General features: G+C 34.2%; 8 protein-coding genes across 10 annotated transcripts in view; 2 read left to right on the top strand and 6 right to left on the bottom strand.

Annotated features, from left to right (window-relative positions):
- Positions 1-4,967, bottom strand: part of LOC132053282 (polyadenylate-binding protein-interacting protein 9-like) — an 8,340-nt gene extending 3,373 nt beyond the window's left edge. Inside the window, exons 1-8 of one of the 2 annotated variants that reach the window (XM_059445242.1) lie at positions 3,934-4,551; positions 2,864-3,848; positions 2,534-2,644; positions 2,401-2,445; positions 956-1,028; positions 758-870; positions 552-611; positions 1-12 (exon numbers count right to left, since the gene is read on the bottom strand). The exon at positions 1-12 is cut by the window's left edge and continues 36 nt beyond it. In XM_059445242.1, coding sequence (XP_059301225.1) covers positions 1-12; positions 552-611; positions 758-870; positions 956-1,028; positions 2,401-2,445; positions 2,534-2,611 — 381 coding nt within the window. In that variant the 5' untranslated portion in view covers positions 2,612-2,644; positions 2,864-3,848; positions 3,934-4,551. Of the gene's footprint in view, positions 13-551; positions 612-757; positions 871-955; positions 1,029-2,400; positions 2,446-2,533; positions 2,645-2,863; positions 3,849-3,933; positions 4,552-4,623 lie in introns of those variants that run through there. The other variant, XM_059445241.1, reaches the window with a different exon arrangement.
- Positions 4,968-12,546: 7,579 nt separating this feature from the next.
- Positions 12,547-18,625, bottom strand: LOC132053283 (glycolate oxidase-like). 2 transcript variants are annotated; one of them, XM_059445243.1, is made up of 12 exons: positions 18,468-18,625; positions 17,260-17,421; positions 16,389-16,513; positions 15,955-16,001; positions 15,604-15,681; positions 15,389-15,513; positions 15,047-15,113; positions 14,893-14,955; positions 14,443-14,512; positions 14,245-14,345; positions 13,830-13,934; positions 12,547-13,073 (listed from the first exon to the last, which is right to left on the bottom strand). In XM_059445243.1, exons 2-12 carry the CDS (start codon positions 17,397-17,399, stop codon positions 12,879-12,881), a joined length of 1,116 nt encoding a protein of 371 aa, XP_059301226.1. In that variant the 5' UTR covers positions 17,400-17,421; positions 18,468-18,625; the 3' UTR covers positions 12,547-12,878. The 2 variants fall into 2 exon arrangements, with proteins under 2 accessions (XP_059301226.1, XP_059301227.1); XM_059445244.1 differs by having other exon boundaries at positions 18,365-18,507.
- A 15,291-nt stretch (positions 18,626-33,916) lies between these two features.
- On the top strand, positions 33,917-39,552 carry LOC132053284 (probable sugar phosphate/phosphate translocator At3g14410). The gene is made up of 8 exons (XM_059445245.1): positions 33,917-33,966; positions 34,076-34,231; positions 36,441-36,548; positions 36,619-36,653; positions 37,721-37,833; positions 38,036-38,297; positions 38,410-38,678; positions 39,271-39,552. Exons 2-8 carry the CDS (start codon positions 34,130-34,132, stop codon positions 39,393-39,395), a joined length of 1,014 nt encoding a protein of 337 aa, XP_059301228.1. The 5' UTR covers positions 33,917-33,966; positions 34,076-34,129; the 3' UTR covers positions 39,396-39,552.
- Positions 39,553-40,839: 1,287 nt separating this feature from the next.
- Positions 40,840-42,692, bottom strand: LOC132053289 (probable glutathione S-transferase). Its single transcript, XM_059445249.1, has 2 exons — positions 42,338-42,692; positions 40,840-41,495 (listed from the first exon to the last, which is right to left on the bottom strand). Exons 1-2 carry the CDS (start codon positions 42,650-42,652, stop codon positions 41,151-41,153), a joined length of 660 nt encoding a protein of 219 aa, XP_059301232.1. The 5' UTR covers positions 42,653-42,692; the 3' UTR covers positions 40,840-41,150.
- A 2,491-nt stretch (positions 42,693-45,183) lies between these two features.
- Positions 45,184-46,140, top strand: LOC132054774 (uncharacterized). Its single transcript, XM_059446744.1, has one exon. It carries the CDS (start codon positions 45,207-45,209, stop codon positions 45,918-45,920), a length of 714 nt encoding a protein of 237 aa, XP_059302727.1. The 5' UTR covers positions 45,184-45,206; the 3' UTR covers positions 45,921-46,140.
- Positions 46,141-47,232: 1,092 nt separating this feature from the next.
- LOC132053286 (probable glutathione S-transferase) lies at positions 47,233-48,836 on the bottom strand. Its single transcript, XM_059445247.1, has 2 exons — positions 48,347-48,836; positions 47,233-47,823 (listed from the first exon to the last, which is right to left on the bottom strand). The coding sequence occupies exons 1-2, from the start codon at positions 48,662-48,664 to the stop codon at positions 47,476-47,478; spliced, it is 666 nt and encodes a 221-aa protein (XP_059301230.1). The 5' UTR covers positions 48,665-48,836; the 3' UTR covers positions 47,233-47,475.
- An 886-nt stretch (positions 48,837-49,722) lies between these two features.
- Positions 49,723-51,606, bottom strand: LOC132053288 (probable glutathione S-transferase). Its single transcript, XM_059445248.1, has 3 exons — positions 51,468-51,606; positions 51,024-51,348; positions 49,723-50,301 (listed from the first exon to the last, which is right to left on the bottom strand). Exons 2-3 carry the CDS (start codon positions 51,339-51,341, stop codon positions 49,954-49,956), a joined length of 666 nt encoding a protein of 221 aa, XP_059301231.1. The 5' UTR covers positions 51,342-51,348; positions 51,468-51,606; the 3' UTR covers positions 49,723-49,953.
- On the bottom strand, positions 51,468-53,630 carry LOC132053285 (probable glutathione S-transferase). Its single transcript, XM_059445246.1, has 3 exons — positions 53,232-53,630; positions 52,072-52,543; positions 51,468-51,566 (listed from the first exon to the last, which is right to left on the bottom strand). Exons 1-2 carry the CDS (start codon positions 53,550-53,552, stop codon positions 52,193-52,195), a joined length of 672 nt encoding a protein of 223 aa, XP_059301229.1. The 5' UTR covers positions 53,553-53,630; the 3' UTR covers positions 51,468-51,566; positions 52,072-52,192.
- Positions 53,631-63,063: the final 9,433 nt, after the last annotated feature.

Genomic DNA, 63,063 nt, shown 5'->3' on the forward strand with positions numbered 1-63,063 from the left:
AGCTTGAGAAACCTGTTGAGCATAGAATACATTAATTTCTCAAATATGAAATAAAGCAGCAAATCCTACAATAAGCAAAATACAATCCAACCACCAACTAAGATATGAGGCCATGAGCCAGATAACACAGTAACACTAGGGTCTGTTTGGTATGAAGGAAAATGCTTTCAGCGGAATATTTTCTTAGAAAATGTTTCCTGGAAAATAAGTGGGTTTCTTGCTTATTTTTTGGTGTTTGGTAAGTAAAAAAATATTGTTCCAAAAGCATTTGTATATAATTTAGACAAACGCTATAGGGTGGGGGTAGTGTTGTGGGGGTGGGATGTCTTGGAGGGTGGGGGGAGACAATCAAAGTGAAATGCCACTATGGAACTTGTTTTGCCTGATTCAGCTAGGGAAGTCGTTTTCCTTATTGTTAAGGAACTTATTTTCCAAAAATTTAGACCAACCAAACATGAGAAAATTGGAACTGTACCAAACACACCCCTAGTGTGAGCTCCAAAAATACCCCATAGAGAGATGCAGTCGAGAAAAAATATGAAACACTATACCATCTTATCGATATTTGTACAATAAACTGTCCTCGCGCACATCTCACGCTCATCCTCTGACTGCATATAAAACAAAACAACACATCAATTGACAAGAAATCAATTAGTTGACCACGACTCCACAAGGAAGAGATAGAACCATAAACAAATTCTTTTGGTAATATTCTCCACAGACAAGCACAATGAAATGCCAAAGATTTGCATACCCTTGGAAGGAATGTAGGATTCACAGGTAGTATAGCAGTTTTTGAAGGTAGAACCTTGAGTTGAGAGAAACCTAATATTGTCCCACAAAGACTAAGTGCAGCTTTTGCAGAATCTGTTCAGAATGAATCGAAATGACATTAGTAGCGTTTCAAATGTCCAGCAATCTTAAGAACTTCAAGCCAAAATATACTACTTACATTCATCAGCAAACTCCACAAAAGCAAAGCGAAGGCGGGAGTGTGCATCACCACAAACTCGGCAGTCAACGACCTGCAAATAAGCACCACCAAAATGAAATCAACCACTCTACACTCTTTAAAAGAGAAGTTTTATGAAGACAGTATACTTATGGAAAAATTCTAAGTCATTACAAAAGGCAAATTAAGATGACAAACAGGAACAGAAACATCATGACTTCATTCAACGTTTACCCACACATTGCACCCAAAGGCAGAGCCAGAATTTAGAGTTTATGGGTTCTGAATTTGCCACCGAACCAATTGAACGTCATCGTTACTGGATTCAAAATTAAATATCTATACGTACTTAATGAATTTCCTAATACAAATACAGAGTCTAAACAAAAGTTACTGGATTTTTCCGAACCCGTAACTAATACTTTCCCTCCTTTCCTGGTTGCAGCTCCAACACAAACATATTAAATCTATGCCTTTCTGCACCTAACAAACTTCTTCCACAGATTTTCAGTCCCAATAGTAAATAGTCGAAATGAGTGTGTGGAAATGTCAATTCTCATTATAGGCACCCTGAAAAGACAAAGCATGAGTTCTAGAGCCCAACTATTAATGTAAAAATGCTACGCCCAGAGAAAACAAGCATATGCAGGTCCAACCATAGACCAAACTGCCCGCTCTTGAGTGTGATGAAGGAAGTTAGGAGACAACAAGAACCAGGATCTGAATTCCTCTGTAGGGAACCATAGGGGGCTTATTTGAAAAATGTAAGTCTTTGCATACGAAAATTCGTATATTCCTCAACAATGATAAGCATAACAACTCCCTTTTGTCAAAGGCATCTTCAGAAAAGTGAAGTGGAACATACTTCTTATTTATGTGCAAATTGCTAAAAGGAGATGATTTTCCCACCAAATGGGGATTGGAGATTTGCTGGAGATTGAAAACATATATTTTTTGGTGAAACACAAAAATATGTGAAATCAATGAGGGGGTGGCATTAGTGGTTCAAGTCAATAAGCGAAGAGGTCCTTCTCATTAAAGCTCAAGCATTTACTTTTCTAGTTCGAGACCAACGTCTTGGGGCTGACATGGGATCTACTCAAGCACCTACTGGTTTAGGTAAATATCTTATGCGTTCCCCGACTGGGGAGGTCTTTTTCGAGGAGAAACTATGCGCTTTTTGAAAAAGGTCGGAAGAAATGCACTGGGTTTAAAATGGAAAAAATATATAGAAGTAAATTAACCGGCTGTCTGTTTTTTCTTTATGTTATGCTGAGAGGAGTAATCTACAATAGTAATTTTACAGGTAGTCCAAGTTAGCACGGATAGTGCATCTTTATACAAATTAACAGAGAGGGAAGGGAATTACTTGTTTCTTGCTTTCTCATGTTATTATATCTAATATGATGATTTCAATCAATGTTCAGAAGGGCATAGTGACTTACTTGTCCATAGGCACTAAATAGCGCAGCAAGGTGCTCTTCTGTGATCTATATTTTAAGGTAAAAATAAGAAAAACTACGTAAGTACTAATATAAAACATCAAAGAAAATTCAACAGTCGTCCATCCTTACATACATTGATATCAAGGTCCGAGACATAGACTGTTCGCCTAATGCTATCTTCTCTTTGAGCTCTAAAAGATCTACTGTTCATCCTCCTTCTGCCCTGGTTAAAGTTGTTTCCTCTCTGCGAAAAAAGAAAGTGAGACAAAAACAAAAGTAACTTCGGCACACAAGAAAACATGACAAACGTAATCGCTTGAGATAGTTGTTCATGATTCAGATTGGTGATTAAGGCATTAAACAAGATACCAAACTGAGTTATGCGACGCCATAGTAAATTAGAAAATGTCAAGTAGGTAAAAAATATAAGTGGTTTTCAACTAGTAGCATAGCTGATACTGGCCTATTATGCACTCTCTCATTTGAAGGTAAGCAAATTTGATGATCTGACCAAAACTTTGATTTTATATGAAAGAGTAACAAATTAACCCTTAATATCTCATCCACATATAACAAAAGTTCTGTTTTAATATCACAAAACAGACCAATGTAATGAAATGGCACAACTAGCACGTGCACATCAGATTGAAACGACAAATTCCATGTCATCCACTATAATGATCCAACGGTACTCATCCATTCAAATCAGCTAAGCATCAAAATTGAACATACAAATTGAAGTAATTGATCCCATTTAACTAACAAGTGTCAATTTCTGTTTTTAACAATGGAGAGCCAGAAATGGCCTACTAATAGACCAATAGTCATCAACCTTTTTTGCAATTTTAAATCTTTATACATTCCACGTTTTCCTGATAGTTGCGAAACCCGTGTTTCTAAATTCTGTTCAATCAGCAGCCGTGAAATCATTTGGACCGTTGCAACAACTTAAAGCGGAAACTGATTATTTAAAGTCCTCACAGGATCAATAGTTCCCCAAAATACATGGAATATCCAAAAACAAGCATTCCTTACCTAACAAATATTGACATTTCTCAAACTAGTATGAAAATAACAGTTAGATTTCCCTCAATTCCATCCATTACACTCACAAATTAATGCGTGCACACGCACACACACACACAGAGAGATATACCTTAAAGATAAAATCTTTTAGAGGAATCCTTGTATACTAAAAATAACAAGTTCACTGATATTGACAAAATTCAGCATGGGATCCATTAAACCATGTTCAGTCATGAAAAGAGACCTTAGAACAGACTATAGCAGCATCAAAATTGCAATTTTTCCAAGTAATCCTCCAACTAACAATTGTTCAGTCATCAAAAACACCTTTAAACAGACTAAGACAATATGGAAATTCCAATTTTGGTTAGTAAAATACTCCAACTAAAAAATTTTCAGTCACCAAAAAGACCTAAAACAGACTAAAACAATATGGAACTTCCAATTTTGGTTAGTAAAATCCTCCAACTAATATTATCCAGTCATCAAAAAGACCTTAAAACAGACTAAAACAAGAAAAATTCAAATTTCAACAACCCTTCAGAAGAAAAAAATTGAACCATGAATAATATAACAATAATCAAAATTGAAGCTATACCCTTAAAACAAACAAACAATATAGAAATTCCAATTTTTCAAGTAAAATCCTCCAACTAACAATTATTCAGTCATCAAAAAGACCTTAAAACAGACTAAAACAATATGGAAATTCTACTAATAATTGTTCAGTCATAAAAAAAAGACCTTAAAACAGACTCAAACAATATGGAAATTCCAACTAATAATATTCAGTCATCAAAAGGACCTAAAACAGACTAAAATAATATTAAAATTCCAATTTTTCCAAGTAAAATCCTCCAACTAACAATTTTTCAGTCATCAAAAAGACCTTAAAACAGACTAAAACAACAAAATCAAACTCAACAACCCTTCAAAAATTAAATTATGAACAATATAATAATAATTTAAAAAAAAAAAAAAACACTAAGTCATGAAAAAAGACCTTAGAACATACTATAGCAACATCAAAATTGCATTTTTTTTTCCTAGTAATCCTCCAACTAACAATTGTTTAGTCATCAAAAAGACCTTAAAACAGACTAAAACAACAAAACAAAATCTCAACAACCCTTCAAAAAAAAAATTAAATTATAAATAATATAACAATAATTAAAAAAATAAAAATTAAAGCTATACCCTTCTATTATTTCTGATACCATCACCTCCTCCCATAGTCTTATCAACTGTCACAAAATTGTTGAAAATTATGTGATCACGATTATATGAAGAAGGAATAAATTCCTTAGCCATTGGATTCAACTTGAGATTATTCAACATATGATCAACAATATCATAATCTTTTTTAACACCATTATTATTAACATTAACTACAGATTCACATTTCACATTTGGCTCAGAAACCTCAATTATAGCTATTTCATTAGACCCTTTTGCACCACCAGCCATTGAAATAAACTCAACAAAAGTTCAAATTTTAACAAGAAAAAAACAAAGAATTTTTTATTCCAATAAATTAAAGATCAGATTTTTTTTGTGAAAATCTAATTTTTTTTTAACCCCAATATAGAAAAAAATACCAGAAACACAGAAAAAAACTCAAATTTTAACAAGAAAACAGAAAAATAAGAGGAATTCTTGATTCTAATAAATTAAAGATCAGATTTTTTTGTGTAAAAATCTAATCTTTATATGACCCAATATAGGAATATATATAATAAATTATGGGTGTAGATCAAAAACTCAAAATTTAACAAGAAAACAGAAAAATAGACCAATTCTTGATTCTAATAAATTAAAGATCAGTTTTTTTTGTGTAAAAATCTAATCTTTATATGACCCAATATAGGGAAATGTAGAATAAAGTGTGGGTATAGATCAAAAACTCAATCTTTAATGTGAATTTGATTATTTTGGACCAAATGTGTTCAAGAAAAGACTATTAATAGAGACCCATTTTTGGAGAAAAAAGATGGAAATGGAATCAAAGTGATGAGTGAGAAAGAAGAGAGAGAGAAGGGGTTTTTGTTTTGTGACAAAATTTGATCATATGTTGAGTAGTGGATTTTCGGTATGTGTGGTTTATCAAGAAAACAACAAGTGGCTTTGGGCTTTGGCCTTTTGCAAATTGCAATTCTTCTTATTCTTTTTTTTTTTTCTTTTTTTCTTTTTCATTTTGTATCTAGTATTCGCATTAGAGCTCAATTATTATTTGAATTAGTCTTTGCGTAGGATTCATTTACGGGAAAATGCTCCCTAACAACGATTTTTCCATAACCAGGGCTCAAACTAAAAATTTTTGGTCAAGAAAAGAGCAACCTCATCTGCTGCACCATATCCGATTGCTTTTGTTGTTGTTGTTGTTTGTATAAGTCATTGCATATTGTGTATTGTGTTACACATACCGAGGAGTTGTAGGGAAAATAGATTTATCTTTATAGGTGTATGAATAAGAAATATTAGGAGATGACATGTGTCCTTTGCATGAATTATATCATGGGCTGAATATGTGTATGATCCCTCAATTATATTTGTTTGTTTTCCCCTTTTAAACATGTAAACAAAAAATTGCACTTATTAAACACTTGAATTCGAGTCAAATTATATTTATTTAACGTACATTGCTAATATGGCTCTGTATATATAGAGATTTTTTTTTACAAATAGCTAGCGAATTTATGAAACGTTAGCTACAGTTTATGTATTTGCAAAACTTAGCTATAGTTGTTGTATCAGGCGAGTATCAGCGAAAGAACTGTATCAGGAGGACGGTTTCAGCTGTATAAGCCCGATATCAATTGTATCAGCACATCGATATCAACACATATAGTTACGTGTGTGCGTTGTGTATTTGCTACAAAACTCAAAATGTAGCTACAATTTGCAATTTTTTGAAATTATAGTTATATATGTAAATACAGTCTAAATGATTGTCACGTCGCGTAACACACTCTTCTTTTCGAGCGTGACAAGCCTTTTCAAATACACCCTCCGTCCCATAATAAGCGTGACCTAAACACGCATACTAAGAAACCAATAATATAATGTGAAGTATACTAAATTACCACTACATTGTAAAAATAAATTAGTTTTTCCTTTTGATTAGAGCATGCACAAATAGTAATCATTTTGACTTTGGGAATCCAATAATACTAAGTTACTATGTGCTTTTTTCAATTATCATTTAGATGTTACTTTAATTTGTTAATTTTTTTTTCTAAGGATAGAGTTAGAAAAAACTAGCTAATTTATGTCTTGATTTTTTAAGGTGACACTTATTATGGAACAACTTTTTTACCTAAGGTGACACTTATTATGGGACGGATGAAGTAACAAATTAGGAGAGTGTAATTACAAATAGTCATCAAATAGGCAAAATGAACCCGGGTCTCTAGAATTAGTTCCTAGTCCTCTATGTATCTACAGTACATAGATAGGCAGTTTTATAATCAAATAGTCAAAAGTATGGTAAATATGAATAATATTTGAAAATATAAAAGAATAAATATGATCATTTTCCATTTAAAATGGTTAATTATCTTTTAAGAAAAGTAAAGGATCATACAAACAATATCAATTAGTTAGAATAAAGTTTTCGCTGCTATTTTACATGTACTTGCATTAGATATTACTAGTATATTAGATTAATATTAGCTTTAAACAATAAGTATTTTCTAAAGTTTTTGTTGCTATTTTACATTTACTTGCATTAGTTATGAGTATATATTAGATTAATCTTAGCTTTAAACAATAAAGTATTTTTGTCTTTGCCTCTTCTGCTGTTTTCTTGGTGCCACACTGCCACTACTACATAATGGAGTACATGATGATTGGTAAACTTTTCATAGAGATTGGAGAGAAAAGACTGCAAAAGGGCTTTCTTTTCTAGGTGAAAATACAGAAATTGAGCAATCCTAATTATTTTTTCTTGCTAGTAAGCTGCAATAGAAATTAAAGTTATGGAGGTGAGAGGAGATTTAAGGCAATTTAAAAAGGATTTGACAGTAAATTAATTGGTGCATTGAGTATTCCCTGGGTTTTCACAATACTTTTACTACTCCCTCCGTCCCATAATAAGTGTCACCTTAGCCAAATTTTCTTATTCCATAATAAGTGTCATCTTAGGATACCAGGGCATGTATTGACTAGTTTTTTCCATCTTTGCCCTTGAACAAAAAATGACAAGTTTCTTTATTCAAGGCCAAAAGTTAAATTCACAATGTCAAATTTTGGGTTTCACGTGAAAATGAAAGTTTTGGCCTATGGAAGATAGGATTAGTTAGAGGCAAAAGAAGTAGTAGTACTGTAAATAATGATGGTTAGATTCCCAATGTCAAAGATGGACTGCTTGTGCATGTTTTAATCATCAAGAAGATTTTTTTTTTTTTGTTTACATAAGGGTAATTTGGTAAACTTTACACTTCATCATTGGTTTCTTAATATGCGTGTTTTTGGCTAAGATGACACTTATTATAGGATGGAAGAAATATTTCTTAATTAATTTGATAGTACCTATAAGAAATTATTTATTAAAGTCAATTTTATTAATTATTCATATTAACTACGCTTTAAAAATTAAAATTTACTATTTAGTACTCTATTAGTTATTTCATAATAAGGATAATATTAGAAGAAACTAATAAATCTTTCTTAATATTCTTAAATAACCAAGTAAAAGAAAAATATATTTTTAAGATAACAGACCAGTAAAAGAGGATGGAGAGAGTAATTCATTTGCACATCTTCTAAAAATATCTTGCAAACTAAGAAATTCTATACTAGATATGCACGTAAACAAATTCTTGTGCTCATGTTAAACCACTTGTTTACTCTACTAAGCTATGAGGAGCACATGATTAACGTGCACTTTTGTTTTGTAGTTTTTATTTTTTTTTATTTTTTATGTTTCCAATTTCTAATTAATGACACTACAAAATTTGGCTAATCTAAACAAAAGATCTTGAAAGTCAACAGGTATGAATCCATCCAATTCCATTGTTGCTTAGATAACACAATAATGTTTTACTCACATGTATAATGTTATAAAATGAGAGCAAATAAGAAATATATATAGTAGACAAAACAAATAAAGAAATACAAAAGATGAGAGTATAAAGATTTTCTTATATTTTTCTAAGGTTGTCGCACATTACATTTTATGCCTTATTTATACTATTACGTACATAAAGGTGGTTACAAAACATCAGCAGAGTCAGAATATTCATTAAGGGGGTCCAAAATATGATGAAGTAAACACACGAAAAAGTCAAGGGGATTCAACATTTCTTTATATATATAAATAAAGACAAAACTTATATATATAGTGTAATTTTTAGCCAGGGGCTTCAGATTAACCCCCTCGTTGCTACTTGGCTCCGCCCGTGGTTACAAAGAGTTATAAACATGACATTAACCATTAAGATTATGGGGAAGATCGTGGGAAGATCACGGAAAAGGTTACGAAGGTGTGAGAGTTACAACTATAATCGGTTGGACTAGTTGGTTGTTATCTACTTAATCGAGAAAAGTAGTAGGTGTTATTTCTTTGAGAATTATAGACATCCACCGCAATCTAATACGATTTGATAATATATAACATAGTATTTAGTTATCCAAACTTAGGCAAATTTATACAAGCACTCTATATTTGTTTTTCTTAGTTACTATGTTTTTTTTTCTTCTTTTCTATCAACCGCAACCTCATTTTATAAAATTGAGGGATTCCTTGGAAGGATAAACTTATCCAGAGGAATTGTTGATCTCCACATACAAAAGATTAAAAAAGAAGAAGAAAAGAACACAAAAGGTGTGTCATACATATCTAATGTCCCTTTCACATGATATGTGAGTGAATATTTAATCGCCTTTGGTATTTATAGTAACTCAATCAATACAAGATACACATTTTTACATACTCCATATTTTATCATGAAATTATAATTTTATCTTAGTTTATGATGTAACTATGATAAATTAGTATGGTACAAATATGTTGAATTTTCATTTAAGAAAAATGTTAGAATAATAATTACATAAATAGAAACTTTCGCCGATTTTGTCTCTGTTTGGACAGCTGTTTAGTAAATGATAATTTTTTATTTATATTTCGTGCTACTTTTGAACCTTCTAGACCACAAACCAAAGATCCCTTTTGAGAAAACTGAAAATTTTATGAGAAAACATTAAACTACAATCTAAGTTTTTGCGGTCCAATATTTTGTCTGTTCCTAGAGTCATAGTCATATAATTTTAAAAATAATGCAAAATCTAAATGACGGCATAGGTTGCGTAAATCAGACTCGCATAAATGAACATATTCTACCCCCTATATTAACCACTTCACGCTCATTTGAAAAATAGATACTTCATGTCAAGGGGAGAAATTCTCATATATTACAAATCTTTTATAAGAAAAAATAAATAAATTGGTGAATATAGCCTTTTAAATTTTGAATAGAAGAAAATTATGTTACAAAGATTTCTTGAATGTTATTTTCGGATCTTTTACGTTTAAAATTAATAATCTCTCACTAAAAAAATATATAAAACTAAAAGCAAATTTGTAAAGATCTACCAAACCAAGTAACCTGGGCATGAAGATTTAAGGACGTAAAATTTTATCTCCAAAGAACTCCTAAAAATTGGTGTAATGATTGTTAAATGTATATCTAATTCTATTTATGTTTGCTTTTCCTACTTGTGATACATCAATTTCATAGCCTAACCAAACATAAATAGAGTTTTCCCTACCCTCCCTAAATTAAAAGGCCGCTTAATTTGTTCTTTAAAAGCCATTTAACTTGCTTTTTAAAAACCCTTTGGGCTCCAGAGTTGGTCAAGATGACAGCCAATAATAGACCATTGAACACAAATATAGAAGGGTCTTTGACATATATATACATCTTAAGGAGAAATATTTACGAAATGTGACGATAGTTTTATATTTACAAAACATAACATTACAAATCCTATACAAAACATGCTTTATATTTAAAAAAAAAAAATTAAATTAAATTATTTTTTATTTTTTATTTTTTAAAAATCATTTTTTTTAAAAATATTTTTTTATTTTTTTAAAAAAAATATTTTTTTTTAATTTTTTTTTAATTTTTTAAAAAATTAATATTTTTTTTTGCTCAAAAACTTATGTATGAAAGTTGTATGAAATGTGTATATCTCGCTCAAGACTTAAAAAGTTTGCTCAAAATTCGGTGTATGAAAAATGTATGAAATGTGTATATCTCGTTCAAGGCTTAAAAATCCGCTCAAAATTGTGTGTATGAAAACAATATGAAATTTGTATCTTGCTCATGTCTTAAAATTTTGCTCACATTTTCATGTATAAAGTTCATGTTAGATTTACCGTAAAATTAATACAACTACAACAACATTGTATATAACTTTGATACAACATTCAAGACTTAAAATAATCGCTCAAATTTTTGTGTATGAAATGTGTATATCTTGCTCAAGGCTTAAAAAGTTCGCTCGAATTTTATGTATGAAGAACGTATGAAATGTGTATATCTTGATCAAGGCTTAAACATTATGCTTAAAATTTTATGCATGAGAATGGTATGAAATGTGTATATCTTCCTCAAGACTTAGAATTTCATTCACATTGTTTGTATATAAATTTCATATTAGGTTTCTGGAAAATTAATACAACTACAACAACATTGTAACAATTTTCATACAATATTCAAGGCTTAAAGTTTTCGCTCAAAATTTTGTATATGAAAATTATATTAAAAATTTTGCTCACACATACACATTTCATACATAGAAATATGAGGTAATTTTTTAAGCCATTGAGCAAAAAAAAAAAAAAAATTAATATTTAAAAAATATATATAAAAATTATTTTTTTTAAAAATAAAAATATTTTTTTTAAAAAAAATATTTTTTTATAAAAAATATATATATTTTCTGGAAAAAAAAAATAAAAAAACGAAAAATATATGAAAATCCGTCATGTTTTGTAATATATCGTTATGTTTTGTAAATAAGGAAAACTATCGTTACGTTTCGTAAATATTTCTCCTTAACATGTATATATACGTAGTTTTCCCAATATTATAGAAACGTGTCAATTTTCAAATCTTATACATGTTGGAAAATTTGGTTCTTTCTTTACAAATCTATTTACTTAAGTCCTCAATATAGTCATTATTTTTAACGGGTTACAATCATATAAACCTGCAAATGGCTTAATCGTCGTTTTGACCCAAACATAGGTATATATACAACCACTAAACCATAAGCTACTACTTAAATCTTAAAAAATGATCACTATTCTCTTATTATGTGAACATTTTTAGTATACTGTCTGGAGGGGTAAAATTCACAAACAACCACTTTTCGGTCACTTTTGAAATTTGAAATTTTATGGCAGCTGCTATTTTTCAAAGATTGGGCTGAAAAAAATGGCCAGTTAATGCTATTTCTACTGTCAGACAGTGAGAATGTGAAAATAAAATTTTCTATTTGGCAAATAAGTCCATATAACACTGCAGAACTCAAAATAGTAGATGGAGAGAATGTCTCTTTAAATTCAGAAGTACATAGCTAGACATTTAGATAGAATTTATGTTGCAAAGAATTATTAGTTAATTAAATATTTGTTCCAATTTATGTGACACTTTTCGCTTTAAAAAATTTAAATTATTTAGATTTTGACCAATATTTTAAAATATATTTTTTCATTATATTGACATGAGAAGAATTGCAACTTATAGTACTTTTCGTATAGTCTTTTAACATCTAAATTTTAATTTTAATAATTGAGTTTGTCTAATCCAATATAGCTTCAGAGATTAGTCAAATAGACTCTCGATAAGAAAAAATGTCATATAATAAGGGAGTACATTGCAACTTATTATGGACTTTTATCAGTAGAGTTTAAGTTTTATACATCATTAGTGTAAATTATTTTTTACACCATTCTTCAAATGATATGTACAGGTAAATTTCCTTAAAATGTGAGATTTAAAATCTTGAAATTAAGATATGTTACCTGCTATAACATGTGTAAAATATATATACACTGACTGTGTATATTACTTAAATTCTTATTAGCATACCACAAAAAGGGAGAATATATAATGGAGGAATCTCTGGCCATTGATAAAAAAAAAAATCAGCTAACATTACTGGGAATAAATATCTTAACATCATCAAAACATATGCAAACTCATCACACAGAAATGAGTGTTGCAATGAAAGATGAGTAAGTTATTCAGAACATGTGGAACTAATACAAAATTACAAATACCTTAACACCATCAAAACAAATGCATCACCATCAAAACAAATGCATAACTCATCACACAGAAATGAGTGTTCCAACGAAAGATAAATAAGTTATTCAAAACTTATATGGAACTAATAATACTTAGCCTTGATGAAATAATTTGACACCAAAGGTTTTATGCTTATAACCTTGGCGCTGGAAGAGAAGCCCGTGGAGCCTCCCAATCAGCCACGACGTGGTTACGGGTGATCTCCTTCAGTGAACGGCAGCCACTTAATGCCATGGTTAGCTCAAACTCCTCACGCATCATCTTCAATACATTTCTGATACCGGCTTCTCCATCAGCAGCCAATGAGAAAACAACTGGTCGCCCAATCTGCAGACGCCACCACAAATGTCATGTTTTCTCTAAAACATGTGAGTTGTAAGAAGAAACAAGAATAGCATGTCATAAACCAAAGTGCCAAAAAGCTGGCCTTCTGTACAAGGGCGGACTAGCTTAGGAGTTATGGATTCATGTGAATCTAGTAACTTTTGCCCAAACCCTGTATTTGTATTAAGAAATCCACTAATATCTATAATTATATGACCGTGAGCCCAGTTATTATTGTATATTAACTTGAGGTCGCTGTAGAAATCACTAAACTTCAAATTTTGAATCCAGCTCTGCTAGTATATACGACCCCCTTGAAAATTTGTTACAAGTGGAAGTGACTTCTACTGAAAATGCTAAAATTAGACTTCAAATGAACAAGTTATTGTTGATGGTATGTCACATTCTTGCATCACAAAGGTATGGTTAATTATCACCCCAAAAGATATACGAGCTTCACAATTACTTCCAGAATAGTCCTAAGGCAAATCTAGGATTTAAACTCGATGAGTTCAACCTTAAAGTTGCACTGACTCATTGTACTGTTGAAACCATGGGTTCAGAATTTAATATTTTGTTGAAAATTTAGTGATTTTCACGTACTATATTCCGTGTTGGAAATACTAGGTTCAGTTGAGCCCATAGAACGATAGGCTCTAGTCCTAAATATGGAAATTTTAAAGTTTAAAATGACACTTTTTTGCTTGGCAATGACTAATGAACAATAAAAGATTGAGGTTTGTGCTATGTTGTACTTACAAACACGCCTGAGGCACCAAGTGCCAGAGCTTTAAAGACATCAGTTCCACGACGGACACCTCCATCCAGGAACACGGGGACACGGCCTTGTGCAGCTTTCACAACCTATATATTCACATGAAAACCGATGCGAGTAAAGAAGAGTATACAAGCTTTCAAACAAACGCAAATTCCAGAGGACAAACGACTGACAGGGAGAGAGGAACCAAAACAATACACTACTTAAAAAACAGGTACTAGAAACAAACAAATTCCGTAGCTAAACAGCAAAATCCGTCGCTAATCCTATTTAGAGATGGATTATCATAAAATTTTGTTAGCTACGAGCAATATAGCAATGGATTAGCACTGAAGTTCATAGCTAATTCCTGTTTTTTGATAGTGATAATCAGTAAACTAGAAACAAGTGAGATACCTCTTCAAGAGCCATAATTGTGGAAGGGACATAGTCAAGTTGGCGAGCACCGTGGTTCGACACAATGATACCAGCTGCTCCAGACTGAACTGCAATTCTAGCTGCAGGTCCAAAGTAAAAAGTGTTTCACCACTAATATATGAACAAGTATTGAACTGAATAATAGATGAGAAATTATTAAGAGTGTTATAATATTACCATCCTCAGCTGTAAGTACACCCTTTACCAGGATTGGTAGTGAAGTAATTGTCTGAAGCCACTGAACATCCTGTGCATATTCAGAAATAAATTTTTGATATCTGATACTTTGAGATTCATTTTAAAGCACATGATAGTGACATCATCCGATGAGCAAGTTTCACAATAACTTCCTCTTTCCCATTCTTTTTGAATAGACTAAAAAAGAAAGTGCATTACATTTACTAGGTCAGAGTTACATTTTATATGCCAAATAGTTTTGAATACCATTTCCTATGAATTCAAGCGGCTAAAAGATGGAGCACTACAACATTTGGTAGCTCCTGCAGAATTCACATTTCATTTTGTGGTCAAAATATCTGTATTGTACACTTTTATCCGTTTCTACCTAATTTAAGATTTTAAAAGTTGTAGTTCTTGAGCTACATAAGCATAAGGATGTTAAAGTACCTTCCAACTCAAAGAGCGATCAACTTGGCCAGCGACATATGAAGCCAATCCAGAGTCATCAGCCTGCAAATAGAATTTTGTTAAGAAGACACGAAAAATCTTAGAAATTATTTAGTACAATGGGGCCAGGAAAAACTCCGGTTTTTCCACTCACTTTGTCCATCTTGCCAATGTCCAGTCCTTCAAAGTTCTTCAGTGTCAAATATGGTGGCAAAGTAAATCTGCACAGGGCGAGAAAACATTAACTTGTGGAACTTTATCTTATGCACCTTAGCTGACAAGACAAGTAATACAATTCACTATTAAAAGCAAGAATTAGCGATGGACAAATTATGTAGCTAAACAGAAAAATCTGTCGACTGTTGCTAATCCAATTTAGCGATGGATTATTAGCAATGAATTATTAGAAAAATTTGTTTGCTAAGAGCAATTTAGTGATGGAGTTCGTAGCTAAATCCAATTCTTTTTGTAGTAATTACACTATTGGAATATGCACCTGTTCTTAATGTCAGCTTCTCTACGTCCCAATCTCGGCGTATCAACGGTAAGGGCTATAGCCTTGAAACCTGCCCTTTCGGCTCTTCTCACTAGCTGCTCAACAACTTTTCTGTCCTTATAGACCTGGATAATCGCCACATCATATATGTTTAGACTCTAGAGTAGTATATATAATGTGTGTATACTTCTGATATACTTTAATTTCATGCTTACATATAGCTGGAAAAAACGGACCCCGGGTCCAGTTGAAGCAACCTCCTCTACACTTGAAGTTGCCCAAGATGACAATGTCTGCAACACCAATTTGTCAGACCATCAACAAAGTGAAAGAAAAAACATTACAACTCACTGTAACTTTCCATTCTTCAAGTTAAGGCTAAATCTTAGACTGAGCTGCTTGGATGGTTTAGTCAGATATCATGCATATAATCTAAGGTGTTCTAGGATTTTAGTGATATGTCCTTTCAAATTCATCAATAACTTGACGCGCTTAAAAGCCTATTTGTGTTGAAAATGTGGACAGCATAGTTCAAAGTCATACTTGACAGGCCACAACAGACTCACCATAATTGTTCCTGCTGCTGATGCTGCTCTTGCAGTAGCATACTCACCTACAAATAATCAACCAAAGTCATCAGATATAAAAATTCTAGTTGTTTTACTAGATTTACAAATACATAGGAATTAAAGTCCTCGAAAAGAACTTTTGACATTATACATAAAAACCCGTTCATCCAGGCGCGCAAACATAGACAAAATGATTAAACCAACATGATCCACAATTTATCCATTACAATATCATACATATCAAATGTCTGGTTCATATTTGCAGTAAGTCTTACATGAAATAGTCTAATAGTTTAGGCATTAAACATTCCAAATTCATTGAGCGCTTATGATGTTACGACGAAACACTTCTAAGTTTTTGCTAAAAGGACTTATATGGCAGCATTACTTGAGGATAAACTATGAAGATACTTGTAAGAATCAAGGTATACCTTCAGGATGAGCCATTTTCTGCATAGCTGTTGGTGCAACCATGATAGGCATTGAGATCTTGAAGCCGAGCACGGTTGTGCTTAAGTCAATCTTGCTTACATCAATAAGAATGCGGGGCCTAAACCTGCATAAACGGAGAAAGAACAGCTCATGAGTACAACAACTATGTAGATATTGGATAGTAGCCAAAAGTCATCCTGAATGATCTCTTGGAATTAACTTCACATATCGTTGCGAAACTTCATCCACTATAACAACAAAGTCACAAAACTATTTTACCAGCTATAACAGTGAGGTAACAAAACTATCTTTATTATGAACTTTATCCACTATAACAATAAAGTCAGAAAACTTTACCCATTATGACAGTGAAGTCACTAAACATTATCCACTTTAACTATATTGGGTAAAGTTAAGTTACTTTATGTAAGAATATATAGTTTTGTGATTTCACTGTCATAATAGGTAAACTTTTACTCCCGCTGTCCCAAGTTATGTGATGCAGTTTGAATTTCGAGAGTCAAATTTCTTGAATCGCACATAGAATCTTTAAGTTTTTAAAAATAAAATTTACATATTTAGAAAACTACGTAAGAAGTATTATACGTCACAATAATTAACAATTCAAACTATTTAAAAGGCATATTGGAAAAATCCCGGACAAAGAAAAACTTGTTTGACTCTTCAAATCCGAAAGGTGCCCATAAATTGGGATGGAGGGAGTATGACTTTATTTCTTATCCGGTAAAGTTCAATTACTTTAATGTGACAAAAGTTTGTGACTTTACAGATATAGTGGAGAAGTTCAGTGACCGATATTAAGTCTGAAGCAATTTAGGAGTTAGGTCTATGATGGCTAGAGCAACTTACAGAATTCTTGAAAAGGCATTTCTGTTCTCAGCCAGAGTCCATTGGTCCTCTGCTCCAGATGCATAGTAGTCATACACCATCTTTGGCAACTTTTCCTTGGCAATAGCCTCATACTCCATGACATTGGTAATCTCCCCCATTTTGTAGTTGTTTTATTCTCCCCTTAATTATGTAAAAACAATAGAAGTTCAGTCTGTCAAGTGATAAATCAAGTAACATTTCAACAGGCTTTAGTACTGTTCCATGAATCTGTATAATCTTATGATGTAAAACAAAGAAGATCATCTAGCCAACGGGTGCAAAAAAAATGTAAAGTCTACTTAGACCATAATTTTTTTAGTTTCCAATCCGGTGTCCGGTACCCATATTGAGGCCCCGACTAATCTAGATTTGCGCCGCATAAGGCCCATTTAAGGGGAAAGCGTTTCCTAACAAGATTTTCTCCATACCTAGAGCTAGAACATGAGACCTCTGGGTAAGGGTGGAGGGGCCTTATCCATCCATCACCACGTTTATTGGTACTTAGGCCATAATTGATTATCCAACTAGGATATAACGGGGTTACCATACTTATATAATACTCCATCCGTCCCATTTTCTATGAGAGGATTCGGAGTAACGAGCGTCAAACTAACTAATTTTCAGTGTGAATTAAGATATAGAATCTATAAACTTTTCGAAATAAAATTTACATATTCAGAAACTATATAAACATATAGTTAAGTCAAAATTCAAAATATTAAAATACGAGAAAATATATTCCTTTGACTCTCCAAATAGTAACTGCATCACATAAAGTGAAACAGAGAGAGTAATAGATAAGACAATATTGGATTATATATCTATCTATACACAAGATGCAACATTGACATGCTTGGAAGAAAACACATCACTTGAATAAGAGAAAACAAGAATAAAGATTAACGATATCGAGTAGGACATTGTGAGTTACTTCCTATCCATGTTGAACAAAAAGAGGTAGTATAAACATGCATGCAACAAATATAGCTCAGAGGGTGTTCAAGATTTATTATATATCTATATATGCAATATTATTTCGATATACAAAGTATAATTTTCCGACCAGATGTGTACTTCAACTGACCACTCTTCAGTCTATGTAGCTATGCCAGCAACAAATAATAAAGAGTTCAAGATTCTTGAGAAGGAAAAAGAAAGAAAGTGTTTGAAAGGAAGTTAGAGCAAACCTTGGAGTACTCCCAAGCAATGGAGAAGAGTGAAACTATAGTTGATAAAAAGATAGAGAAAAAAACATAAGAAATAGTACGGACAAAGATATCAGGAAGAAACCAATTATATAAAAAAATTAAGGAAGAAGACAAAGAAGTTGAGCCTAAAAGAAGAGAGAGACACATATTGAGGATGAGTATTTGGAGGTGAGTATTCAAAACCACATCCGATTAGGAGAAACAGATGAGTGGCTCTCTACCGCTTATCTCTTTTATGCTTATCACATTTTTATCATGTCACCTCAATAATTTCCAAAACTGTGTTCATCTATAAGACATTTTGAACTTTCATGTTCGTAGTTTGTTTTTAGTAATAATTCTGTGGCATTTTGTCATACTACGTTTTATCACTATATGCCCACTCTCTTTGCCATTGCCATTATCTTGTTAAAATAGGAGGCTTAAAATGATGATAATTAGTTACTTTGAAAAATTGAGAGTCGCTGTACCTAGTGAAAGAACGCGAAAAGAGCACTCAACGATCATCAGAGACGGTGAATCCAAATTTTGAAGTTAATAAGCTCTAAAGTTTATTATACGTCTTGTCTCTATTTGCTTATCCCAGTTTTATCATATCACCTCAATAATTTTCAAAAATGTGTTCATCTATAAGACATATTTGAACGTACGTGCATGTTTTGTAGTTTGTTTTTAGTAATAATTCTATGTGGTATTTTGCGTGGTATTTTGTCATACATTTTATCATTTCACGCCCACTCTCTTTGCCATTGCCATTTGTAGTTAAATGCTTAAACTTAGGCGGATAATATGTTAAGAAAAAATGGTGTGAAAAATTGAGAGTCGTTGTACCTAGTGAAACAATGTGTAAAGAGTACTCAACGATCACCAGAGATGGTGGATCCATAATTTAAAGTTTTTAAGTTCTAAAGTTTATTATACGTCTTGCCTTTATTATGATTATCACATTTTTATCATATCACGTCAATAATTTTCCAAAATGCGTTCATCTATAAGACATATTTGAACTTTACATGTTTGTAGTTTGTTTTTTAGTAATAATTCTATGTGGTATTTGTCATACATCTTATCATTTTATGCCCACTCTCTTTGCCTTTTTCCATTATCTTGTAAAAATATATTGGAGACTTAAAATGCAAATAATTAGTTACGAAAAAATGGTGTGAAAAATTGAGAGTCGTTGTACCTAGCGAAAGAATGCGAAAAGTGCACTCAATGATCACCAGAGATGGCGAATTTAGATTATGAAGTTTATAAGTTTTAAAGTTTATTATACGTCTTTCTCAATAAATATACAAGATTCAAACAAAAATTATTGAATTTTGCCGAATCACTTCCTATGCTAGCTATGCCCTTCAAATATCTTAGGGTTAACTAGCAATATGAATCCTCACTGATTACATTTCTCCATTTAAATTAATCTCAGGTTATATTATGAGAATTCATTATGAATTGTCAAACCCGTATTGCCGACAGTGCTACTTGCCTCTATTATCATCCCATCAATAATTTTCCAAAATGTTCATCTATTAAGACATCTTTGAACTTACATGTTTGTATTTTGTAGTTGATAATTCTCTGTGGCGTGTAGTCATACGTCTTATCCCACTTTCGTTGCCACTGTCATTATCTTTTCTTATCTGATAAAAATAAAATAAAAAAATAGGAGGCTAAAAAGGCGGATGATAAGTAAATGAAAAAGCGGTTTGTCATCATATATTCCCTCAATCATAAAATGAGGGGCAAAACACTTGAGAAATATGATAAGACATATGCAATTTCATCTCAATGAAAATAAAGATCAATTTACGATTGAAATCACCTCTCATATATGAGAATTCGAAGTTTATGAGTTATGAATTCGAAGTTTATGGGTTCTAAAGTTTATTAAAGTACATATTGAGTGAATTTGTCAATGAAGTATATAGGATTCTGACCAAACCTACTGAGTTCTATCGATCTTGTACTTCCTATGCTAGTTCCGCCCTCACAATAATAACTATGCCTCAATCTCAAGTATTTTGGGATCGGCTAGCTATATGAATCCTCATTGATTATGCTTCTCCATTTTGTATTCATTATGCAGGAAAATGTTTTTTGAAAAATAATTGAATTTCTTACTTATTTTCTCATGTTCAATTTGCTAGCGGAAAATATTTTTCGAAAGATACCCATCTACTCCCACTCCACTACCACACCACTCCACCGGATCACCCACCACCCACCACCCCAAAAAGCCCACCACCCTACACCCCTACCCCCACCAAGAGTAGGTAAGAAAAAATTTCCCTTTTTTTATAAAGTAAAATAAAATATATGAAATAGAAAATTCGGGGAGGGGGCGGGGGTAAGAAAAAAAATTCATTTTTTATAATTTTTATAAAAGTAAAATAAAAAAAATAATATAGAAAATTGGGAGGGGGGGGGGGGGGGGGGGGTGGAGGGCGGGATGGTGGGTAAAAAAAATTTCCATTTTTTATAAAAGTAAAATGAAATATATGACATAGAAACTTCGGAGTAGGGTGGTGTGGGGGTGGGTGGTGGAAAGTGGGTGGTGTGGTGGGGAGTGTGGTGGGTGGTGGGTGGAGTGGGGGTTTGGTTGGGGGTAGGTGAGTTTAAACAGTGGGGTGGTTTGGTGGGGGTGAGGGTGAGTTCGAGGGCGGGGAGAAAATAATTAATATGGAATGTCACATGTGGCCTTGTTTTCCTTACTTCCATCAGGAAAGACATTTTCCTCAATTGTAAGGAACTTGTTTTCCTGAAAAAAAAAAAAAAAAAAAAAAAAAAAGAGTCCAAATATTTTGATCAACCGAACATGAAAAATATTTTTTGAAAAATTATTTCCTCCATACCGAACACGCCCTTAAATTCATTTTATGTTGTATTATGAGAATTTATCATAAATTGATACATTTTATGCTAGCGGTCAATATACCTTAACACTCTTCCTTTCTCCAGCTTTGAAATGATTAATATTAGGGATTGGGCTCCTCTCCATTTCCCTTCTCTCCATTTTCCCCAAGTTCTATCATGGATTAGAGACACATGGCATGGATTAGAATTAATGGCTAAGATTTAATTGACTAAAACAAGGCCCTAACCATGATTACATAATTAATAACTTATCCATAATTATATTAGAATAATTTTCTCTCTCTTCCTATTTACTTTTCCTACCCAGTAAAATATCTTTTCTGATTTATCCGATTATTTTTTGCTACTTAATTTTTTTCCCCTAATAGACCCAATATTCAATTGGTGATATTTTCCATTTTTTCAATTATGATGCTTACTAATTTACATAATATAGACCCCATTATTCAATTGGTAATTGTATATTTTCGAAAGAGTTGTCTATATTCTGAAAAATATCACCATTAAAGATTTGTCATGATTGTAAAAAAAGATGGAATATTACAATAGGAAGAGAGAGAAAATTATTCTAATATAATTATGGAAAAGTTATTAATTATGTAATCATGGTTAGGGCCTTGTTTTAGTCAATTAAATCTTAGCCATTAATTCTAACCCATGCCATGTGTCTCTAATCCAAGATAGAACTTGGGGAAAATGGAGAGAAGGGAAATGGAGAGGAGCCCAATCCTAATATTAGCAAGCTCACATAAACAAATTCTAAAGAGCACTCCAAATGGATGAAAATCAAGAAAAGTCAAAAGTTTAAATTTATTAGAAATAAATCAAGCTAGATAATTTCTTTACATCCGTCTCTTTTTTGTGGTGAGCAGAGTTCTCAATATATGTACTGATAAAAATAGTAGGTACCGATAAAATAGACTGAACTATGCACAAATTGACCCAAATAGCTAAAAACCTCTACTCCCTGCATCTCAAAATACATGTCACATTTTGCTTCTCGAAAGTCAATTTAACTAATCTTCGAAATTAAATTGGATTAGGTTAATTTAATATTTTATAATTAAAATTTAGATATCCGATAACTATTCGAAAAGTACTATAGTATAAGTTACAATTCTTTTCGTACCATTATCGTGAAAATCTATATATTAAAATATTGATCAAACTTCATAAAATATATCGAGAAGCGAAAAGTGACCATGTATTTTAAAATTTTGGGACTATAGCCCTTTGGGATTGTTTAAGTCCGGTGCCCTAAGTTCATAGGAATATGGTAAGTCAATTGATGATTTGTGAAATTCCTTGGCATGAGTGCCGCTTCACTCCAATTGGCCATATCCATCTTTTCATATGTTAAAAATTGCCCTCACGGTATACCGGTAGGTTAGGCAGTTGAGTAGAAATATGCCTTGCCTCTTGTTCAATGGAAAAGACATTAAACATGTGTTAATTTAACACTAATGGGTCAATCGGTGGCTAGTTAGAGTCCTGCAGATATTAGTAATATATGAATTAATTATTAGGGAATTTATATATTATTTTATGTAGGAATTAATATGCAGGGTTTAGTTATTCATGTATTAGTTATTTCATTTTTTATTCTGCATAAAATAATATATAGATTCCCTAATAACTTATATATGTATTAATCATGCGGGTTTCTAAATTACAAACAAAACACTGTATGAATTTTATACATGAATAATTTACCTCCTACCAGCTACCAAACTTGATATTACTAATGAAGAATTTCAATACATGAATAACTTACTCCTAACCAACTACCAAACGACCTCTAAAATCATGTGAAAGAATATGCGCAGTCTTTCATGAGCCAAACACACTCCCCTATAAATATACTAGTATAATATAATATAGTTTCGAACAATATATAGATAGAATTGTTTGCTCAATAAAGAGAGATTATTAATTTTTTCGAAAAGAAACAAAGAGATTATTAATTTTTTCGGAAAGAAACAAGAACAACAACATACCAAGTGTGATTCTACAAATGAGGTCTGGGAAATGTGGGGTGTCTGTGAGACCTTCTCCTTACCTTTGTGGAGTAGAGAGGTTGTTTCTAATAGACCCTCAACTAAATTTGTTCGAAAACTAAATTGATTAATGTGTATAATAATTATCATAGAATTTTGGTAATTAAAATTAGCAGTTTCTTGTTCATTTACAATCAAATTTTATTATTTTGTGGGACTTTATTTTAGTTTTCAATACTGGGCGGCTAATTTACTATTCTTATGGTGTACAGTGACAAAAAGTGAATGTAGTACCTACAAGACTCGACCATGTTTTATTAATAATAATAAAATATTTAATAATAATAAAAGAATTTGGAAGTAATGATGAAACTTTTTGGTATTTATATCAAGTGATGATCAATTTCAAATTGAAATGCCTTATCATATATGTATAGCTTTTGAACCAACCACTGCAATATATCCATCAATTACGACAATACTTTAGGGCAATTATTGGAACAATGATGTTAACCAATTTTAAAGTATTAAGTTACTTATCGGGAGAAAAAATAAATATAGCCCATAATATATGGGGTTTTGAACTATTTTGGCCCTTCATGTATATCCTAATTCACATAAATTGTTCTTAAGATATGCAAACACTGAACATTTCTAGTCCTAAATCTTAAAACTAAACATTCATAAAAACTATTTCTATTGAACTTAAACAGTTTTTGAGAAGGTTACCTTAAGAAAAGTCTTTTTATTTTTAATATTTATGTTAAGGGGTATATATTAAGGACCAAAGTAACCCAACCCCTGTACATTAAGGACTCGTTTGATCATTTTCTCAATTTATTGGAGTAGTGAATTGAAGTTTGTTTCACCTTTCATCTATAGCTTTTCTGGAAAAAAATTATCAGCATACATCAAATCCATAGGTTCCAAACATGTATTTTTCAATACGTACATGATTAACTGATTATATTCTCACTTTAATTTACAAATACGATAATATTAAATAACTAATTTAATGTAAATATTGATAGAAATAAATATTTTCCATGCTCTTTAAATTATTTGTTACTCGCAGATCTTCCATTTCTACAACGGATATAGGCTTCTTTTAAACGATCAACAGTTCTCATCGTTCCAAGGTCCATAAAACATATTTGGCTGCATACAAATATTATGAGCTTTAGCAAAGAAAAATTACGAGATTCTTTTTTAATCTTTTCCATAATGAATGACCAAATTAATTTGCTGAAAGATCGATCGTTTTAATTCATTTTCTTGATTATTCTGATATATCTTTACCCAAAAATGAAAAGGTTGAAAGCTATAACCACCACCTATCTGCCCTCATTTTTTCTAATTTTAATGGCCAAACACTTATTTTCGAATAAAAATAAAAAAGTATTCCTGAAAAAGTGAATAATTTGCAAAACGTATAAAAACATAGAATAAAGTACAAATTTAAAATGATTATACTTGCTCTGTTTCAATCTATGTGATATAGTTTGATTAGGCACAGAGTTTAAGAAGACAAGACTATTGAAACTTGTGATATGAAACAAGCTATGAGGTAATTTCAACAAATTTGGTGGCGCAAAGCGGCAATATGAGGACTTAATTTATTTTGTGTCATTTATTCCAATGACAAATGTAGATGTCCCAAAAAGATTTATATTCAGAGATAATGTGAAGATCTAAATGAGTTTTTTTTTTTTTTCAACACTATCAATTATAATTTCAAAAAACAATTCTTTTTATACTCGTTCCATCCAAACATACTTGTGGTATTTCGTTTCTAAAGAGTCAAATCGTATACATATTGATCAACATTTGAAAAATATTTTTTCATTATATTGATATGAGAAAAATTGCAACTTATGTACTTTTTGTATAGTTTTTGAATATTTAACTTTAAACATATTGAATTAATCAAATCTAATTTAGCTTTGAATATTAATCAAATTGACTCTTGAGAAGAGAAAGATACCAATTATTTTGGAATAGAGGGAGTAAATATTTCATAATTTCTACACTATACCTTTTAATAATTTTTTTTAAAGAAAATATAACATATACTCCCTCTGTTCACTTTTACTTGTCCACTTTTAACTATGCATACCCCTTAAAAATAATAAATAAAGTGCATAATTTACCAATATATCCATATTAATTGGTGAATATTTTTATTAGATTTGAAAAATTATTTGAAGTGAGTATTTAATACTATGGGTAAAATAAGAAAAAATAAATTATCTTGTCTTGATATGCTAGAAATGACAAGTAAAAGTGAAAATCTATTTTTCAAAAACTGAACAAGTAAAAGTGAACGGAGTGAGTATTTAATTAAGGGTAAAATGAGAAGTTTCAAGTTAAATTATTTCTAAATAGAAAAATTTACTTATTGACAGACTAAGAGCCCGTTTGGATGGACTTATTTTAAGTGGCTTTTAAGCATAAGCCATAAGTTAGAAATTGTAGCTATTGGCTTATTTTGACTTAAAAATAAATGCTTAAAAACACTTTTTTACTTTATCCAAACATTATAAAATGGCTTAAAGGTTATTTTGGCTCAAAAGCACTTAAAATAAGTCAATTCAAACGGGCTCTAAAATGAAAAGTATACTACATAAATTGAAATGTAGGTTTGGAAAAAACGAGTCCGGAACCAAAATGCCCCCAAAAAAAACATTTTGAACCAAAATACCCCAACAAAAAAAATGTTACGAAAATACCTTTAGCGCAGTAAATAGCAGTTAACGGGAACGGTTCCGTTAAGTGCTATAGCGCAGTAAATTACTGCGCTATAGTGTTCCTCTTTTTTTTTTTTTTTTTCGGCTCTTTTGGTTAACCCTTCTTTCATTACACTTTTTAACGTACTTTGACCATAGATTAATCATGCTTCGGGACCTCGAAACTTCAATATTTTATATAGAACCCTACTTATTTTTGTGCGATTAATAAGGTAGGATCAATACATCAAGGATACACAAAAGTTCGGATGGCGTTTTAGTGGTTGAAAAGTGCTCGAACGCCATTTTTGTTTCAAGGCTCGGTGACATTAGCTTGAAGTTCTTTACGAATACTTAAACTTGTTCATTAATAATTAATCAAAAGTTAGTCAAAATGGCAGCATTCATACAAAAAAAAAAAAAAAAAAAAAAAAACTTAATTAAATTGCATCATTCATAACCTTGAGTAGATGAAAATACTTAACATACTAATTCATTAATAAGAAACCCAAACTTTTAAAAATAAAATCATCAAAGTAAGAAGAAAACTTAAAAAACATTCATCAATTAATGCCCTTGAGTTGATCTTCCGCCACCACCGCGAGATGTGCCACCACCACTAGGTACTTCCACGGCCACGAAAGTTTCCTCCACTTACGAGAGGTACTTCCGCGCGAGATGTAGTTTGACCGCGTACGTAAGGGACACTTGCGCTTATCATGACTGACATAATTGCAAAATGAACATTTTCGAGTGTATCTCCCGGTGGAACATCCATTTCATTATGAATACGCGAGTATGCATTCTTTACGAATTTAGGATAAATGCTTTATTTGCAACCATTGAAAATGGATCGTGGACAATAACTCTCACTACCAGTGGGTAGAACCTTCCGACATACGTTCTTGCATAATTTTCAATCGTATATTCCTCGGTATGTACGGGGAGGCGTTCTTTTCCCATTGTGATAAAACACTTGAAGGAATGAGAACATGGCATGTGATATGATTGCCTTTGCCGCATGTGCATGTTCTTGGAATCTCACAAATTGTGTGGACGTTACCTCCTTTACCTTGGTGCACACTTGTTGTGAGTTCAAATATGCGCTCTCTGGGGTTGTACTCCGTCCGGTCATGTTTCGAGCCTTATATTTGTGGTACTCGAAGCGATTTTAACGGTTTTGGCATCCATCTTAGACGCCTGTTGCATGTGCTTTGGCCTCTTTTGATCTCTTGACGAACCGCTCCACTGAGCACCTTAAATGTCATTCTCACCATTGCGGTGACGGGTAGTCCGTGCTGATTTCAACAAGCCATTGAATGACTCGCTGTTTGTTGTCGCATACCCATCGCCTACCTTCGTCCTGGTGTAATGTCCATTTGTCTTTATCGATTGCATTTAACCAATTGGAAGGCTTCCTCATTCGCACGCCTAATAATGTCCATCTTGTGTTAAACTTCTTCTCTGATGCTCATTGCGGTCCACATCCGATTGCAAAGTCTTTGGGATTCGATATGTCTTTTGGAAGTTTGCCTTCAAATGCCTTAAACAATAACGATGGTAGGCAAAGGGTGGGCGCCACCCAAATTGAACATATTGTGCAATATGCCGGCGTATACATACGATATCACACATATTCGCATGCGATCCTTAATAACGTGTTGCCTTAAGTAGTAAAAACATACCCCGCGTACTAATGCTCTCATTAAACGCAATTGCAAAAGCTAGAGGGAATATAGCTCCGTTGCATCCATTCAGCTATTAGCGACTTTATGTCATACTTCTCGTACACGTGTGTTCCATTATTGATATTATAGGCCGACAATGAGCAAACCCATCAATGCATGGTTTGAAGGCCCAAACACAAAATCAAAAATATTCTTAGGCACACCCGGAGGCTTCGATTTGAGCTTCCATTCAACAACGGTACCATGATTGAAGTGTTTAGTGAGCGCCATGTATCTCTCAACGTCTTGAAAGAGCCACTCCCCATTGCGAAGACTATTCATGTGCACGCCTACGCCCCAAGATACACCTTCCTCCTAGTAACAGTTTTGTATATATACTTTCGGGCGACTCAATACAATCTTTAATAGGGTACACGAAAAAGTTGAAATATCGGCATATAACAACAAGGAACATTATATTAACACCAAAAATAAAATAAACTTAGGCGAAGGGGATACCTTGGGTTTTCTCTAATGTCGCCCCGACTAATACACGCGCAATCAAATTAGTATCTAGTTTGCAATGATCATGCGGGAGGTCACTCATATCACAAGTGTGCTTTGTGTAGAACTTTGAAATAGTCCACGTCTTTTCGGCGGTTTCCTTACCACGGAGCATCCATTCTTGACCTTGATATTTTCGCTTTGCGGACGATCGCCAAAGTTTTCGTGTGGAATCGTCAACTTTAAACTCCCTCATCCCCCGGATGCAATAAATCTTAACGACCCTTTGCAATGATTTTTTGAGCTGAAAATCATCCCTTTTTCAATATGAGCCTTTTGTTTTACCGATCCATGGCTCTTTCCACAAACTTCACCGAATACGATCATCGTCCTAGTAAAGACAAAGGCGTACGGGCGATCTTGAAGATCATCAAGATAGGAGATCTCATCGGAATGCCCGCGAATCGGGATCGACTCTTTGCTGTTGAAATTGGCTTTGCGGGCCGAACCGGAGTCGACTCTTTCTTGTTCAAATGGTTCTTGTGAATTTAGTTCCTCACTCGTGTCTTGGTTCATCATGTCTTCTGTGATTCTACTTGATGTTGAGGATTAGTTCGACCTCGATCTCGTCGTCACTTTGCTCATCGTCACTTTCCTCCACATTAGGTATTTCCTCACTATCGCTGGATGATGTCACTATATAATTCGGATAATCCGGACCATCCATAGCAGGCCTTTGCCTATAATTTGGTGCAACCACCATATTCTCCCTACACATCAAGTAACACTATTGAAATTAAGGTGTTTTAACTACACATCAAATAACACTATTGATGTTAAAAAAAAGACGTACCGATAGTAATCAAGCGCACCGAAACTTGAGGAAGGACCATCGCTTTGAGTTATTGGATGGTGAGGATGTCCAACTCGATTCATCCATCCGATTGAGGAGACCAGTCGAGATGATCCATATCGGTGTATAACCCCTAAATAATATAATCGACATCATTAGTAGCATTCAAGTGCCACTACACCTAATAATAATAATAATAATAATAATAATAATAATAATAATAATAATAATAATAATAATAATAATAATAATAATAATGTAAAAAATGAATATTTACATTGTCCGTCAAATTGTGACTTAAACTATCAGGCGTTTGGCTAGTCAAAATGCTTTCATGGTACTCGTATCGGGGGTAATTGTGTTGATAAGTAGGTTCCGCTTGAGTGACTTCGGCACGACCATAGACGGGCTTCCCGACGAGGTCTATTTCGGGCTTTGAGGAGCCACTAGCCGTGAATTCAAGTCGATTAATGGGGACCTTCTCTATATACATTTCAAGGACGTTTAAAGTTATGCATTTCCTATAATCATAAGGCGCCTTCAAAAAATCAGTCAAAGAATCATCGTCTTGAATGTACTACTGTCCATAACTAGTTACACCTTGCGGCGTAAATGACGTTGGATATTTTTCAATTATTATTAGATCAAAATCACTTCTACTAACTTGTAGTCTATTATACAAGGCTTGGAGTAGTTTTGAGAATTTTAAGTCAAGTGGAAACTTAACATGGTATTTTGGGGAAGAATCATAGCGCAAATTATTTTCCTCGAATATAATTTGTCCGTCCCAGAATAAAGAAACTCTAATTCTTGGAACATCTGCCATATTTTGAATAATTTAGGAGGAATACAAAATGCAAAAACTAGATGAAACTTTGAATTTTTTGCTTTTTTTGCGTTATACGAACTCGGTATTTATAAGATTTGAAGTTTGAATATAGAACCAATGCATGCATGCAATTACAGTGTCTTGCAGTGTTACGTCAAATCAAATTAAGTGTGGAGAGTTGCATAACGCATGAAATAAATGCGTTATGGCAGATTCCAGCAGAGAATAGCGCAGTAAATAACTGCGTTAATGCACTAAGATACAGTATAACGCAGTAATTTAATGCGTTATACTGGCATAACGCATTATTTTACTGCGCTATACCACTGCACCATATTGTCACCTCAACTGTAAAACAGAAAAACGTCATGATTCGAATCAAACTTTATATAACGTAATTTGACGAATAGTTGTTACCAACCACACAACATTCCACACAAAATTGAGTTAATATGTCATTTTTTGACCAATTTAGAGATATTAGTGTTGACACCCAATTTTGACCCTCCTTTCTTCCAACTCATTTTCTCAAACTTCTAAATTAATAAAGTATCAAATACCTTATTTTACCGCTATTTTATTACTTTTACTAATTCAACTATTTTTTACTAGTATTGCATTATTATTATTATTATTATTATTATCGTTATTATTTATTATCACTATTGTTATTGTTATCAGTATATGTTTACAATTACTACATAATATTGATATAAAGGCTTGGTAAATTTAAATAGAAAAGAAAGGAGTAGTAGGAATTTGACCCAAATCGGCTAATTCAAGCCCAAAATTGAAACCCGGCGGACCCATTCCATTCCTATCGAAAATTACCCTCCTATCCCTAAGCCCTAATCTCTCTCGGCGTCTCTTTTTCTTTTCTTTTCTACGTGGCGAACCTCCTTTGTCTTTATAGTCATTTTTGGTTAAAATTTCTCTTTCTCTCGCCTATGAACGGAAATTTGTTCACCCAATTCCACGCCAGCTTTGACTTATTTCAATACTTATCAGAACCATTTCTGTCCTTTTGATGATATAGCATCCATATTTCAAACTTGAAATCTTGTGGCAGAGATTTTCTTCAACTTTTTTCTGTCATGATCTTGACTGATCTTCAAATGGCTATTGAAATCCCGCCCAAATGTTAGCCTAAAAACCCTAGCTCGTCACTATAAATACTAGCATTTTCTATTCATTAAAAAAAAACGTTTTTTAAGCAGCGACTTCTTTCTTTGAAATCATTATCTTCTTCTTACTATTTTTTTTCTCAAGGCACTTAGTATTCATTCTCTGGTTATCTCGGATCTGAGCGTCATTCGTGTTTGAGCGTAGTATATCCGCTCCTTATTATCTCTGTTTTGTCTATGTGATAAGATGTTGTCCTCATATTAAGAAATTATGTCCTAAGAGCATTTCCATTTAGCTGAGATGATGATAGAAACTGATGTTAAAAGGTGTATTTGGGATTTTTTTTTTCTTCTTTCATTATCATTTAGGAATATATGTCTTTATGAGCAGTTGAAATAGAAATGGGAAATGATTAAGTTTCGAACTTTAAGAATTTGCCATGAAATCTAATATAGTGTGTTAAATCTAAAACATATCACGTATTAGCTATCTGAATACTCATGTGTTTGGCTTACTTCATTCCAATGAGAACCTTCTGGTTGTGAAAATGATTTTAAGATAATTCGAAATTATGACAATGTAGAGGCATGAAGCATATTGCGTTGTTATGTCCCTTTTCTGTAAGTCGAGGAAATCATTTAAGGTTGTTAACATTTTTAGACTAGAATTACTTGTTAATTTTGACTACTGATTAAATATTGAGATTTCTAAGAAGACATACTTAATGTCTTGGCTATGTGAAATATTTAGTGTTTCTTGTTTCCTTTGCAAAACCAGAAGATAACATTATCATGGTTCCACCTATTTCATCTTCATATGCTTTGAATTTTGATTATCTCTCTAATCCTATCTTTTTTATTTTTGTTACATGATCACCGGAGCCGAAGAGTTTCATTTGAGACTCAACGACGCCGACGCTGCACGGAGCCAACACAACCTCATTTTCTCATTGTTTTCTGTTGAATAACGAAGCCTGCGGGCAGTTTACTATCTCCGGGGAACTGAATGGAAAACATGCTCATCATCTTGTGTCTTTTTTTTTTCTCTGTTTGCTAACTTATGTGTTTGTGTGTTGAAAACTAGATCTTATGGCATTAACAGTAGCGTTTTCTGCCTCTTGATGTTAGTAGAATATTTAACGTGTAAGGGATAACACCTAGTTTAGAGGGAATGATTGGTAGCATATTATTTCAGCAAGAATCCAAAAAGTAACTTTTTTTTAAAACCCCACTCTAGTTTCCAAATGATTGTACTACAACCAGAGTTGTTTTATTTTTTTACGTCTAGTATAGTTAAGCTAACTATTAAATAATTGTTATTCAATTATAAACTCATTTTTACCAACTTTGAATCCAAACTTTTTCCAGGAACTAATTTTGCCTTTATCTAGTCTATTAAAAGGGCCAAAGTTTGCCTTGCTTTGCAATAAGACGTTCTCAAACTTTGGTACGTTTTGGTCTCAAACATTCTTTTAAGTATCAAGTCTTAAATCAGGAGTTAAGTTATCCAAATGCTATGCAGTTTTAACATACAAGTTTTCCACGAAATGCATTAGCACTTATGTTTTAATGACCCTTTTTTTTAAAGCCTAGTTAATTCACCTAAGTTTGGCCGGTTAACCGTATTTAACGAATCTTAAAGGATGCTTAATCCCTTCCCTTTAGGATAATTAGAACCCTTGCCTAGAATCATATAGGTTAAGAAGATTTTTAAATCAGAGTTAATTTAGCATTACTTTAGGTGTCCTAATTCCCCTTAAAAATAATTAGGTGGCGACTCTTTGCATAATTAATTGAGAATCACCAATATGTTGTACCTTAATTTAACCCGGTTAAAATGGGGTATAACAACTTGGCGACTCCGCTGGGTATAACAACGCTCCAATCCCAAAAAGGTGCTCCTTAACCATGCCTCAAGTAGGTCCAGAAACTTGCGAGCTTGCCGTGCAAAGGATTAGAAAAGAAAATAACAGAATGCTGACAAGACGATGTAGATTTTACATGCTAAAGTTGGCCGAAAAATAAGCATCATCAACCGGTAGAGAACTAGCTGCTACTGAAAAAAGATGTGTCTTAAGAAATCGCCAATATTTTTTTGGGGACGATATTGAGGACTTGTACTCTGATGATGATTAAGAATGTTGTGATTTTAGTTTTAAGTTTAATATATCATTATGCTGTTATTTTGAAGAATATTAGTATGTTAAGTATTTTCATCTACTCAAGGTTATGAATGATGCAATTTAATTAAGTTTTTTTTTTTTTTTTTATGAATGCTGCCATTTTGACTAACTTTTGATTAATTATTAATGAACAAGTTTAAGTATTTGTAAAGAACTTTCAAGCTAATGTCACTAGAGCCTTGAAACGAAAATGGCGTTCGAGCACTTTTCAACCACTAAAACGGCCATCCGAACTTTTGTGTATCCTTGATGTATTGATCCTGCCTTATTAATCGCACAAAAATAAGTAGGGTTCTATATAAAATATTAAAGTTTCGGGGTCCCGAAGCATGATTAATCTATGGTCAAAGTACGTTAAAAAGTGTAATGAAAGAAGGGTTAACCAAAAAAGTGGGAAAAAAAAAAAGAGAACACTATAGCGCGATAATTTTTGCGCTATAACTAATCGGAACCGTTCCCGTTCGCTTTAGCGCAGTAAATTTACTGCGCTAAAGGTATTTTCGTAACATTTTTTTTTTGTTGGGTATTTTGGTTTAAAATGTTTTTTTTTGGGGCATTTTGGTTCCGGACTCGGAAAAAACAAAGAAGTTCAAACGTAAGGTTGGAAAAAACAAAGAAGTTCACAAAATCATTACTGATATAATATATTGTTTTTATTATTACTTGATGGAGGACAATAGGAAACTGAGAAAACAAGCAAGCCGATCCAGCTAAGTCTAAGGTGAGCTAAGCTAAAGTTCCATCACTATACACTCTCTAAGCACACAACACCTGAACCAAAATAATATCTCAATTTTCAGTTTTCTCCTTTGTGTCATTTTCACAAACAGTTGATGTGCAGCACAAAAAGTCAAGCTAAAACCACTGAGCGCGTTGATTGATCAATGGCGGATCGACAGAGGAAATTGATGAGCGAAGGTGTGGTAACATATGCATATATACTTCTCTATATTGCCCTTTCTAGTGGTCAGATCTTCTTCAACAAGGTACATAAAACATTTTCTTTTTTGGCAAATTCAGTACTTGATATCCTCATTTCGCTCAATTATTACTTGTATATTCCTTTCCGTCCCAATTTATGTGATACTTTTCACTTTTCCGGTGTTAATTTGATTAAACTTTGAAATTAAATTGGATTAAATTAACTTAATATTTTAAGCTAAAAAGATTGTCTTAGTTTGAATTTGACACGGCGTTTAAGAAATAAAGGAAGAATTTTAAAATGTGTGGTTTAAAATAAGTGTTACGTATTTATGTGGTTGTATGTCATTTCATAAAGTTAAATTGTTTTTAAATGACATACTACATAAATAGAACCTCAAACTTAGCCTTAGCTGGCAAATATGCCCTCCAACTTTGGGTGTGCACAAGTAGGCACCGTAACTTGTCTCCACTTTGTCAGTTGAACACTCCAACTTACAAAATGATCATCTAGACACCTCTAAATTTATGTGCCACATCAATGCCATGTCAATTCCACGCCAGCATTTGTGCATACGTGTTCAACTTTATACAAGTTGAGGTGCCTACTTGTGCATACCCAAAGTTGAAGGACATACTTGTCAGCTGAGGCCAAGTTTGAGGGCATGTTTATGTATTATGCCTTTTTAAATATAGAAATGTGTTAATCTTTTTGGAAGAAAATAATAAGGAAAGTAAGACAATCTTTTTGGGACGGAAGGAGTATATATCTGAAAACTACATGAACAGTACTATAACTTGTAACTTTTCTCATATCAATTTGTTGAAAAAATATATCTTAAAATGTTGGTCAAAGTTCATGCATTTTGGTATCACATAAATTGGGACAAACGGAGTATCGTATTATCTCCTGGATTGTCTTAAGCTTGGGTAAAGGAGGAGAGATACTGCCCACGCTAAAATAGTCAAGCTAAGATAAAATAATCTAATATTGAATGGATAAAGGGGATTAAATAGCTGACTTGAATTAGTTTGAGATTGAGTTGTTGATTGATTGATTAAATTGGTTGCTTTAACATGTATGCTTTACTTGAGCCGAGAGTCTATCAGAAACAACCTCTCTGCCTTCACAAGGTAGGGGTAACATCTGCGTACACACCAACCTTCCCACACCCTACTTGTGGGATTACACTGGGTATGTTGTTGTTCGTTGCTTTAACATGTGTAATTGCTTTTGGGTTTGGTTTCCAAGAGAGTGAAATGGTTGTAGCTAGAAATTAAGTACATAACGACACTTGAGGGTGTTGCCTGGGGGTTAATGAAGTGGGTTGAAAATCATGAAGTTTCGGTTCATATCCCAGCAGAGTAAACAATACTACTAGGTGATTTCTTCCTATCTATCCGAACCTTGTTGGACTGTGTTACTAGTATGACGTAGCACATTCACAATTACTAAATAATATTAAGCACATAATTCTATCCGGACCTTGGAGGACTGAGTTACCCTGTAGGACGTAATATAGTCCCAGTTATTAAAAAAAATTAAGTACATAACTGGGAAGCTTGATATTGTTGCTGAACAATGTATGTCTACGTTCATGGGGCAGAGGCATTCTAGCTGGTCTATAGATATAAGTATGTAACTTTCTCCATTTCCTTGTTACTGGAAATATATGTGGCTTCAAGAATTGTGTAAATAAAGTCATTCTTACACATGAAGCACAAAGTTTTTTTTTAGAATGGGTTAATATTAATTTAAATTACGCCCATGCTGTGCTAGACTCCCAATCTTGATCACATAATTTCCTTAAAACTGATCAATCGTGTATTAAGTACGCTCCTCCACATTGTCAAGAGGAATCTGTATGTCCTAACAAAAGGCACTGGAACCTAGAGTTTTAGCTTTCTGTCAATCTTCTTTGTGGATAAGTTTACCATAGCGACCAGATTAAATTCTAGCTGACTAAACCACCTTGGTGAGTTGACGGCCTGTGAATCAGCCCTTGGCTAGTGGCGATAAAAAACTTTAAAACATAAAAGAAGATGTCAATATCAGGTTTCTCTAAAGAAGTGGTGGGCACTATGCTTTGGCTGATACCTTGGTATTTTGAGTTTTCCTTTTCCATGAAATGAAAATGAGATAGAGATGCATCATTGTTGGCTTTTATCTAGCTTGATTTCTTTTGACTACACTTATCAGTTATTGCTTTAAGATAGTTCACATGTCTGACGTTTCTCGGCTCCTTTGTCTGTGCAATAATTTGTTCATTGCAGTGGGTTTTATCATCAAAAGAAATAAACTTCCCGTATCCTCTTGCGCTGACGCTACTTCACATGGTCTTTTCCTCAGTACTATGTTTTGTGCTTACCAAAGTTCTCAAGGTAAGAAATTTTCTCCTTTTTACTGATTGCTTGGGCAACTAGTAGTGCTAATTTAGGCATTTCTTTGCAGATAATGAAGGTTGAGGAAGGAATGACTCTAGACATGTGAGTGCATTTGAAAAAATGTGATGTTTAATATTTTGGATAGCGAATTCTATATCCAAGAACCTTATTACTCCCTCTACTCCAATTTCTGTGGTAACATTATTATATGGAGAGTCAAACAGGTTCTTTGACCACGTTTTAAATTGTTTTTAAACATTTTGAATTGCTTATGGCTTATAGATTTTTTTATTTAGTTTCCAAATATGCTAATTATATTTCCAAAAATTGAATAACCTATGTCCTTAATTCACACCGAAAATTTAGTACTTTGACTACTCTGAACCTTGCCACATAAAGTGGAACGGAGGAGTATCTTTTATGACTTCTCTTCATTAAAGAAAGCTCATTTAGTTAGATTTTGTCCAACCAAATTCTATGTAATCTCTGCTTTCTGCCGTCTCATCGCTTTTCCTCTTTCGGTGCAATCCATATCTCTTCCCCTGCTTTGCCTGGCTCGCCTTAGAAGCTGCGTAAGCCAAGACGGGAGTGTTTAGTTGGTCATTATTTCGCCAAACTCCTCGTCTTGTTGGTTAGAGATGTTCACTTTCTTTGAAAAATTATGCCATGTATTGCACAATTTACAGATATACTTCTCAATAAAACTATATTTTAATTGTCATTCCTAAAATGATGAAAGGAATTTGTTGCCGCCACATGTTCTTCTATTCAGTGACAAAGCGCCATATAGTTTCAACCCTCATCTTTAATTCTGCTAAATCAGACATTTAATTTGGCATAAATGGATTAGTTTGGATAACTTAGTAAAATGAGTTGTACTGCATAGTTATCAAAAACAAAACATGTATGAACAAGATAAAGTAAAAAATAATCGTTAGAAAATAATCGTTAGCCTTTCTTCCTTGCCTGTTGGTATAAACTAGAAACTTACCTGAAGTTGGATATTCTCTCAAATTTTACCATATCTGTTGCATTTGTGCTCCAAATCCATACAACAGAAGTAGTCAATAGTTTGTTACTGTACTACCTTTTTTCCTTCTCAACTTTTGTCCATTAGACTTTTTTGAAGACTATCATTCAATGCAGCTAATTAAGATTTCAATATGCAGATACATTAGCTCAGTCATCCCAATTGGTGCCATGTTTGCTATGACGCTTTGGCTTGGGAACACTGCTTACCTTTATATATCTGTTTCATTTGCTCAGATGTTGAAAGCAATCAGTAAGTATTTCTGCTATCGAGTTATCTTATATTCTGTAGTTCATAGATGTCAGAGGTATGTAAATAAATGAAGTGTCAGAGATGTTTCATGCATGATGTTTAGACTTTAGATGTTGGGCTGGTGAAAGGCCTCCTCAAGACTCTATACTCTTTGCCCGTTTGTGTCAGGATACATTTTCACATTTTTAGGTCTCATCTGCAGTGCCAGTAGCTGTCTTCATCCTTGGAGTTGCAGCTGGACTCGAAATGATGAGCTGCAGGATGCTTCTCATAATGTCTGTAATCAGTTTTGGTGTACTAGTAGCTTCTTATGGGGAAATAAACATTAACTGGGTTGGTGTGATCTACCAAATGGGAGGTGTTGTTGGAGAAGCTTTAAGGCTTATATTTATGGAGATTCTGGTAAAACGGAAGGGCCTCAAGCTAAACCCAATATCTGTCATGTACTATGTTAGCCCATGCAGGCAAGTACATTTATTGTCTGAAAGCGGGACGCTTTTTTGAATTTTGATATTATGTTATGGTTTAACATTATGAAAAGATAATCTAATGGAACTCTCTTATTACACAATGCAGTGCTCTTTGCCTTTTAGTTCCATGGATCTTTTTGGAGAAACCAAAGATGGACGAACAACTAACATGGACCTTTCACCCTCTTGTTCTAACTCTAAATTGTATATGTACCTTTGCCCTGAATCTCTCTGTTTTCTTGGTGATCTCACATACAAGTGCCCTAACCATTCGTGTCGCTGGAGTTGTCAAAGATTGGGTGGTTGTACTGCTATCTGCCCTACTTTTTGCTGATACGAAGCTGACACTTATTAACCTTTGTGGTTATGCTATTGGTAATTTTCTGACATTCTCATCTGATGCCAAGACACATATTACTTTAAACAATTCCAGCCATTTTCCTTACATTCATTTTACATCATTGTAATGTGCTGCTATGCATAGTATTCTTGCTTTGACTCTTTTTCTGTTCCTGGTAACTAGTTAATCCCTTTGCTTTATCTATATGGATTTGTGTAATTGAACCAATGCTGCTTCTAGTCTTTGCGGGATATCTTTCTGTATTATATTTGATCATGGACAGCTGCTTAATTATTCCAATGTTGGCACTTTGTGGGATGATATTATCATAACTTCTATATTAGAGCTAACCTGAAGACTGATACCACTGATGGTTATAGACCTCATTAATGACCTTATTGTTCTTGATGAATTCATTGACAGGACTAATTATTAATATACACTGCCAAGAGCTTCATGTCGATTGAGAACTTATTTTATGTTTTTTTTTTTTTTTTTTCCTCAAGTAAGATTGTTAGACTTGGAGTAATCCTAATCTTGTTCGTACTGTGTATATGACGAAAAATATAAACATTGATGGTACTATTTTGTGGCCAATAATAATATAGAAAAGATGTGCTTCTGCAGCTATTGCAGGTGTAGCTGCATATAACAGCCACAAGCTAAAAAAGGAAGCTACCCGAGTAAGCTTAGACGAGTCTCAAGCTGCTTCATCTATACCGTTAGTATCATCTTCAACATCCAATGCATAGATCTACGTGAAGAGCAGTCTTTGCATGTAAAGGAGCATAAGTCTGCAAATTCCACTATGTTCTTTTTTTCTTTTTGGCAAGGAAGGGTTGGTTCATTCTTAAAAGTGATGCCTTATTTGATGCTGCTTCATATTGTTGCTTTAGAAGAAGCTAGAGTTAGTATTCTCTGGTTGTTTCTGCTGCTTCTGAATTCAAGTTATAACAATGTATAATGTAGAGGATCCCACCTTTGCTTTTAAACACGAAAGGTTGGACACAGACATTCTTTTGGTTGGACATAGACATCGATGACTGCTGACTGTTGATATGTTAAAACTGATTCCAAATGTATTAAATTTTGAAGCAGTTCCTTGTATTAAAAAAATTTCAAGTGTATGGCTGTTGGTGGAATTGAGTTGTTCTTTAGACAATTTTCTTTGTAAGGTTGATTGTTTTTGCTTGAAATCAAGATTTATGACTACTATTAATATTGGTTACCTGTTCTATTTTTACTGTCTGCAATTTTCTTTCTTCAGTATTTTGGCGTAGCATTTTACTCGTCATTTTTTTCCCAACCTGCTCTGAAACACGATTTTCTTGAGCTGAGGGTCTATCGGAAACAACCGCTCTACCCTACATATTGTTGATTAATATTTGATAATATTTGAACAGAATTAGTAAGAGTTGAAGCCTCACATTGTATGATACAAGTTGAGGTATCACTTGATTCTTCAAATATATTTATCTAATTAGAGTACTCAAAGTTGTACTGCATCCGTCTTAAATTTAATCTTTAAGCAAGTTGTCTTGATGATTATTCGGTCTTATATTTAATCTGAAGTTGCCTAACATGATAATCTTTTAAGACAGTCTTTAAAGGTTCATTTGTGGAAAATTGGAGCAGGGGTTGGGTAAAAAGGGATTTGGGTCGATTTCTAACGTGGGGTGGGTTAAAAAATAAAGGAGATGAGTTAAAATAGATGGAATGGGTAAGTGATGTGATTTGGGTCGATTTCTAACGTGGGGTGGGTTAAAAAAAAGGAGATGAGTTAAAATAGATGGAATGGGTAAGTGATGTGGATGGTCTAATTGGACGACACATGGCATATTTGGTATTTTAAAATCAAGAATTTGACTTATAAAACCGGATGTGTGGGCCGTTCGTGGTTAGTGGCACGAACTGGTCAAATGTGTCACGAAGGTGATATTTTTATGCCCAACTATTAACGAGTGACGTGAATAGGTCATTCACTCATTTCTGACAGTTCCATGGCATATTTAAGCTTTTAACCTATGGAGAATTGTATCACTTAAATCATGAAATTTAAGTTCAATATGAAGCTTTTCTTGGACGTCACATTGCAAAATTAAGAGATAGTAGTTCATAGGATTATTGCTATTGCAAGCTAGGTCCAAATTATTACATTTCAGAACCAGGTCCTCTGGCAAGGACAACATTTTGCAAATAAAAAAAAAAAAAATAGAAGTATTTTATGTCTGATCTAACAATTTTATCTTTTAAATGAGAACAATCATGAATTAAAACATGATATCATAGTAGACAAGAGTACCACCAAAAGTTGCGGTGGAGTGATAAGTACCCTTCAGTATAGATTTTAGGTTCGAACTTTAGGAATGGCATCGCCAACGCTTAACCCTAAAATCGGCACATATCCAGATTAATGAACTCTAAAACGAGTACCGAATATCATATGAGAAACAAAAAAAAAAATATGGACTAGAGTAGACAAGTGTTCTGGGTTTACCAAGATTCATCTACTCTAATCCATAATGCTTTCTAATTTGCAAAGCAAAGTCATAAACCTTAAGTGGTTCAGCAACAGATTTGGAAACACTTTCCATTTTCATGCACCTCTTCACCCATGCAATTATCTTTGGGGCCTCAATTTCTGTACTGAATTCTCCAAACTTCTCATAAGTATAAAACCAACTGCAAATTCCTATGAGAGCAATATCCAAAAACCCAATTTTTCCACCTCCAAAATAAGTTTTATCTCCAAGAATACCTTCCAGCATCCTTAAACTGTCTATGTAGTTTTCCTTTCTTGTCAGTTGCTCTCCTCCTTTTTCCATCCATAGCTTACGCCCCGAATCGAACACCTATGCAGAATTTAAAGTCAGTGAGTCCATAATTGGGCGTGATCTACAAAATATGTCTACATTTTTTAAGTTTTATTACATATAGATAAATAGTCTCAAAAGGAAATACTAGACCTGTCCCTGCCTGCAATAACATTTTTTTCACCTTTATTATTTGGGCACTTTATGAAGGAGAGCCTTGACGCAAGTCATGGGTTCAACACACGAAAACAACCTCTTGCAGAAATGCGAGATATAACTGTAAATATAAGACCTAATGTGGTCCGTCCTTTCACAGGACCCCGTGCATAACAGAAGCTTAGTGCACCAGACTGCCCATTATTCGGACAGTTGACGTTTGCTAAGCACATAGTTGTTTCGTTGCTATCAAGAATGTTCCCAAGTAATCTATTTGAAAGAAAGAACTCAACTTATATACACCGACCAATGTATTTAACAATAATTATGCCTCAGTCCCAAACAAGTTGCAGTCGGCTATGTGAATCCCCACTGACTATGTTTCCTCGTTTCAGCTCATACTATTTTTCAGGTTACTATGTCTACATTTTATGAACAATCACATATACTATATTTTAAGTGACCTAATATCATAAAAAGAAGGGTTGTACAGTCCGTTAGTAGCGGATGCACCGTGCATTCGATGTGTTCGGTTGAGCCCATCATTTTCGACACTGGATATAAATTTATATGTAAATATTTATAAAAACGTTAAGAAATATTAATTCAGAAACCATAATTTCATAAGTGCAATTGGTTCTTTAATTGGTCTAGTTTAAATCTTGGATCTGCCTATATCGTTAGTATATAGAAAATAAACTCTTGAAAAACCAATATTTTGTTACCTTCTCCACATAGTCAGCCCAGAACAAAGCTTGGTATTTTTCATAAGGATCAGAAGGAAGAAATGTAACTTTGTCCTTCCAGACCTCATCAATATACTGGACTACATTTAGTGATTCACAAATTGGTTTTCCATTGTGGATCAAAACTGGTATTTTCTTGAAAATTGGATTCATTTCCAAAAGAATTGGATTTTTATCAGCCAAGTTCTGTTCTTTATACTCATACTTGACACCCTTTTCAGCTAGTGCTACCTTGACTCTCATGCCATACATGCTAGGCCAAAAATCCAATAAAATCACCTCTCCATGTGCCATTTCTTGATGAAGAAAACTGATTGATTTAACAAAAAGAAGTTTCAACTAATCAATATGAGCACTTTATTTAGTTGGGAGTTTAGAAGTTTATATAACAATTTTTTCTTGAGTTGCCGGATTCTTGTTTCTTTAGCTTATCTATTAACGAAATGCGCTGGAGCCAGAATTTACATTTTGGCTATTTCTACCTAGTGTGTTGAACGGTTCCAGTCTGTTAGATAGCAACTAGCAGATCAGGTCGCGCAATATTTAAAAAAAAATTAAGTTTTATGCATTGACAGTGTATATGCTATTTTTATACCTTCAAGTAAAATGAGTGCGATCATGTTATAACGAGTTAAATTGTACTAACAATGTAAAGATTCTTTTATGCTATCAGTGTGTAATATTTAAATCCTACGTCTAAAAGTAGCAGAAGGAATGGATATTTCCCTGAATTGGAGGCATATTCTAAGTATATTTTTTACCCTAAACTTGTTCAAGAATTGAAGAAAGTTGAGCATTAAGGGTGTCACTTTCACTCAGACAAGTAAAGAGGATTAGGATAAACCTGATTAAATTAGTAAAAGAATATTTTGCAATTGTAGGCCAATTTACCTAGAATTGATGTAACCAAGATTTTAAGAGTCTTGTCTTGGCTAGGCTAAGGAATCCAAGAGTAGTGGATATATTTTAATTTACTGAATGTCACCTTGTATGTTTGTCTCAACTTTACTGTAAAACTGAAGTGTTTTCTGACTTTACTGGACTTGTTAAGATGACAAAAACAGGATTACTCAAGAGTACAAATTCACCAAACAAACACCATGGAATTTTTCCTTAATAGAGAATGAACCATAAGGTGCTCTTGTTGGTATATATTGGACTAAGGCAGGCTTAAATGGAGCTACATGGATAGTGAGGATTCATATAGCCGACTCCAACTTACTTGGTTGAGGCATAGTTGTTATTATTGTTGTAGAAAAAGAACATTAACACATATCATATCACAAACCAAAACTACTTCAGAGCAAAGAAGGCAAACAAAAAAAGAAAAAGAAATGTTTGGACCATCTATGTAAACCTTAAGTAGTTGTTATTTTTTATGCTTCTAGTAGTTGTTGATGATGACGGATGAAAATAAGCGTTGTCTCTATTAGGCTTTCTTAATAACTCTATCCTATACCTTATTTTTCTTTATAATATTGTAAGTTTATTCTTTAAATGTAGATGCTTATATATTGATCTATTGTTGAAATGCTGGATGCTTGTAATTTCAGCTTATGCATTAACAAAATGTGGAGCCATAATTTTCACTTTTGACTATTTCTAACTGGTCATGTTGAAATGTTCTAGTCTTATAGGAACATTCTACAAATATATAGGTACACATTTTGTTTTCCTTTCACAAATTAGCTCAGTACAATAAAGAATAAAAAAAAGAAGGATGGTAACATAAAGGTAATTAATTGAAGGGCTAGGATGAAGATAGTACTTCACTAGTACCAAAGACAAGCATCTGGTTCTGATTTTCACTTACTTTCTCTAAAAATGTGCTGTGTGTATATCAGTTAATGCCCTTTTAAGAATCTCTAATTCCCCTAAATGATGAAATTGTTAACAATAACAGGGAAATTTTTATAATAAACAACTGTTCTATAGTTATAAAAAAATAAAAAAAAACTTGCAAGTAAAGATGGTTTTGTTGAAGATGATTTCTGATGCTATGGAACAGATTGAATGCAAAAAATATGGCCTCTGTCAAGCACTTTTAACATGGATGGAAGAATGGAAAAATTTCGAACAACACTTGGACATGACCGGAACAAAGTTAAAAGAATGCTTAAATGAACTCGAATCAAGCGAGAACCATTTGCAATGCTTCACTGAACTCGAATCCAGAGAGAAGCATTTGCATTCTATTCAAGAATCAATTGGCGAAAGCTTAAAAGAACTCGAATTAGTTAGAGAATCAATAAACGCTACGCGCAAACAAGTTGAGGATAAAGACAGCCAGCTTTCAGGATATGCTGATGACTTGAAACTGAGACAGAAGAAATTGGAGGAAAATGAGATGTCGCTCGAGGAATATGGGAACTCGATTGAGGAGAAATTTAATGAGGAAATTAATGAGAGAGAGAAGAAATTTCAGGAGCGCGTTTATGAGCTCAATTCCAGAGAAGAAAAATTGAAGCAACAAGAGAATGAACTGAAAGCGCGACAGGAACAACTCGATTCTGCTCCGTTTTCCAGGGAACGGAAACCTAAAAAAGTCGACTCGAGCAAAATGCAGATGGATTTTACAAAAGAGCTCGCTGAAACTTCGAGTCAATCGAGTCCAAAAGCATGTGATTCGAGGGAAAAAAGTCGGAAAAGATCTTATTGTTCTGAGAACCCAATGAAAAGATCAAAGGCAGGAAAATCTTCGGAATATGGAGAAGAGGAGAAGACGATAAGCATGGATGTTGATGATAAGAACTTTAGTGGACAACAGTTAAATAATGCAGATAATGCTGATCTGGCGATGATTTGTTCCGGTAGGATTGTTCAAATTGAGTCTGAATCAGAATCGGACATGGATGACGAGGGCATCACACAAGTATGGGACTGTCCTCGTGCTAAATTTCACAACTTTGACAAAGAAAATGAAATAGGAAAGTTTCATGTTGACCAAGTTTGGGCGTGTTATGATGATTTAGATGGTATGCCTAGACTCTATGCTCGAGTTGAAAAGGTTTTTACTCCAAAATTTAAGTTACAAATGGTCTGGTTAGAGGCTGATACAGAGGAAAATCATTGGACAAATCATGAGTTATCGGTTAGTTGTGGTAGATTTAGACTCGGGAGCTCTTTAGATGTTTCGAATCGCCATGTATTCTCTCATCAAATGCAGTGCAAAAGGGACATCCATGGTTATTATCTGATATATCCTACGAAAGGGGAGACTTGGGCCATTTGGAGCGCTGAACGACTAGAAGAATATGAGATCGTGGAGGTACTTTCTGATTTTGTTGATGATGTTGGTATAAGGGTTAGTTATCTGGATAAAGTCAGTGGATTTGTGAGCATTTTCGAAAGGAGATGCTGTGGAAGTGCCTCATTTGTGATACCAGAAAACGAATTACGCAGATTTTCTCATAAAGTTCCCTCTTTTAAATTGACACAAACTATAAAAGAGTGTTTTGAACTTGATCCTGCTTCTCTACCTAATTATCCAGATAATGCAGGGTACAACGAAAAGGTTATGGTCAAATATGAGGCAGCGGATGATGTCTCTACCTTCAAGTAACAAAGAGAAGGGATCTATAGGGACTTATCTAGTTCATTTAAGGCCTTACTCTCCATCATTCTTGTGAGGTAACAATCTTTCGGAAGAAATTATAGTTTCAATAGTGCTCGATGTATGAATAGATGAGATATGAGATGCTTTAAGGAGCTTGTAGATGATGTATAGGACAGTAGGCTATTGCTGCTCTTGGCAACTAGATCTATGCTTTGAAAACAAAGTTGTTTGAACATATATTTCTTGTATGTCAATTGTGGTTCCTGAAATCAAGTGTTGAAAGTTCATAGATGTTTCTTGTTATTCAATTCTTTTTCATTTACTCTCTTTTCTAGACTATTCAGACCAAAATGGGGCTTTCATTGACCTAGATCTTGAGATAACAAAAGCTGGATCTCATAAAGTGCAAATTCAATAAACGAACACTCCTTAGCAGAGAAAGAAGATAAACACATCCTACATCACAAATCAACACTACATCAGAGCAAAGAAGAGAAAAAAAAAATATATATATGATGCACGTGGACCGTCAGTAGCCTATGATCAATGGGCTCAACTGGACACAGTTTTTTACACCGAACATACATGTATATGCGATAAACCGCTAACATTTTAACAAATATTAAATTCTGAAATCACAATTTCGAAAGTACAATGTGTTCGATGCTGAAGGAGGAAGGAGGAGACACAACTCAAGTAGTAGGCTAGTTCTAGTCATATCTATTTTTTTCATTTATTTGAAGTAGTTCATGATGATGAAAACCAACTTTGTCTCTATTAGGCTGTCATAGGAATAAGCTGTGTAAGCATTCTCTGATATCCATGATCCCTTTTTGGCATCTAATGACATTTTTATGAAATCTCAAAACATCAACTTTTTTGATAATGGATTTACTAGTATTCCACCTGATGAGCAGTTTCAAACTCCACCTGAATCAAAAGTATGGTTACTTTTCCTACATTAGCCATATGCTTACTGTACCTTCTTCTATCTGTTATACAAATGGGCTGAAAAGAAGCTTACAGTACATTATACTCAATATATTGATGAAAATTGGCTTATTTGTAACTAAAAGGCCACTGTACATGGCTGATGATCCTTCTCTGCAAAGTGCATTGGACTTCTTTCGGCTTAGACACCTTTGCCCTTTAGTTTTGGCAGCCACAATTGCCGGGTAAATGTATTTACACAAAATGGGATGGAGAAGGACAGGAAACATTCATTTGAGATAAAGATGGTCCCACTTGAAGAGTTTAGGAAACAAATTGACTCAACTTTCAGTCAACAGATAATTTGAAGTTGAAAAAATAACAAGAATTAAGATAAGAACACCACATTTGTTCATATTATTCACATCCTGATGGTATATAGTAGGATTTTACTTTCAAGCAATCACTTTTCAGTCCAAAAAGAAGCAGCAGCAGAATTACATAGACAATACTTTGACTCGACAAGCCAGCACTTGACAATCGTCTTTATTCCTAGAACAACAGATCTATTTCATACTCCAACAGGCAGAACTAAGTGCCTTTTAATGGATTCTGAAGCACATGAACATGTTTATTCTAATCCACGATTCTTTCTGAATTCTAGTAGTACCTCACAGATCTTATGAGGGTCAGCTAGAGATTTCGAGACCCTATCCCTCTGCATGCATCTCTTACCCCAAGCAACAAGCTTTGGGCACTCGGCCTCGATGCTGAAGTTTCCAATGGTCTCATACGTATAAAACCAGGTATAGAACCCAATAAGGGCAACATCCACAAAACCGAAACTTTCCCCTCCAAAATAGGGCTTGTCTCCCAGTGCAGCTTCCTCCAGTAACTTGAGTGGATCTAGCAAGTCCTTCTTACCTCCCGCAAACTCTTCTTTTGTGGCGGTCCATATTCTTCTCCCAAAATCATACAACTGCAATTTCAAGATTGCCATATAAAAATCTTATCTATTGTGCTCACATAAAACATATCAATGAACTACAGCTTCTGCTATATGAATCCTCTATATCTACTCGGTCCAAATCAGATCCTTTTCATTCTAATGCATCAGAGAAGGATAATCTTAGGAGTGACAAAGGGGCGAGTTGGATCGGATATGGTCTGGTCGAAACTGGTTAAAAAAAAAAAAAGGGATAAAATAGATGACCCCCTATTTAACACAGATAACAAAACTGGTTAATCGACTGAGTTTCGCGAATAGTCAGGTGAGAACACCAGCTTAAAGCCAAAATAAGCTTAGACTACCAGAAACAAGAACTCATGAAAAATAACAAGCAATTATCTATTTTTGAATAATATCCATATTTGATCCATTTTTAGAAAGTCAGTTATCCAACCCATGTCTAATGGGTCGGATGGATGGTTTTTTTTTTTTATTTTTTTTTTTTTTTTTTAACCATTTTGCCAGCCCTGGATAAGATAATTTTAAGATCTACCTTGTCAGTGTAGGCAGCCCAAAACCTAGCTTGTGCTCTCTCATAAGGATCAGATGATAACAAAGGAGCTTTGTCCTTCCAGATTTCATCGATGTACTCGACTACAACGAGAGATTCACAAACAGGTTTTCCGTTGTGAACCAAAACCGGGATTTTCTTGTGGACCGGATTCATCTTCGGAAGGAGAGGACTTTTACCTGTAAACAAGTCTTCTTCCTTGTACTCGTATTTGATCTCCTTCTCAGCTAGTGCAACCCTGACCCTCATGCCAAACATGCTAGGCCAGAAGTCCAATAGAATCACCTCATCATTCTCCATTCCAATGCTGTGACTGAAAGCTCAAACTTGTTAATAAGTGTAGAACAGAAACTAGTTCAGCTAAAATGGCTCAGTGTTAAGGTTCTATAAGTAGCTTGGAGCCTTGGGGAGTCCCACAGTTTATACCTTGTATTTCTTTATACTTCTTTGATATGCAAGATCTTGACATGTGGGATGTGGCCAATATAAAATCCAAAGTTTCAACACTGGTCGGGTCCATTTTAAATAAAAAGGCCTTTGATCCTTCTTTTTTTAATGGGTCTCTATCCTAGGATATTTAATTATATACTTTATAATCTGAAAAAGATGAGAATCATAAACTTAGTCCAAATGGTTGGCAATTATTGGAAATATCAAGTTGGGTAAACCAATGTCACTGTCTCATCTACCACGAGTAGAAGACAACACAACAGCTAATGAGATTTTTTTAGATATTGGATTTACTTTACTCCAATTTTTTATTATGGGGGAAAAGACAGAAGCAACAAAGCAAAAGCTGAAAAGACCTAGAGGCAGTAAGTACTGGTGCGTGGAAAATATAACATGGGAGCGCAACACTAGATAAATCAACAGAAGGATGAATCAGCAAATGTTAACTCTTGAGTTCAGGAACAAATTTGAGCTCTCTCTCTGATGCAACTCTTTTTCATATATAGAGGTGAATTCAGAATCTAAAATCATTAATTGCAGAATATTACTGTACTCTCAGATGTAATATAATGCAATATATTTTTTAAAAGCTTCTTGACTATTAAATATAGTTGGGACAATATAGTTTGATCTTATTCTTTCTCTGAGCAGGTGGCATATTCCAAGCATAATCTTCGCCGAAATGTAGAAAATTGACCATTAATTTTCATAACAAATCTGATTAAATTACTAGTACTAAATAATTTTGCAACTGTAGGCTAGTTTGCCTAGATCTATGAAAGTTGTTAAGTCTTCTCTTGGCTAGTCCCACCTTAATAGTTCAACGAAGATATTCTCACACTGCAAATTCACTAATCAAACACACTGAACATTTCCTTACCAGAGAAAGAATATTAACGCATACCACATCACAAACCAAAACTATAAAAGAGAAAAGAAGAGAAAAATACAATATCTCGACCATCTATGAATAGACAGTTCATCAGTCCAAAGAGAAGCAGCAGAACAATTACATAGAACAACACTGACACTCCGCAAGCCAGGAATCAAGGACTCTTGTTATTCCCGGAAAACAGGTCTACTCATACTCCAATTCTGAACTAAGCGCCTTTCATAGACTATGAAACACATTAATATGTCTATTCAAGTCCAACATTCTTTCTATACTGGAGTATTACCTCATAGATCTTATGAGGGTCGGGTAAAGACTTAAAGATGCTCTCCCTCTGCATGCATCTCTTGCCCCAAGCAACGAGCTTGGGGCACTCGGCCTCCATGCTGAAGTTGCCAAAGGCTTCGTACGTATAAAACCAGCTGTAGAACCCAATCAGGGCAACATCCACAAAACCAAAGCTTTCCCCTCCAAAGTAAGGCTTGTCTCCCAACGCTTCCCGCTCCAGTACCCTGTGTGAATCTATCAAGTTCTTCTTAGCTACCTCCTGCTCTTCTCCTTTGGCATCCCAAATTTTTCGCCCAAAATCATACAACTGCAATTTTAAAGATTTACCATATAGCAACGCAATCTATTTTACTCACATAAAAGAATATCAATCAGCTACAGGTTTTACTTTTCATTACCATTTCATTCTAATACCTACTAATATTTTTCTTTTTACTCCTTCCTCATAATTTATGCTAACGTGTCTTAGCCTGTGGCCGAGCTTCCCAAATTCTCTTACTTTGAAAAGTGTTTTCGTTAGAAGTGCTTTTGAAAAAAAAAAAACTTTTGGAGAGTAGCAATTTTTGTTTGGCTAATCAATTTGGAATGCATTTTTGCCAATATTAGAGCAGTACGTTGTGCTTGGCCAATGTTCCAAAAGTGCTTTTGGAGAAAAGCTACTCTTTTTAGCTTATGAAAAATAGCTTCCGCAACTACTCAAAAGTACTTAGTTTTTTCTTAAAAGCTTGGTCAAACACCTAAACTTTCTAAAATAAGAACTTTTTGAAGGAAAAAAAAAAAAGCACTTATAGCCTCCAAAAGTTTCGCCACAGGCTATAAGAAAGAAAGATTATTAAAACTTGTGGTCTAATACACGCCATAGACATCTTTGTGGCGATAGATCATCTCATTAAACATGAGAAGTTAAAAGTTCTTTCTAATTATAGAAAGGTCTCATTCTTTTTGGGAAAACTAAAACGAAAAGAGTGTCGCAAACTGGAACAGACGGAGTAATACACCAGAGAAGTATAGCATAAATTTAAGATTTACCTTGTCAATGTAGTCAGCCCAGAACCTAGCTTGTGCTCTCTCGTAAGGATCAGAGGATAACAACGGCGCTTTGTCCTTCCAGACTTCATCGATGTACTCAACTGCAATGAGAGATTCACAAACAGGTTTTCCGTTGTGAATCAAAACCGGGATTTTCTTGTGTACGGGATTCATCTTTAAAAGCAGCGGACTTTTAGTGCCACCCACGACTTCTTCCTTAAACTCGTATTCAATCTCCTTTTCAGCTAATGCTACCCTTATCCTCATACCAAACATGCTAGCCCAGAAGTCCAATAGAATCACCTCATCATTCTCCATTCCTTTGCTGTGAGAGAAAGCTCAAGTTGTCAATAAGTGAAGGACAGAAAATAGTTTAGCTAAAACTGGCATAGTTGAGGTCCTATAAGTAGCATGGATGCCTTGGTGAGCCCCACACTTGATTACCTGTATTTCGCGAAAGATTTTAATAAGTCGCCAACACACAGGTCATCACTTTAGTACAGAAACAAGAAAGCTCCATTTTCTTGTGTATCAGGAAAAGACCTGCAGGAAAGTCAAAACTATATAAACGTTAAGAAAGAGAAAGCATTAATCGCGATATTTTAAATGGATCATGTCCTAAAATATTTAATTATATACATTAAAATATGGATAAGATGAGGATCAGATACAATTGTCTCATTCATGTAAGTTACATCAACTGATGGAGTGAAAAATATGATATAATATCTATCCCTTCTGGTCAATAATAGGAAAGATGAAAAAATAAACGATGTACTATACCAACTTCCCTAGCTAATCACGTATAACTCTCTTCCATCGTATCAAATCTCTACAAAGACAGAAATTAAAGAATATCGAGAAGCAACTAAGGCATTAAGAGGAGCAGATGATATTCTGAGTAGCAAAAACTGATTTTCAATAAAATACTACGAGAAAAGCCTTTCATCAGTTAATGCAAACACTGAATCGAACTTTCTTAGTTTTTTGCAAAAACAAAAAATTCATTTCACTTCTTAGTTCCAGGGAGAAGCAGCATAAGAATTACATAGACAATACTGAGACTCCACAAGCCAGCTCTTGGTAATTGTCTTTATTCCTAGAAAAAATGATCCATGCGGCGAGGCAGAACTAAGTCCTTTCATGGATTATGAAGCACAAGAATATGTCTATTCTAGTCCATAAGTCTTTTTAAGCTCCAGTAATAACTCATAAATCTTATGAGGGTCGGGTAGAGACTTAGAAACACTCTCCCTTAGCTTGCATCTCTTGTCCCAAGCATCAAGCTTTGGGCACTCAGCCTCTATGCTAAAGTTGCCAAAGATCTCCAAGGCATAAAACCAGCTGTAAATCCCGATCAAAGCAATATCCGCAAAACCAAAGCTTTCCCCTCCAAAGTAAAGCTTGTCTCCCAATGCAGCTTGTTCCAGTAACTTGAGTGAATCTATCAAGCCCTTCTTAGCTCCCTCCTGCACTTCTCCTTTTGTTGACCATATTTTTCGCCCGAAATTTTCATACAACTGCAGTTTCAAGATTTTCCATATAAAAAGTTAAGCATCTCTTCACATAAAAAATATCGGTGTTAATTTCACTTATTGTCCTGAACTTTATTCACTATAACAGTGGAGTTACAGAACTACTTTTCATCACATAATTGAACTTTCCTCACAATAACCATAAAACAACTAAACTACTAATTGATAAAAGAAAACAACAAAATCACTAAACTGCTATCATTGTTAATTTTTTTAAAAAAGAAGTATATATCCAACTGTTAAAGTATATAAACCACTATTAAAGTACCTTAACTTTTTTTTTTTTTTTTGATAAAGTATGAACTGTTATATATATCCAAAAAACTGCACCAAACTTTACCCACAATAGTTACCCATTAAGGTGACTTTATTGTTATGATGGATAACGTTTTTGTGATTTTACTGTTTTACTGGGTAAAATTCAGTTACTTTAATGTTTAAAAAAAGTAATTTTTTGACCATACAATACTTCAATATGACAAAAATAGTTATGTGACTTTATTGTTACAGTGGATAAAATTCAGTGACCAACGTGAAATTACCCGAACTACAAGATTTAATATCATCTACATCACTCGGTTCTATTCGGATCCATTTCATTTTTAATACGTAATAATTTGTTTTTTCAAGACACGGTCGCATAAGACAAGGACAACATAATTTTTTGATTCACCTTGTCAATGTAGTCGGCCCAAAATCTAGCTTGTGCTCTCTCATAAGGATCAGTGGGCAACAACGGAGCTTTGTCCTTCCAGACCTCATCGATGTACTCGAGTGCAATGAAAGATTCACAAACAGGCTTCCCATTGTGAATCAAAACCGGGACCTTCTTGTGGATAGGATTCATCTTGAGTAGCAGAGGACTTTTGATATTGCTAGCAGAATCTTCTTCCTTGTACTCGTATTCGATCTCCTTCTCAGCTAGTGCTACCCTGAGCCTCAAACCGAGCATGCTAGCCCAGAAATCCAATAGAATCACTTTATCATTCTCCATTTCTATGCTGTGAGAAAAGCTAAAATTGCTACTTACAAGTATAAGCTCAAGAAAATGGCATAAGTGAGGTTTCTATAAGTAGCATGGATGCCTTGGGAATCCCACACTTGATTTCTTGTTTTTACTGATTTCTTTAATACTCCCTCCGTCCCAATTTATGTGAAGCTCCTCTTCGGTCAGTCTCAAAAAGAATAACATTTCTCTATATTTAGTAAAATTTGATTTTTAACTTCTCATTTTACCCTTACATGAAATGATTTATAGTCACATAAATTTTCAAGCTTATTATGAGCTACAAGTTTCAAAAATTTCTCTATTTCTCTTAAACCCCATACCCAATCAAACACTTTCAGGTAAATTGGGACAGAGTGGGCATTCAAGATCTAGGTATGGACCAAATAACAGGTCATCAATATCGTCTTCTAAGATATAACAAGATTCAAATACAGGCAGGGACCATTTTTATTGTGTATTGGAAAAAGAGCTGCAGGAAAATCCAACTGAAAGCATTAAAATAAGAAGATTCCACTTATCTCTTATCTTTTTTAATTGATCTCTCTGTCCTATACTTTAATTATACTCCGAATAACATGAGCATCATATGCAATTTGTCTAATATAATGTATGTTACACCAACTGATGGAGAGAAGATATTCAAATTAAAATTATAGCTCTTTTCTTTATTATGATACTCCCTCTTTCCCAATTTACGTGAAGGTGGTTGACTGGCACGGTGTTTAAGAATGAATTAAAGACTTTTGAAAATTATGATCTAAAATATATAAGTCACAAATATATGTGTGGCTATAAATCATCTCATTAAGGGAGAAAATAGATCTACTACTGTTAATATTGTAGATCCACCGCATGCAGTGGCGAAACCAGTAATTTTTCTAAGCTCGCCCAAAATTTAATATTTATGCATCAACTGTTGTCCTGCATTAGCAAAATGTTTACTGCTCCATCTTCCAACTGCTATCCAAATTGGCTGAAAGAAGCTTACACCAAACAATGTACTAACGATATCTAACATTACTGATAAAAGTTAGCTTAATTGTAACCTATGTTGCTTAGACTCTTCAAAAATGTTGCCGTACCGCACCCATATCGTATTCTCTAAAAATGCAATACTTTTGGAGAATCCCACACGCACGTCGACATTTTTGAAGAGTCCGAGCAACACAGATTTTAACTAGAGAGCACATCATACATGACTATGATCCTTTTTTAGTGTCTGCAAAGTGCATTGGATCATCTTGTTGCCCTTAAGTTTGGCCAGCAATAGCCGAGTTTACTGAAGAACAGGAGAACATTTGTCCAAGATCAAAATGGATCAACTTGAAGGGTTTTACAAAAGAAATTGACTCGAGATGACATTTGATCCTAAGGTGCACTCTACCCCTTTCTTCCAAACATTTGAAGTTTTTTTGTTTCTTTTTTTTTTTTTTTTTTTTTTTTTGATAACCGTGGTGTCCGGGCCAGCTTGCACGCAGTGGTCAACAGATCAATTGAAGTCAAAAAATAACAAGAATCAAGAAAAGGAAGTACAATAGATCTGATATTATTAATATCCTAATGTCAAAAAGTAGGATTTTACTTCTACTTCTCAGTCAAAAGAGAAGCAGCAACAATTTTACATAAACAATACTGAGACTCCACAAGCCAGAACTTGGTGATTTTCTTTATTCCTAGAAAAACAAATCTAGTCATACTAGATGAGGCAGAACTAAGTGCCTTTTCATGGATTAGGAAGCACATGAATATGTCTATCCTAGTATCCATAACTCTTTTTAATGTCTAGTAGTACCTCATAGATCTTATGAGGGTCGGCTACAGACTTAGCAACACTCTTCCTCTGCATGCATCTCTTGCCCCAAGCACCAAGCTTGGGGCACTCGGCCTCCATTCTGAAGTTGCCAAACGTCTCGTAGGCATAAAACCAGGTTGAGACTCCACAAGCCAGAACTTGGCGATTTTCTTTATTCCTAGAAAAAAAATCTACTCATACTCGATGAGGCAGAACGAAGTGCCTTCTCATGGATTATGAATATGTCTATCCTAGTATCCATAACTCTTTTTAATCTCTAGTAGTACCTCATAGATCTTATAAGGGTCGGCTACAGACTTAGCGACACTCTCCCTCTGCATGCATGCTCGGGGCACTCGGCCTCCATTCTGAAGTTGCCAAATGTCTCGTAGGCATAAAACCAGGTGTGGAATCCAATCAGGGCAATATCCACAAAACCGAAACTTTTCCCTCCGAAGTAAGGCTTGTCTCCCAACACTTCCAGCTCGAGTAACTTGAGTGAATCTATCAAGTTCTTCTTACCTTCCTCATGCTCTTCTCCTTTGTTCGCCCATGTTTTTTTCCCATTTGCAAGGTAAAAAGTTATATGTTGTGCTTGTAGCATAGCTAAAATTTTAACAAGAGGATTCAAAAAAATGCAAGAGATTTGGCTCTGCACTAGAAGCTTCTCTTATGTAAAGGCATTCAAAAGTTTATGTATAAGCAAAAAAAAAAAAAAATGTTTTTACACTATTTGATACTAGTATAATATTTTGATGGCCCCTTACGACCAATTGAACATCAATCAAATACAGGGTCTACTATATGAATCCTCTTTATCTACAGACCTGCCTCTCTATAACAACGTTGTGTGTCTGGATATTTTGGATTCTTTTATAGCGAGATGTTGTTATAGTGAACATATAATATAACATAATATAGAAGTCGGTTCCTAAGAAAACTAGGTAGCTATAGTGAGATGATGTTATAGATGATAGACTGTTATAGAGAGGTCTGCTTGTACTTGGTCCTACTCCAATCCGTCTCACTCTAATACCTAATAATTTGTGTATTTTAAGACATTATTGCATGAGAGAAAGATCGTTTTGAGATTACCTTCTTGCCAATGTAGTCGGCCCAGAACCTAGCTTGTGCTCTTTCATAAGGATCAGAGGGCAACAACGGAGTTTTGTCCTTCCATACCTCATCAATATACTCGACCGCAATGATAGATTCACAAATAGGTTTCCCGTTGTGAATCAAAACCGGGATTTTCTTGTGGATAGGATTCATCTCCAAAAGCAGAGGACTTTTGATTCTGCTAATCAAGTCTTCTTCCTTGATCTCGTATTTGACACTTTTCGGCTAGTGCAACCCTAACCCTCATGCCAAACATGCTAGCCCAAAAGTCCAATAGAATCACCTTATCATTCTCCAATCCTATGCTATGACAAAAAGCTCAAGTTCTTGAACAAGTGTAGTGTAATAAAATAGTTTAGCTAAGATGGCATAGTTGAAGTTCTTAAATAGCATGGAACCCCACACTTGATATCTTGACTAAATCAATATTCAAGATTATAATATGTGGCCAACACACATGTCATCACTTTTATCATCCAAGAAACAACAAAATCCAAAACACAGGCAGGATCAATTTTTTTATTGTACGAGAAAGAGAGCTGCATGGAAGTCCAACTAAAAAAAAAAACATTTCAGAAATAAGAATCCAGCAATCTCGATCTTTTTTAACGTATCTCTGATTCTCTGTCATAATATGCTTTCGTACTATATGAATTTCACCTATTACCTTGGCTTCTAACCTACTACATAGCCACATAGTAGGTTAGGATTCCTACACAGCAATTTTCTGCCTGCAATAAGATTTTTTTTTTCTTTCTTAGAAATCTTTCTCAATCATATCAAAGTAGGATTTATAATTTTATTTTCACTTTTGTCATGAGAAAAAATTGCAGCACAGTTCCTTCTTTCTTAGCAGAACAGAGACATACCGCAGCCCTCCGAGGAAGCAAAATATAGGGAAAAGGTCTTGGACTTAACTGGTACTACTAAATTAAGAGTTAATGGTCAAAAACACTATCACTTTTTCGCGAGTTTCACACCTTAACTATTAGTTATTCCCTTTTCCTACTTGAACTATCATCATCTATGTATATATTAAAACACACCTCGAAGTTGAATAAGCCAACTATCAATAATTCCCTTTTCTACTTTAACTATCACCTATGTGTATTTTTTTATACATAGATGGTGATAGTTTAGGTAAGAAAAGAGAACAACTGACAGTTGTGGCATGAAACTCGTGAAAAAGTAATAGTTCAAGTGTATTTTTAACCATTTACCTCTTAAATTAACATGGTGGACGTCGTGTGTATTAATTTTTCTTTTATTTATCTTCTTCGGTACTATTTTCACCATTGTCTTTGTAGGGCTCCTGAATATTTCGATTAGGTTTAATACTTTAAAGCGTGCTAATAATATTGAAACTAAAGTTTTGCATGCTAGAAAATGTTATAAACCAATATGAGCACCTATGGACATGCTATGGAGTGTAAAATAATATTTGGGAACAAGTCGCGCAGACAAAATATCTCAAAACAAAGCATGCATATTTGATCCCAACTATCAAAAGAGGACATATTTATTCCATTTCGCATAGTTTAGGGATAATTTTAACCCTTTATACTTAAAAATATACTTGCGTACGTATAAAGTACTTTGTTGGGCTATATGTGTTTGATAGATTCTATTGAGATTAATTTCTAATTATTCTGTAATAGCATAGGTTAGCTAGTTAGTGTTAGTTATGTTAGTTAAGCTCAATTTAGGCTAGTGGTTAGTTGCCAGCTCAGTGACAACTGGCTTAGATATTTTATCTCTTCTTAGATTGTATATAACAAAAAACAAGTGGATCAATGAAGTTAGTTTTCATTTCCCAATTCATCATCTTTTTACATTTTCTCTCTCTACACGAAATGGGAGTTGAGTTGTTCTTCAAATCCTCCATTGTTGCTATTGTTTGAGAGCTTGTGGTTCATACAGTTTTTGCTGATAATTAGAATATGGTATCAGAGCAAGGTTCGCTCAAATCGTGTTTTTTTCACAAACCTGAAATAATTCTCCTTTTTCAATCTGTTCTTAGGGTTTCATTCGAATTCGAATCAAATCAATCATATTCGAAGTTTTTTTCTTCGAAGTTCATTACTGTTGTCAAATCGACCAATTTATACTCTCTCAAATTCGCTACTGTATCTGTGAACATCAATGGTGATTGAACAAGCCGAACAATCTACTCAACAATTCACTCAAAGGACTGATGAAACCACAATCGATACCAATTCTCCTGTGTACATTCACCCTTCAAAGAATGTTGGTACAATGCTAGTTCCAGTTCCTTTCAATGGAGTTGGTTACAGATTGTGGAGGAGAGGGGTGTTGAGAGCCCTCTTTGTGAAGAATAAATTAGGGTTTGTCAATGGAAAATGCAAAACGCCACACCCAGATTCACCTCAGTATTGACAATGGGAAAGGTGCGATGATGTGGTCACGTCTTGGATCCTAAATTCATTTGCAAAGGAAATTGCTGATAGTGTAGAATATGGAACATTCTGCAGAGCTGTGGAATGAGTTAGATGATCGCTATGATCAAGCAAATGGTGCAAAGCTATATCAAATTCAGAGAGAAATCAATGTTCTCTCTCAAGGTACTCTCGATATCACAACATATTACAAAACAAAAAAATGAAAAAATTGTGGGAAGAACTCAACATTTTACATTCCAAAACACAATGCACTTGTAATTGCACATCTGGTGCCAAGGAAAACCTTCATAAGGCAGAGCATGATAGGAGATTAATCCAATTTCTCATGGGTCTAAACAAAGTCTATACTATGATTCTAGGTAGTATCCTCATGATGAATCCATTACCCCTATTAGCTCAGGCTTTCTCCCTATTGGTACAAGATAAAAAACAAACGGAAATCAAACCAAGCAATCAAATGTTTGCAGAGTCTACTTCTCTAAGTGTTAATGTACCAGCACAAACCAATTATAGAAACAATAACTATCCCAGCATTAGCAATCAAAACAATGGTTATAGAACCAATGACTATGCTAGCACTAGTAATTAGAACAACAGACCTAGGTTGTTTTGTGAATATTGTGAACGACCAGGTCATCCCAAGGATAGGTGCTATAAGTTACATGGATACCCAAATCAGAACCATGCTCAAAACTCTGCACCACATCAGAATTTCGATCAGAATCCTCAAAATTCAACTCAGAAATACAGACTCAATAAAGGGAAGAGGATTATGGCAAACGTGCATGGTCCTTCTTTTGATGGTTTGCAAAGAAAAAAAGATGATCAAAGTGAACTGGGTGACAATCATACTGTGCATCTGAACAAGGAGGAGTATGGGATGATTATGAATTTGCTGCAATATTTTCAACCTGGATATGAAGGAGACAATTCTAACACAAATCATGTCAATGGTTCAGTGAACTTTGCAGGTACAATTATCAGCACTTCTGCTATTGATTTTGGTAAAAATATCCTGTACATGTTTAACAACAAAGCTAACTCTTGGATAGTAGACTCAGGAGCCTCAATCTACATGTCCTTTAACAAGTCCCTACTAGACAATGTAGTAACATTGCCTTACCCCTTGATGGTCATCTTACCAAATGGTTATGAAGTGAAGGTGACACAGATTGGAAGTGTAAAACTTGCACCTAACATCATCTTGCATAAAGTGTTTTTTGTGCCTTCTTTCAAATATAACCTTGTGTCCATTCATTCACTGAATTCATACTCTAACAACATTGTTGTTTTTACCAATGTATCTTATTTTTTGCAGGCCCTTTCAATGAAGAAGCCTCTGGAAATTGGTAGAGTCAGAGATGGAATATACTTTCTATGCTCAAGATGTCTCAACAACAAACATTCTCAAGCTGCAGCTAGTAGTTTTAGTTCAGTTTCTGGTTTTTCAAATTGTTGCCCTCATAGTACACAGTGTCATCATCATTCCACTATTCATAATTCATTTTCAGAAAATAAGTGTACTTCTACGTGTGATGTAAATAGTTCATCACCATTCAATAAAATTCAGCCTTTTCATTCTAAATCTTTCTTGTCTCATATAAATGATGTGAATGTGCTATGGCATAACAGACTAGGGCATGTACCCTTTGGCAAAATGAAGGAAATCCATGCAATACATGAGAATTTTCCCCCCCAAACAACCCTTCACTTGTTTCATATGCCCTATGACAAGACAAACAATACTAGCCTTTCCCCAAAGAACTAGCACCACTACTAAACCCTTCCAACTGTTGCACATTAACCTGTGGGGTCCTTATCATGTTAACACTTATGACAATTACAAGTACTTTATCACTATAGTGGATGATTATAGTAGATCCAATTGGACCTAAATATTATAGAGCAATGCCCTAACAATAATAAAAGATTTTGTATCCTTAGCTGAGAACCAATTCAATACATCTGTTAAATCCATTAGAACAGACAATGGTCTGGAATTTGTTAATTCAGAAACAACTAATTTTCTTCAAACCAAGGGAATTATCCATGAACAAAGTGGTGTGGTGGAGAGAAAACACAAATATCTCTTGAAAACTACCAGAGCACTTCTTTTTCAATCTAAATTACCAGTTAAATACTGGGGAGAGTGTATCTTGTGTGCAACTTACATCATAAACAGGCTGCCTACATCCCACATGAGAGGAAAATGCCCTTATGAACTGCTATATGACCAAAAACCTACATATTCCCACATGAGAAACTTTGGCTACTTGTGTTACCCCACCTTACCAAAGATACACAGAGACAAATTACAATTAAGAACCACCCTTCATGTGTTCACTGGACATCCTTTTAGAACCAAGGGTTACAAAGTTCTAAGTCTGGCTACCAAGAAAGTTCACATTTCTAGAGATGTAGTGTTTAAAGAATCTGTGTTTCCTTTTTCACTTTCTTTTAGTACTAGATTTTTTCCTTCTGTGCTGCATTCACTTCCTTTCATTGATGAATTTGCACTATCAGCACCTGTTGCATTGGACAATGTTAGGCCTGTAACTGTTTTACCAAATGACGTAACACTTAACTTTCACTTTTCTGGGACACCTCTAGCACCCAACTCACCTCATACCAATAGCACCTCTAGTTCTGCTTGTGACAATGCTCACACCAACAATACGTCATCACCAACACATGGTCCTGAGACTGCAACTCATTTTCCCATTCAGCAAAATAACAGTGCACCATTAGTTGAACTAAGAAAATCTACCAGATCTCTCAAACTTCCTGTATACTTACAAGACTATCATCACTCTATCCCTCATCTGAAACCAACTACCAAACTTTCTGTTAATGCTCTATTCCATTATCATAACCATGTGCCTCCTGCAACCTTGACCTCTGAGAGTCAGACTTTTGTGATGAACATTTGTAATGATAATGAACCTTCTTCATATAAGGAGGCAGTTTTGAATCCTGCTTGGCAAACTGCCATGACTCAGGAATTTGATGTTTTACATACTAATCAAACTTGGGATTTAGTTCCATTGCCTACTGGAAAAAGGTCATAGGCTGTAAGTGGGTTTTTAGAGTCAAACATAAGGCAGATGGGAGCATTGAGAGATATAAAGCAAACCTGATAGTAAAAGGGTACACACAACAACATGGGATTGACTATACATAAAAAATTTCACCAGTAGTGAAAATGACTATTGTCAGAACACTGCTTGCCACAACAGCAATAAAGGGCTGGGGTGTTTTCAACTGGATGTAAATAATGCTCTCCTGCATGGAGAGTTACATGAAGAAGTATATATGGATGCACTACTAGGGCTAGTCACCAGTCCAAGAATGGTATGCAAATTAAACAAATCTCTTTATGGTTTAAAGCAGGCAAGTAGGCAGTGGTATGCTAAACTCACAGAAGACTTATATTCAAGAGGATACTCACATTTCTTAAATGACTATTCCTTGTTTTACAAAAAGGAACTTGTTTCTGCAGTATCTGTGTCAACCTATTTTGATGACATTATTCTTACTGGCACAAATATTTCAGAGATAACAGATTTGAAAACTTTTTTGCATGAGACTTTTAGAATCAAGGATCTAGGCACCCTATACTATATTCTGGGTCTGAAAGTCTTGTATAAAGCAGATGGCATGCTCATATCTCAAAGAAAGTTGTTGATTGATCTATTGAAGGAGTCTGATGTGCTTACACTAAGTGACATGTCCTCCCCATTGGAACCTACAATCAAATTGATGGCCAAGGATGGACAAGCATTACCAAATCCTACATACTATAGAAAGCTCATTGGCATGTTGAATTTTCTAGCTAATACCAGGATGGACATAGCCAATAGTGTACAATACTTAAGCCAGTTCATGCAAGACCCAAGGGAACCACACTTAAAGGTAGCATTCCATCTTTTTAGATACCTCAAGACTGATCCTTCTCTGGGAATATTCAGCCTACTAGGCTGCCTGCCCAGATTCCAGAAAATCTGTGAGTGGTTACATTGTACTCCTTGGGAATAGTGCTATAAGCTAGAAGTCTAAGAAGCAAGAAACAATTTGCTTGTCCTCTGCAGAAGCAGAGTACAGAGCACTTAGAAAGTTGGTAGGGGAATTGGTATGGTTGCAGAGATTATTTGATGAACTAACAGCT

Source organism: Lycium ferocissimum, chromosome 4 (assembly GCF_029784015.1).
Source record: "Lycium ferocissimum isolate CSIRO_LF1 chromosome 4, AGI_CSIRO_Lferr_CH_V1, whole genome shotgun sequence".
Lineage (NCBI taxonomy): Eukaryota > Viridiplantae > Streptophyta > Magnoliopsida > Solanales > Solanaceae > Lycium > Lycium ferocissimum.

Coding starts and splice junctions, on each gene's coding strand:
- LOC132053284 (XM_059445245.1), top strand. CDS start 34,130: ATGGCGGATCGACAGAGGAAATTGATGAGCGAAGGTGTGGTAACATAT. Junction 38,298..38,409: donor TACTATGTTAGCCCATGCAG/GCAAGTACATTT, acceptor TACACAATGCAG/TGCTCTTTGCCTTTTAGTTC. Junction 38,679..39,270: donor CCTTTGTGGTTATGCTATTG/GTAATTTTCTGA, acceptor GTGCTTCTGCAG/CTATTGCAGGTGTAGCTGCA.
- LOC132053289 (XM_059445249.1), bottom strand. CDS start 42,652: ATGGCACATGGAGAGGTGATTTTATTGGATTTTTGGCCTAGCATGTAT. Junction 41,496..42,337: donor GGGCTGACTATGTGGAGAAG/GTAACAAAATAT, acceptor AATTCTGCATAG/GTGTTCGATTCGGGGCGTAA.
- LOC132053286 (XM_059445247.1), bottom strand. CDS start 48,664: ATGGAGAATGATGAGGTGATTCTATTGGACTTCTGGCCTAGCATGTTT. Junction 47,824..48,346: donor GGGCTGCCTACACTGACAAG/GTAGATCTTAAA, acceptor TTGAAATTGCAG/TTGTATGATTTTGGGAGAAG.
- LOC132053285 (XM_059445246.1), bottom strand. CDS start 53,552: ATGGAGAATGATAAAGTGATTCTATTGGATTTCTGGGCTAGCATGCTC. Junction 52,544..53,231: donor GGGCCGACTACATTGACAAG/GTGAATCAAAAA, acceptor TTGAAACTGCAG/TTGTATGAAAATTTCGGGCG.
- LOC132054774 (XM_059446744.1), top strand. CDS start 45,207: ATGGATGACGAGGGCATCACACAAGTATGGGACTGTCCTCGTGCTAAA.
- LOC132053288 (XM_059445248.1), bottom strand. CDS start 51,341: ATGGAGAATGATGAGGTGATTCTATTGGACTTCTGGGCTAGCATGTTT. Junction 50,302..51,023: donor GGGCTGACTACATTGACAAG/GTAAATCTTAAA, acceptor TTAAAATTGCAG/TTGTATGATTTTGGGCGAAA.
- LOC132053283 (XM_059445243.1), bottom strand. CDS start 17,399: ATGGGGGAGATTACCAATGTCATGGAGTATGAGGCTATTGCCAAGGAA. Junction 14,956..15,046: donor ACATTGGCAAGATGGACAAA/GTGAGTGGAAAA, acceptor TTCTATTTGCAG/GCTGATGACTCTGGATTGGC. Junction 13,074..13,829: donor TTGGTGCCTCAGGCGTGTTT/GTAAGTACAACA, acceptor TGGCGTCTGCAG/ATTGGGCGACCAGTTGTTTT.